Below are 72,089 nucleotides of genomic sequence, written 5' to 3' on the forward strand. Positions count from 1 at the left end.
AGAGGGCTAAGTGCCCCGCAATCGGACAAATCGGGCGGTAAGGCCCCGGGTCAAAGGAGGTGATAGGTTCGGTTCTAGGCCGAAAATTTCCGAAGGAGTCCGAGGCGGGCGTGACAACAACACGACATGCGCGCTCTCTACCGGACCGAAACGAAAGCAACGAACAATCGACTTCTCCGGGCCGCGAGAGGAAAGCATAGTGCCTTATGGCACCGCGACGCTGCTTTCTAGCGGCGTAAGGGGGAACTACTTGAGGTGGTGAGCAGACTTGCCACCAGGTGTCATGAGGGTAAGCTCTGCACGCTGGCGACCAGGCCCGCGGTTACTTTTTCCTCCGCTAGATGTTGGGGATGTGTCTGTCGGACCCGGGAGAAGGTTTTTGCATCAGGTCATCGTCCCGTCCGGTCACTGCTCCTAGTTTAATTTCTCAGAACTAAAGTGAGGAGGAGAGAGAGGAAGGGGGGGCAGAAATAGTCACTAAGGTGGGAACGCAGCTCCACTGGAGACTGCTTCGTGACGAGACATGCTTTTCTCAGCAGGCCTCTACAAGGTAGCAGCTTGCAGCCCAGGAGCTGCTCAAAGCAGTTTTGGTCATGCAGGGAATTAAAATTACAAACTCGGGACGTGACTGCAGGCGAGAGAAATTTCAACCGGGCTGACCATGTCCACATTAGACAGCAAAATATCAGATTGGCCCCCTGGGAAGAGGCTTCGGTCCACTGGCACAAAGTTTAAATCCGTGGCGTACACCGGCCTAACAAAAGTAAATCACCCCCATTAACAACCAGATAAATAAAAAAAAAAATAGAAACCCCAAAAAATTTTAAAATTATAGAATAAATTAAAAAAAGTGACGAAATGCCTAATTTCCGGCACAGGACTAAGCCTTTTACATGACTTTAAATGTCTATCCAATCCGTTCATCACCACAGCCAGAGACGGACTGAAGTTCATAGCACTTATATAGTCTCATTAGCCGGTACAACACATGAGTCAAATCAATAACCATGTTCACTATACGTCTCGGAGCATTTTTTATAATGACGATGTAAGCTATCGAGACGTTAAATTAGTTTATTGCACTTATTGCACAGAAATTGTATTCTTTGAACATTATTAGAACAACCGCTTCTTTCATGTCTGCGAGCATTTGAGGTGATAGTAAATGATGCACCACAGTATTTGCACTGATGCGAAGTACGCTCTTCATTAATTGAAGTATTCAATGCTGACGAAACTTCAGCTGATGGTGGAACAGCACATATCGAAGTCTCCTCCAGTGTTGTCAGAGGCGTTGCCAACGGGATCTGCTCCAACATCGTCGGCGCCGACGTCATGGTTCCCTTAGTCGATGGTACATCCTCCATCGAGTTCGACGTTAAAGTCGGTAAAGATGCCATCGAAGTCTCAAGAACAGGCAATTACACGACTTATGCACCAGAAGAAACAAACTAGGTGATCCGTACACCATCGACGGCAGTAACAAACTGAGCGTCTTGCTGTCTAGGACTCGTTTATATACATTAACCGGTTTGAATAATATGCTAGTCAAATCAAGAACAATTTACTAAAAAATACTAGAGTCAAAACAGCATTACAAAAAATAGAAGCACCATCTACAAAAAAGGAAGCACGTTTGGAAGCACCTTCAAAAAAGGAAGAACAATAGGAAGCACCGACAACGAAAAAAGGCAGCACATTTGGCAGCACCGACTACGAAAAGGCAGCACCGACAACGAAAAGGCAGCACATTTGGAAGCACCGACTACCAAAAGGCAGCACATTTGCAAGCACCGACAACGAAAAGTCAGTACATTTGGCAGCACCGACAACGAAAAGGCAGCACATTTGGCAGCACCGACAACGAAAAGGCAGCATATTTGGAAGCACCGACTACGAAAAGGCAGCACATTTGGAAGCACCGTCATCGAAAAGGCAGCACATTTGGAAGCACCGACTACGAAAAGGCAGCACATTTGGAAGCACCGACAACGAAAAGGCAGCACATTTGGAAGCACCGACTACAAATAGGCAGCACATTTGGAAGCACCGACAACTAAAAGGCAGCACATTTGGAAGCACCGACTACGAAAAGGCAGCACATTTGGAAGCACCGACTACGAAAAGGCAGCACATTTGGCAGCACCGACAACGAAAAGGCAGCACATTTGGAAGCACCGACTACCAAAAGGCAGCACATTTGGAAGCACCGACAACGAAAACGCAGCACATTTGGCAGCACCGACAACGAAAAGGCAGCATATTTGGAAGCACCGACAACGAAAAGACAGCACCGCCATCGAAATGGCAGCACATTCGTAAGCTCCGACTACGAAAAGACAGCACATTTGGAAGCACCGTCAACGAAAAGGCAGCACATTTGAAAGCACTGACTACGAAAAGGCAGCACATTTGGAAGCACCATCATCGAAAAGGCAGCACATTTGGAAGCTCCATCAACAAAAAAAAAAAAAAAAGGCAAAAAGGAAGCACCAGTTACGAGATCTAAGTCTTAGTTAGAAATCAGAATACAAGAAATAAAAACATTAAATTCTTATTATTTATTTTATTTAATTTATTGCTTTACATTATACAAATGCAAGTAAAACAAGCCATTATTGTATGTAGCCAGCATACCTCAGTTCCTTGAGTGTGAAGGATATTTCTTTGATGCACGAATAGTTTCCTGCACAAAGCGAACCATGTAGAAGTCTTAGCCGGTCAACCAATATGTTTGGATCTTTCCATGATGTGTAATCATTCTCTTGTACCACTATCTTCCTTGGACCTTTATAATAAATATTATGATCTCTGGTGTCTTCCGTTTTACCACCAACCTCAGGGTAACTTTCATGTTTGAGACGGTGATCATCACAAGCTTGATCAGATTTATTTAATATATCACGTCGTTTCCACCGTTCGGTCTCAGGACACCGCCACATTCTTCGATCTTGGCAGCTTTAGGTGCTTCATCATAGTCTATGTCTTTGTCAACAGCCTCAGAGTCACTGTAACAATCACCGTAGAAGGAATCGTCTTCACCCAATTTACCGTAATAATTCGATGTTGATGATGTTGAAGTGTCTTCATCGTCTTCATGCTTCCTTTTTAGGAGTCCATCATTTTTACAAAGTAGGAAAGATCTACTTGAATTCGTCTGGAATATATTCTCACTTTTCACGTTAAGGACTCTTCCATTGTCTTCATTCTTTCGTAAATCATCAACCAATTTTTTCCTGTAATTTTATGATATCAAAGAAAACATGTGGTGGTTTTCTCCGAGTACTTCTGATTAATCTGGTCAATATTATGATGGTTTTCTCCGTGTGCTCCTGATTATTCTTGCCAATATTATGATGGTTTTCTCCGTGTGCGCCTGATTATTCTTGTCAATATTTTGATGGTTTTTCCCATGTTCTTGCAATCATTCCTGTGGTTTCTTCAAGTGTTTCTGACTATTCTGAGAAACCGCTCACAGCATGGATTTTTTATGTCTAATGAGACATGTCATTTTATTTGGAGTTACATTTAATTCGATAATTTCTGCTACTAAATCAAAACTTGCAATATTTTTATCAGGTGGAATTAAAAAATATCATTACTCAGTCAAATTAATATTACGCCATGAGACATCTGTGGAGCACCAACATGCAAGACGAACTTCCTTTTCCTTGGAGTCTAGCGAAGCCATCCTTCTTTTGCGATCGTTAGTGACCATCCCGCATCCCGCATAAGAGAACTAAATATTATTTACCTGCAAGCAACATGTGGCGACATATGTTGTTGAAAAGCAGAACTACATGCATAAAGTACTTTTGCATGAGATATATTAATTCTCGCTGATGAAATATGAAAAAATTTCTATTTAAGTATTGGATCTAATTTAAAACACTCAATTGGTATCTGGCATTAGTCTCAGTAACTAATATGAATTCCGATTTGGGATCTGACGCTGTATCGAAAGAACATAGGTGTAAGTTTTGTAGTAAAGAGTTTATCTTGAGAAAGAATAAAAGACAACACGAGAAGAATGACTGTGTTAAAAATCCACTGCGCAATATGATAAGTTGTGTTCGATGTAGCAAGTCGTTACGCGGAGAGAGAGCCTAAAAAGACATGGCAGAACTTGTAGCGCCAAGCCTGCGTACAAGCTAGAGGACAACGATGAATCTACTAGCCTAAGGAAGAGTGATCTGCATTACGTCAATAATTTTCTTGGCTCTTCCGATCTCGACAAAGAACTTAAATTGAAGAAGGTTGATGATTTACGAAAGAATGAAGACAATGGAAGAATCCTTAACGTGAAAAGTGAGAATATATTCCAGCCGAATTCAAGTAGATCTTTCCTACTTTGTAACAATAATGGACTCCTAAAAAGGAAGCATGAAGACGATGAAGACACTTCAACATCATCAACATCGAATTATTACGGTAAATTGGGTAAAGACAATTCCTTCTACGGTGATTGTTACAGTGACTCTGAGGCTGTTGACAAAGACATAGACTATGATGAAGCACCTAAAGCTGCCAAGATCGAAGAATGTGGCGGTGTCCTGAGATTGAAACGGTGGAAACGACGTGATATATTAAATAAATCTGATCAAGCTTGTGATGATCACCGTGTCAAAAATGAAAGTTACCCTGAGGTTGGTGGTAAAACGGAAGACACCAGAGATCATAATATTTATTATAAAGGTGCAAGGAAGATGGTTGAAGAAGAGAATGATTACACATCATGGAAAGATCCAAACATATTGGTTGACCGGCTAAGACTTCTACATGGTTCGCTTTGTGCAGGAAACTATTCGTGCATCAAAGAAATATCCTTCACACTCAAGGAACTGAGGTATGCTGGCTACATACAATAAGGCTTGTTTTACTTGCATTTGTATAATGTAAAGCAATAAAATAAATAATTTAAATTATAAGAATTTAATGTTTTTATTTCTTGTATTCTAATTTCTAACTAAGACTTAGATCTCGTAACTGGTGCTTCCTTTTTGCCTTTTTTTTTGTTGATGGAGCTTCCAAATGTGCTGCCTTTTCGATGATGGTGCTTCCAAATAAGCTGCCTTTTCGTAGTCGGTGCTTTCAAATGTGCTGCCTTTTCGTTGACGGTGCTTCCAAATGTGCTGTCTTTTCGTAGTCGGTGCTTCCGAATGTGCTGCCTTTTCGATGGCGGTGCTGTCTTTTCGTTGTCGGTGCTTCCAAATATGCTGCCTTTTCGTTGTCGGTGCTGCCAAATGTGCTGCGTTTTCGTTGTCGGTGCTTCCAAATGTGCTGCCTTTTGGTAGTCGGTGCTTCCAAATGTGCTGCTTTTTCGTTGTCGGTGCTGCCAAATGTGCTGCCTTTTCGTAGTAGGTGCTTCCAAATGGGCTGCCTTTTCGTAGTCGGTGCTTCCAAATGTGCTGCCTTTTCGTTGTCGGTGCTTCCAAATGTGCTGCCTTTTCGTTGTCGGTGCTTCCAAATGTGCTGCCTTTTCGTAGTCGGTGCTTCCAAATGTGCTGCCTTTTCGTTGTCGGTGCTTCCAAATGTCCTGCCTTTTCGTAGTCGGTGCTTCCAAATGTGCTGCCTTTTCGTAGTTGGTGCTTTCAAATGTGCTGCCATTTCGTTGTCGGTGCTTCCAAATGTGCTGCCTTTTCGTTGTCGGTGCTTCCAAATGTGCTGCCTTTTCGTAGTCGGTGCTTCCAAATGTGCTGCCTTTTCGTTGTCGGTGCTGTCAAATGTGCTGCCTTTTTGTAGTCGGTGCTTCCAAATGTGCTGCCTTTTCGTTGCGGTACTTCCAAATGTGCTGCCTTTTCGTAGTCGGTGCTTCCAAATGTGCTGCCTTTTCGTTGTCGGTGCTTCCAAATGTGCTGCCTTTTCGTAGTCGGTGCTTCCTATTGTTTTTCCTTTTTTGAAGGTGCTTCCAAACGTGCTTCCTTTTTTGTAGATGGTGCTTCAATTTTTTTAATGCTGTTTTGACTCTAGTATTTTTTAGTAAATTGTTCTTGATTTGACTAGCGTATTATTCAAACCGGTTAATGTATATAAACGAGTCCTAGACAGCAGGACGCTCAGTTTGTTACTGCCGTCGACGGTGTACGGATCACCTAGTTTGTTTCTTCTGGTGCATAAGTCGTGTAATTGCCTGTTATTGAGACTTCGATGGCATCTTTACCGACTTTAACGTCGTACTCGATGGAGGATGTACCATCGACTACGGGAACCATGACGTCGGCGCCGACGATGTTGGAGCAGATCCCGTTGGCAACACTGGAGGAGACTTCGATATGTGCTGTTCCACCATCAGCTGAAGTTTCATCAGCATTGAATACTTCAATTAATGAAGAGCGTACTTCGCATCAGTGCAAATACTGTGGTGCATCATTTACTATCACCTCAAATGCTCGCAGACATGAAAGAAGCGGTTGTTCCAATAATGTTCAAAGAATACAATTTCTGTGCAATAAGTGCAATAAACTAATTTAACGTCTCGATAGCTTACATCGTAATTATAAAAAATGCTCCGAGACGTATAGTGAACATGGTTACTGATTTGACTCATTTGTTGTACCGGCTAATGAGACTATATAAGTGCTATGAACTTCAGTCCGTCTCTGGCTGTGGTGATGAACGGATCGGATAGACATTTAAAGTCATGTAAAAGGCTTAGTCCGTACAATAAGAAGACTGATTGAATCGAGGAATCCAAAAGGCTTTGGTTATTTGTCAGTTTTTTTTGTACTTGTAGTAGTGTATTGAATTTATGTAATAATTTTTTTTAAGAGAACTTGTGGTGTTTTTATTTTCTCAAACCTAACACTTTTTTAGTATTTTTTTAAGTTAAAGTTGTTTTGTATCGGCCAGGGATCAAACCAAGGACCTTAGTCGATCCAATCAATCATTATATGGATTACACATTTATTTAATGAATTTTGGAACTTTTCCCGAATTTATAGCTAAATAATTACGGATTTACAACATGGCGGCCAAATGACAAGATGGCGGGTGTCACAGCAATAATAAATGATTACTGCACTCTAGCAGGTAAGAATTAAACTAACATGACGTCAGCGCACTCTAGCCGACGATACAATGATGATGGCTTCCAGCATCGAAGACAAGATGGCGGACATGACGTCATACTAGGTGACGATATATATGCTTTGAAGAAAAAAGTGGTGGGAGTCAGTCTGCCTGCATCCACCATTGGGGAAGGAGCCTGTCGCCATTTTTAATTTTTTTGCACTCGTCGGGTTCGAATCGAGGCCTCCGAGCTCCTATATGGACATTTCTAGCCGCTGGGATTTTTAAGGACTTAAAACGGGAAATTTTCTCTCGAAACGGGAATTTTTCTCTCGAAAAGAGAAATTTTTGAATTGAGCAATTTTTTGAGATTTTTTGGTGGAATTTTTTTCACAGAAATGGAAATTTTGAGGAATTTTGGGCAATTTTTGCCCAATTTTGGCGGATTTTGACAAATGTTGAAGGTCAAATGTCAAGGTCAAGATCAAAGGTCAAGGTCACAACCATCCAAGATGGCCACCGTGACGTCACAATCCAAGATGGCGGTCGGTACCTCAGGCACCTCAGCCAGAAGCCAGTCCCAGCTCCGGCTATTATATACTACTCTTGTGGTTGACGATAAAATTGAAGATACAGTAGATAATATTTGTTATAAACGTGCAAGGAAGATGGTAGCAGAAGAGATTGATTACAAATCTTGGAATGATCCAAACATATTGGTTGACCAACTAAGACATATGGTGGCATCTCTTTGTAGAGGAAACTACTCGCATATCGACGAAGTATCGTTCATACTCAAAGAACTGTGGAAAGCTGGCTACGGACAATGATAATTTGTTTAACTGACAAGTGTGTACTATTGAAAAATAAATGAATTATAATTAGTTGAAAAAAATCGATTTATTTCTTTTATTCTGATTTCCAACTAAGCATGTGTTTCCGCTACTGTATTTGTGATCATTCCGTTTCCTGTGTGTACGTTCCGTTTCCTGCGTCTACGCTCCTTTTCCTGTGTGTATGTTCCGTTTATTGTGTGTATGTTCCGTTTTCCTGCGTGTACGTTCCGTTTTCCTGCGTGTACATTCCGTTTTCCTGTGTGTACTGAGTTCATGGTCTATATTTCTGATATTGACATGACCCGGTCTTGTAGTCTGAAGACTATTGGCCTGTATGTGTGGCTTTGTACATGAACGGCTTATTATAGGTTATTCAGATTATTGAAAAATTAGACTTTCATGTTAGGCTAATCGGCACTGTATTTAATTCGTTGGTCAGGTATATTGTCTAGAGTTGTTTTCCGTAGAGTGAATGATTAATAAACTTCGCGAAAGGTAATGGAAAACAGATCCTAAAATTTATTTAATAATTAGTTACAACTGTCACTGGTAAAGAATCAAACCGTGGACAGGAATCCAACGATTAAATTTGTATATTAATAATTGATTTTTTCGGTTAATTTTGGAATTTTTCCTGCATTTCTAGCTAAATAATTACATGATTTCAAGATGCCGCCCAAATTACAAATGGCGCGCACCTCAGTAATAAATAATTACTGCACTGTAGCAGGTTAGAATAAAACTAGCATGATGGTAAGACGAGTACACACAATATGGTGTCCTCCAGCAGACAAAAACATGGTGACGACAATGACCACTAGCAGGTGGTAGCTCCTGGTAGCATGTACTGAACATAAAAAGACGGATCTATGATATATGTCAAGGTAAAAGTAAAGATCAAGGTCAAATTTCAAGATCAAGGTCAAATTCAAAGAACAAGGTCAAATTTCAAGGTGAAATTTTAAGTCAAGGTCTAATTTCTAGGTCAAGGTCAAAGTTCAAGGTCAATGTCAAAGTTCAATGCCAACAGTCGAGGTTAAAGGAATGGTGAACAGAAAATTATACTAACATGTCGCCGGCACACTCTAGCGGACGAAAACAAGATGGTGGTCTCCAGCAGACGATGACAAGATGGCGGACATGACGTCATACCAGCTGACGATATATACCTTGGTATTGGTGGTAGGTCTGTCTGTAGGTGGCTTCTGTGCAGGAAGTATCTGATGTTTTTTTTTTGCTCTTAGAGGTTTCGAACCAAGGACGGAAATCGATCTAATCAATCAGAATTCTAATAAGTTGATTTTTTGATGCATTTTGGAATGTTTCCCAATTTTCTAACATTAAAATAACGGATTTCCAAGATGGCATCTAAATATCAAGATGGTGGCCGTAACGATAATTTCAACATTAATATGATCCAATATGACGGTTGTAACATAAAGTGTAACGATGACATAGTACTCAACCAAGATGGCGGGCGTAACGAAACATGCAACATTATATAATCCAAGATGGTGACCGTAACGATAAGTGTAACAGTGGTTTTTCAGATTTTTATTATTTAATTTCATTATATAATTTTTTTAATGATTTTTAAAATTTATCCCTTTTTCTAACATAAAAATTGCTGATTTTAAAGATGGCGGGCGTAACGGAAATTGCAACGGTGACGTCATAATCCAAGATGGCGTTCATGGTATCCTTATTCCTAGAACTTGCTTAACGGAAGCTGAATTTTTTATAAATTTTAAATGTTTTTTCAGTAAAATAGGATAATAAAGATTTTCAAGATGGCTGCCGTAACGAAAATTGCAACGGTGACTTCATAATTCTAAAAGAGTCTTATCGGAGGCTGTAGACATGGATGCTTAAGCCTATATCAGGAATTTCGTGGTTTTTAAGGCAAAACGACTTTTGTGGTTTTTCGAAATCCTAATTTTCCCTCGAAACGGGAATTTTTCCTTCGAAAACGGGAAATTTTGAGTCATTTTGGAGTCATTTTTGAGGAATTTTGAGGATTTTGAGTCAAAAATGGCTGCCGTGACGTCACAAATCCAAGATGGCGGACCGATACCACAACCACCGCCTGGCGCCTGGCGCAGGACCGGCCAATACATACTACTTGCAGAAATTTTCGTCATCCAGTAAGCTATAAAATCACATACTTAAAATAAAATTTCAAGTCTGTAGGTCATTTAGTTCCGAAGCTAAGCGAAAGCAAAGTTTCGCATTTATGACACTCACTCACTCACTCACTCATGATCATCAGAATAGAACTTGTACTTCCCATAAACTCAGAGAGCTGAAATTTGTTACAGAGTTAGGGTTTAATGGCCACATAAAGGGAAAAATATAAAAACTAAAATAATCGAAGATCTGGAGTACCTGGTGACCCTTATTTGAAAACACAAGAGCCCAACCAAACTATTAAAGATCGACATACCGCCTTTACAAAAAATATTCAACTTTGTTTGCCTCTTCATTTGAAGTCAAAATCGAAGGTCTGAAGTATCTGATGAAGAAACTTCAGCTTGTCTCAGCTGTATTAGAGATATGGTAATGCACCCTTCTACTATTGGTACATAAAAAAATCGACTGTCATTGCAAAAATCCAGCGTAGTGGGACACATCTTCTAATTTAATCTAGCCTATTGCTTCCCACTGCTGGGCGAATGCCTCCCCTTCTGCTTTTAATACGCATATAAATAAAATTAAAGGAAAACTCTGGATAAGACTAGACTGGCTTATATAATTATACTTACAATTTTACAAGAAGAAATAGTCGAACGATTTACTGTATTCTACTCGAACATTACACAAATTAAATAAACAAATTACACTAAAATATTATTTAATTTCGCTCAAAATTTGTTCAAAATATAATTTATTAGACTAAGAGTGGCGGTGATACCCGCACACGTCGCTAGATGGCGCTGACTGTATTTTAAAACGCGCTTACGTTTGTTTTTCCGATAACCTTACTTTGCGAAGTGGCAACCGGCCGCGTTACAGTCGTTTACGACATTCTTCTACTGCGCTTGAAAACGTTTGCAAGGATTAGGAGGGATTATTTGCATTTCGTTGATTTCGCTTATTATTTCGTGAGGTTTGCTAAGGTTAATTAGCAGGTTGTTATTATAACAATTCGAAGATTTGAATAGGTTAGGAAATTTATAATAAGGACGGATTACTGATTATTACTTAATTATTAGATTTAAAAGTACTTTTAATTGAATACTTTATTTAATTGTTAGTTACTTAGTACTCTTAGTTTTCTAGGTTTAATTTACAGCTAGGCAGTACTTCGAATCGCGTTCGTGTATATAAGTAAGTACTTTTTTGTATTCTAGGTTTAGTTTATTTAGGTAGATATTACTTCGTTTCGTTTAAAAATATCATTAATATAGCTGTATTTCAGTACTAGGTAGGTAATACCTTTGGTACAAAGTTCATTTATAATTAATTATATTGACACTTGTCTAATAATTAAGAGTTAACGTTTTGTTTATAGTTTGTAAAGATTGAGTAGGCTGAGTATAATATTATCTTTGAGTTTTTTTATTAAGACAAAAGTAGTCTTAAATATATAAGTTATTATTGTTTTAGTCTAAATATTATCGGTATTTCTGATTTGTTGTCCATATAATAAAGGTCGTTGAATTTATTTGTGTTTGATTTCGCAAGATAATATCGTAAAAAATGTCGATATGTAATATTAAAAGACGACGATGAACTTAGTGGCTACCAGGTAGTTGGTATGCCCAAAGACGGGTCTTGTCTCTTCCATTCAATATATTTCTTGGTGTATGGTAGAACTGACTCAACTTGCAGTATCATATCTGCTATAGTTGCATACGTTGCTGAACATTGGGACGAAATGCAAGTGTACACGTGTGATGCTGATGGTGACGTATACACGAGCGCGCAATCCTACACGAGCGATATGATGAAACCCACTACCTATGGCTGCTGGAAAAATCTTTCCCTTCACTTTTGAAGTGTATGAGAACGGTATACTAAGAGGTTCCTTTGGCAATGCTGGCCAAAAAAAGTGTTTACGTTTTACCGATAGTTACTTAAGCGGCCAGTAGGCGTAAATACCGCGCCGATCTTTCAGAAATTAAACCGTCTAAACATTCTAAAAGAATAAATAATGAACGCGAATGGGCAATACGAAAAACTGTTGCTACTGTACAAGAATCAGAACCGGAAAAAAAGAAAAAAAAGATTTGTAATAATAAAAAAAATTCTCTTAAAAAGAAAAAAAATGTGTCAAATAAGAAAATCTAATAAAATAAATCAATATGCCCACGTTTCTACAAAAAGAAGTGAAATCCCACCAAAAACATTCTGTAAAAAAATTAGCCAAGTCTCGATGGATGTGCTTGTTTATCTCTAAAAAGTAATGAAATCTAGACAAAGTCGTGCCAAGTCTAAGGTTCCTTACTGCGATTTCTTTATTATTATAGTTAATGTTGTGTGACTTGGCCGTTGAAGGGTACACAAGGGTACAAAACCAGGTGCTCCATGACACAATTGCACCAATCTGTCGCCAGAACCGCTACCCATTGACGATGGAAAATTGCCACTTGGAAAACGTTGATTCAATAACCAGTCAATTGTAGGTTTAATAAAGCTGCGTATTTCAATAATACTTATGTGTAGGCAAGCCTGAAACAAACAGTATAAAAAATTATTTCCAGTACAGACAGACTTCTAATCATAATCTGTACGTCTATTTTATGTTAGATCGCTCCAAAAAGAAGAGAGCAGAAGTCAGCATTGTCAATGCTGAATGCATGTATTGCACAATCTACAACAGCCTAAAATAAGACACTAGCGTCCAATTACCAATACCAGTATGGGCTATTATCTCGCTTAAAAAACAGATATAACATTACGTTTAAACAAAATTGACTTGTACCCACTAACGTATAAAGAATGTTCAACGGCCAAGTCACACAACATTAACTATAATAATAAAGAAATCGCAGTAAGGAACCTTAGACTTGGCACAACTTTGTCTAGATTTCATTACTTTTTAGAGTTAAACAAGCAGCTCCATCGAGACTTGGCTAATTTTTTTACAGAATGTTTTTGGTGGGATTTAATTGATAAATTTACTTTTATTTGCACTCATTAATTCAATTATGTTTATTACTTTAACGAACAGATTATTTTAACTATAACTTTTATACATGTTTGCTATTTTACTTCAAGATCGTCGAGAATGTTTTACGCTTTTTCGCAATTACACGTTTAACGACGAAGTTTGTTAGACGTGAAATTAAACGTAGAATTTAATAAAAATGCACTTTCAGTTAATAAAATAAGTACTTATTAATAAATTTAAGAAAGAATTTCGGCTTTAATCTCCAACCCAGACGTGGTGCACTGCGGCCGAGATTAAAATACGTCGAGAATATTTTACGTTTTTATGTCTTCCATTGCTCAAATTTATATGCAATTGTGGCCCTGAGTACGACATTTTATTTATAATTCATTAATAATAACGCCCCTCGCGATAAACAAAGAAAAATATGTATTAACGAGTGCCTGGTTGCCGCGGAAGCTAATAGATAGCGCGATTCGTTCGGTTCGCGTCCGTCACCGTAGATTACAGCACCGTAGGGGAATAATATTATTTCGTTTTTATAATACGATTTTATAACAAATACGCATCCCAAATCCAACAAACTTATTTATAATGTGTTACAATATTTTTTTAAAACATTGTGCAAATATCCCGGGTGTAATTTGAATTATTATGTGTAACTGTAAAACACCATTGTTCGTTAAAAACGTATTTGAAAATTCAACATTACTTTTAAATAACCGTACTGATTGTGCTGAAAATCGGTGGACGATCGTTAAATTACATAATATAAATAATTCAAACGACGAAAACATGATTAAAAAAAATTGATTGTCTGTAAAGTCGGTTTACGGACGAAAGTTTAACGTGACGTCATAACAAAACATTGATGAAATGATTGATCCAGAAGAAAAGGAACTATCATATTCGGCCTGAGACTGAGCCATAATAGGTTTTTGCAACTAAACCATTTAGGCATTAAAAATATTATATTCTTTGAGGAAGAATTTTTTTTTAATTTTTCAATCTTTTGCATGATAAAATCTACCTCTGCATACTTTTATGAATAAAATTGAAAATTTTTTATTGAATTATCACTATTTTGTATGGATACAAAGGAGTGAAATGAAATGTGCAATTGAATTAATAAATTTACTTTTATTTTATCCATTAATTCAAATATATTTATTACTTTTGAAATTTTGCGTGTGCCATATTTATTTTTACATGTATAAAAAAAGAGTTAGGTGCGCTAACCACACGCCCACGAGGCCATACCATGATAATGTAGTTTCAAATGTTATATATATATATATATTTCTTTATTTATTTATAAAAAACTTTGTTCACGGTAGGGGTATAATATTAACACGATTTTATAACAAATACGCATCCCAAATACACCAAACTTATTTATAATGTGTTACAATATTTTTTAAAACATTGTGCAAAAGATCCCGGGTGTGATTTGAATTATTATGTGTAACTGTAAAACACCATTGTTGGTTCAAAACGTATTTTAATTTTCAAATAACCGTACCGATTGTGCTGAAAATCGGTGGACGATCGTTAAATTACATAATATTAATAATTCAAACGACGAAAATATGATTGAAAAGTCAAATCGATGGTTGTTCCAATGGAGTGGAAGAGAGATGCCACGCATGCGTACAATGAGCATGAAGAGAGATGCCACGCATGCGTACAATGAGCAAACAGAACACATCCGTAGTGGGACATCCGTAGTGGGACACTTTTTCGTGCGTGCAGCCGGCGTTCATCGATTTATTAGACGTTGTCACGTCAAAAGTCAAATCGATGGTTGTTCCAATCGAGTGGAAGAGAGATATATGCGGCGCAAGCGTACAATGTGCGTAACGGGACACATCGTAGTGGGACAATGTGCGTTACGTGACATTTTTTCTTGCGTGTAGTTGGCGTTCATCGATTTATTAGACGTCACGTCAAAAAAAATTGAGGATAGCAATATCAGCTTTATTTTGTTAAGAAAATTATTTATACTAATATATCTATGGAACTACAAGAATTGTTTCCTACCTCCCACCGCATCACATAGCCCGCCCGCGCTATTACGTCGTTTTCGCTTAGCGTTCTTTCTGACTTTTTTTTGTTTGACTCTTTAAGAGTCGTAGCGTGATGTTAAATAACCTATAACCTTCCTCAAGAATTGGAATATCAAATGCAAAAAGAAATTTTCAAATCCGACTGGTAATTTTTAGGGATTGGCGCGTTCAAACAAACAAACTCTTCGCCTTTATTATGTTAGCATAGATTTGCAAAATGAGCACACATTTATTTGTTCGTTACAGAGGTTAGATGTTCACACAACACAGACGAGTATGAAAGAATCGCTCACTTTTTTTGTGTGAAATATGCATGTAGTTTGTTGCTACGTACACTCTGTACTGAAGACCAAATAACATTGTTTTGTTTATTTATTTAATGTCTCTAATTCGCTATTTAAAATGTTAAAAAGGTCAAAAAACAAATTTCGGGGTTGCTACTCCACTTACTTGAAAAATAAATCCCTTGTTTTTGCCATATATTTTGAATATATTAACTATGTATTGCATAATTACTTAGAATAAAATTTAGTCATATGGCGCTGCACTAGCGCTTTACTTAGGCACTCTATGCGCCGTAAAACCACTTTGTAGCGTGCATGGATCTATTAGTGTAATGCGCGTGTGTTTGTTCTGCTTTTGAAGTTAAGTGGTTAGCAGCTGGATAGCAGAATAAATCGTAGATGTATATAAGCTAATGTGCTATAATTTTTGACGTGCCAACGTCTAATAAATCGATGAACGCCAGATGCACACACGAAAAAGTGTCCTGTAACGCATATTGTCCCACTACGGATGTGTCCTGTTACGCTCATTGTACGCATGCGCGGAATGGCGGAATCTCTCTTCCACTCGATTGGAACAACAATCGATTTGACTTTCAATCATGTTTTCGTCGTTTGAATTATTAATTTTAAGTAATTTAACGATCGTCCATCGTTTTTCAGCACAATCGATACGGTTATTTAAAAGTAATATTGAATTTTCAATTACGTTTTTAACGAACAATGGTGTTTTACAATTACACATAATAATTCAAGTTACACCCGGGATCTTTTGCACAGTGTTTTAAAAAAAATTTTAACACATTATAAATAAGTTTGGTGTATTTGGGATGCGTATTTGTTATAAAATCGTATTATAAAAACGAAATCATATTATTCCCCTACCATGCTGTCATCTACGGTGACGGACACGAACCGAACGAATCGCGATATCTATCCGCTGTTTATAAAGTGAAATGAAAAGTTAATGTAGTTTTCATTGCTTATTACGACAACAATTTCGGCAATGAAGAAAGGTTAATTATTCTTGCATTTTAAAAATCTGTTTACTAGTATAATTTCAAGTATTTATTCTTTTATTATTAAAAATGTAGCATTTGTCGGCGAGTGCAGTAGTAATAGGTTATGTTAGATATTTGATTACAGTTAATTTATATGAAAACTTGTTCATAATTATATTTAAACGAAAAGTTAATGTGGTTTTCATTGCTTATTACAACAACAATTTCGGCAATAAAGGTTAATTATTCTTGCATTTTAAAAATCTGATAACTAGTATAATTTCAAGTATTTATTCTTTTATTATTAAAACAAGTAGCATTTGTCGGCTAGTGCAGTAATAATAGGTTATGTTACAGTTAACCCAAAAATTATGGTGATTCATATAATTGATGATATATATTTGATTACAGCTTATTTATATGAAAACTTGTATATAATTATAACAATTATATTTAAATTTTATAGCTAAACACCAGTTTTTAAAATTAATTACATGTCATCTACACGTGAACTGTTTCGTCGACTGTTTATAAAGTGAAGTGAAAAGTTAATGTGGTTTTTATTGCTTATTACAACAACAATTTCAGCAATAAAGGTTAATTATTCTTTCATTTAAAAAATCTGATTACTAGTATAATTTCAAATATTTATTCTTTTATTATTAAAATTAAAATGATTTTATTTTATTTATAAAAGTATGCAATAATTTCATCAATGTTTTGTTATTACGTTGTCACGTTAAACTATCGTCCGTAAACCGACTTTACAGACAACTGATTTTTTTTAAATTTCTTAAAAAGATATCGCTAATAATAAACGTAAAAATGCTACCATATAGTGAATTTGGCCTTTAAAAAAGATACCAAGACATCTGCATAACCGAGAATTGTAGGCCGGGCACACACAGAATGAAGCACGAAACCACACGACGCTACATTCTGCCTGATAGCAGACTTCCATGCACGTACATGAGAGCAAGGCGCTGGGTATCAGATCCGAGGCGACCACGCAGTGACAGCTCCAACTGCGTCGTGAGCAGACTGTGATGGCTGCAGTGTGTGCAGAGTACACGCGCGACAGAAGTGAAACTTCTTGCCTGTTATATCATTTGGTATAGGTAGAGACCTGCAGAATTCGCGGATTCATTTCGTGATCTGCTAAAATTCAAATAATTATACCTTAGCGCTGCTTCTGCAATTGGTTCACTGTTAATCTGGAGTAATGAGGGCCAGTTAGAGACCCTCGCTCAAAGAAGTGTCGAATCACAGACACTCGGTCGAGACGACTCACAAGTCAGAAGCCAATGAACAGGTGGCATTTGCCCGAGTGTGTAGATTGTAGTAGAGTCTATCCTGGAGGTCATTGAATCCGCAAATTTTGCAGGTCTCTAGGTATAGGAAACACAAATCTCTTTGACTGAGGTCGCAGATAAAAAAATTCATGTATGCGCGCGCTAAATTATGCAGTTGCGCAACCATGCAAGTGTGCAAGTAAGCGAGTGTGCAAGCATGCACTTGTGTAAAAATTGCGAGATGGCTAGTTAGCAAGGTAAGTGTGAATGTATGTAGAACGTTATTTCCACCTCTCCACTGCCGTCTCCTTCTATAACGGTACCACTACCACGTACCTAACTGTTCCCCTCATGTGATCAGAACTTTCGGTAGGCTCGAAAATGTAGTTCCCTTAGCAGAGACTTTTGACTTCAAAATTGTCGACATGCCGTGCTGTGCAAATCCTTATTTACTTTATGGTTTTGTGTTTATAGCTTACTAGTTAAATACAGAATTTCTTCTTTTATTTAATTTGATTAAATATTCACATGTTAGGTTTGTTAATTTTTTTCCCTCATTATGTAGCTAGATACAGTTAGATTAGTATGTTTCGTACAGAAATTACTTTATTTTATATAGGTAATTCATATTTGTAGAAGTTGTCTCGACAGCAATTTAATTTCAATAACATTAAAAAAAATTGGTTGTCTGTAAAGTCGGTTTGCGGACGATAGTTTAACGTGACAACGTCATAACAAAACATTGATGAAATTATTGATCCAGAAGAAAAGGAAATATCATATTCGGCCTGAGACTGAGCCGTAATAGGTTTTTGCAACCAAACCATTAAGGCATTAAAAATATTATATTCTTTGAGATAGAATTTTTTTTAATTTTTCTATCTTTTGCATGATAAAATCTACCTCTGCATACTTTTATGAGTAAAATTGAATCATTTTTATTGAATTATCACTATTTTGTATAAATACAAAGGAGTGAAATGAAATGTGCAATTGAATTAATAAATTTACTTTTATTTTATTCATTAATTCAAATATGTTTATTACTTTTGAAATGTTGCGTGCGCCATATTTATTTTTACATGTATAAAAAAATTGGCAATTGCCAGGTTTCGTACCGACAACCTTTAGATGAAGAGTTAGGTGCGTTAACCACACGCCCACGAGGCCATAACATGATAATGTAGTTTCAAATGTGATATATATATATACATTTATAAAAACTTTGTCCACGGCAGGGGTATAATCTTAACACGATTTTATAACAAATACGCATCCTAAATACACCAAAATTATTTATAATGTGTTACAATATTTTTTAAAACATTGTGCCAAAGATCCCGGATGTAATTTGAATTATTATGTGTAACTGTAAAACACCATTGTTGGTTCAAAACGTATTTGAATTATTAACATTACTTTTAAATAACCGTACCGATTGTGCTGAAAATCTGTGGACGATCGTTAAATTACATAATATTAATAATTCAAACGACGAAAATATGATTGAAAAGTCAAATCGATGGTTGTTCCAATCGAGTGGAAGAGAGATGCCACGCATGCGTACAATGAGCAAACAGAACACATCCGTAGTGGGACATCCGTATTGGGACACTTTTTCGTGCGTGCAGCAGGCGTTCATCGATTTATTAGACGTTGTCACGTCAAAAACACGTAACGGAAAAAGGGCAGCTCTTGTCGTGTCGCGCGGTGTCGCGCGGTGTCGCCTCGCTCTTGTCCGAGCCAGAGCGCGCCCGGCCTCACTGCGCCGGGAAGGGCGGTGGGGGTTGCTCTCGCGCTGACCTGCAGTGTTGACGCACCAGCGGCCTGGCCATGGACTCCACGGTGCTGTACGTCCTTCTGCTCTGTCTGGCGGCCGGGAATCCCACAGGAAGCCCACGCAGCACTGGCTTCCACCCGCCCACCGCCCTGGCTCACAAGGCTGTGTCTGAACCCCCCTTCCTTCACTCTGATCCTCGGACCCGTCGTGTCTCTTACTCTGCACCACATTCAAGCTGATTCGAAACTAGCGTCAGTCATGGACCAATCTTGGGTGGAGGGGGAGGGGAAAGTCCAGGAGAGATGTTTAAACAAATTATTTATAGACTCCAGCAAGAATTTGATAAAAGGCGAAAAGAAAATATTTTGACGTGATAACGTCTTATAAATTGATGAACGTCACGTTCCGCCTGAGCCGAGCGTGCAAGAACAGGCCAACCACCGTCGAGAATATATTCTATAATATCAAACAGGTTAAGGTGGGCTTTTTAACTAATTGTTCGTGATTATATTTAAACAAATTAATTTAATTAAATTTGCAAAAAAAACTGTAAATAATATTTGAAAATTAAAAAGTATGCAATTTTTCATCAATGTTTTTTTATGACGTTATCACGTAAAATGATGGTGTGTGTATATAAATATATATATGATTTGGTTTTTCATAACATGTGACATGCTGTGCCCGAGCAGAAATTGTGTTTAGCCCCCCTCTCCCCATCCCCTGCCACACACTAAAGACAATAAACTTACCAAGAATAAATTTTTTGTATCCCTTTACAATATAGTTTGAGTTTAGGCCAAATAACATCAAACCCCATATGATAACTGATAATGAATAAAATCAAAAAAGGAGGTTGTCTGTAAGGTCGGTTTAGTATATACTATAGACTTTACAGACAACCCCCTTTTTTTGATTTTATTCATTATCAGTTATCATACGTGGTTTGATGTTATTTAGCCTAAACTCAAACATATATTATAAAGGGATACAAATAATTTATGCTTGGTAAGTTTATTGTCTTTAGTGTGTAGGAGGGGATGGGGAGATTTCTGCTCGGGCACAGCATGTCACATGTTATGAAAAACCAAATCATATTTTAACGGCTACTTTACGGTCTTGAGTATTGGCAGAAACATGTCTTATTACAATAATTGTTGAGTAGAGATTTTTTTATTCACAAGAGAACAAATAAAACAGGGTGCATATAATAGAAACAGCTTTAAAAAAAAAGGCCACCACTGGAATTGACACCGATTACCTCCACGATGAACACATACCAATAGTTTCTTGGCAACAAATTAGCTATGGCATGTAAATAAAAACATTTTTAATATTAAAATAGTATAAACAGTGGCAACTGAAATGATTAAGCATAATCTCAATGCAGGGGTTGGCAGACCGCAGCTCTACAACTCTCGGCGTTGCCACAGCACAAAAAAAAAAAAAATAAACCGAACAAAATGAAACGGCCCAATTACAGCGCATGTCCTCAACCTGACCTACCATCGCCCTGCCCCCAGATGCTCTTTATTGTAGTAATTAATTAATTAAGTGAAATAATTTAGGATCTCTTGTTTTTTAGCTACTAATAACTATAAATTTTTGAAGTGAATTTTTCTTTAGCCGCGTTGAGCGATTTTTGGTAGATGAACAAAACTTTATTTTTTTAAATTTTGTTTTTTAGTATTTTTTAATAATAAATCAACAGCTTGCTAGTTTTCTATAGTTTATAACTTATTTGTTGGTTAGTAATTATTATTTTTTCTTATCATATATTTTATTTGCAATTTTATAAGTTTTTTTTTGTTTTGTTTTGGTATGTACATCAACTTAATACATGTAAATTATTATATTTTATTTTTAAAACACATATTTTTATATTGTTTTGATTTTAAAAATTTCATTTTTTTTAGTTATACGTTATATTTTCTCAGGTAATTAGAGAAATTCAAAATCCTGGATATTTCCAAAATTTAGAGCACAAGCGCGGCTCCAGAAGGGGGGCGGTGTGGGCGATAGCCCCTCCCGAGACCAATTTGATTGATTAGTGTATATTTATGTTTACTTAAATATTTAATTTCATATGTTAAACTTTTATCTCATCAAAAGTTGCATGGAGCTACAAAGGTTCTGTATTTGAAACTTGTAATTTGTAAATAATATTCCAAGGCCAATATCTGACCACTTTCATTTTTTGAAACTACGATCTTTCTTTTTGCGAGAGCTAGAGACCTGTAAAATTCGCGGATTCATTTCGCGATAGGATAGAGTCCAAATACTTTTGACATTATTTTGCTTCAGTGATTGGCCCACAGTTTATCTGAAGGACTCTGGGCCAATGAAAAATCTTTTAACAGAAGAATTAGCGAATCACGATCATTCCAGTCAACAGGTGTTACGAGTCGGTAACCAATCGGCAGATGTAATTTGCACGAGTGCGTAGAGGATCATGGAGTCTATCCTTTAGTGATTTTTACTCGCGAATTTTACAGGTCTCTAGCGATAGCCCCTCCCGAAAAGTGATCCTGAAGTAGGGTTGCCAGACGTCCGGCAAAAGGAGGACATGTCCTCCTTTTTATGTATTTTTTTGCGTCCGGCCGGATTATCCTTAATGCTCCAAAATGTCCGGCTTTTTTTATAAAGTGAGATAATTCCTGCAGTTACACTCTGAGTAAAGCGCGCGGTGAGCGCTAATGCGCTGTCCGCTGAGTCACTCCACTAGTAAGTAGTTCTATGACAGCTTGACAGGTAGCAGCACATGCAGAAGCACGTGTTTTTAATATGCTGTATATGCGTAGTTTGTTTAATTCTTTATACTGAAACTGTATTAAATGCCAAAACATTGTAAAATATCGTACTCCATTGTAATTAATTCATGGCTTTTTAAAAAAAATATATAGTCCTCCTTTTTAGTGAAATGTCCTCCTTTTGCGAGGCGAATGTCCTCCTTTTTTGTTATCAGTGTCTGGTAACCCTATCCTGAAGCCGCCTTTGGAATGAACTAGACTCCTGAATGCCCGCGCAGTCCGGTCAAATGGGCTCGTGCAGTGACGCGTGTGTGTCGGTAGCGCGGCGGTCCTGGGGGCTACATGTGGGTCAGGGCCCTTCACTGCCCCCCACCCCCCCACACGCCGGCCTTCCTCCCCTCATTGGCCAGCGCGATCCCCCGGCGCTCGGGGTATATAGTCGCCGGCCACGGCGCCTGCGACCCAGTCGCGGCGCGGAGACTTCGACGTACCAGCAAGCATGAAGAACCGTGAGTGCCCGTTCCATTTTACCGCAAACTCGCGCCTTATATTCGTGCGTCATATCGCCATCACATGCGCTCCAAACACACTTTAGTCATACATCAATGTTTATAGGGTTTCTTCTTAAACAGACATATATTTTATTTAAATTGAACTTTCATTCGGGAAACAAACTTCTGTAGGTGTTAAACATTTAAAAACATTTCACAGATAAATTTGTTGAAAAAAAAAAAAAAAATTTGAAAAACCCACACTGGCAAAACCACTTTAAAAAAAAATGTTGTGGGAATAGAACGTTTTTTTTCTAATCGGAAAGTTTGTTGCGTCTACCATTTGGGCCGTACTGACGTCACAGATTTGTCGAACGTGATTGGTTAGAAAAATACCGTATTCGCGTCGCGTCCATCGCACGCCGTATAGCCTCATCGCGGGGGATAGGGCCGTTCACTTGGACACCCTTGCCTTGATTCCGAAATGTGGGGTCTTTTTTTTTGGCAGTGGTCACCGATACATTATGACTAGAGACCGGAAAAATTCGCGGGTTCAATGACCTCCAGGATAGACTCCAATATCCTCTACACACTCTGGCAAATGCCAACTCTACATTGGCTGCTGACTTGTGAGTCGTCTCGATTGGGTGGCCTGTGATTCGACACTTCTATGAGTGAGGGTCTCTAATTGGCCCTCAGTCCTCCATATTAATAATGAACCAATGTCAGAAGCAGCACTAAGGTATAATTATTTGAATCTTAGCATAACACGAAATATCCGCGATTTTTTTAGGTCTCTAATCATGACCATTGTCCAGGATCCCTCCTAACCAAAAAGAGCTTCAGAAAAAAAAACAAGCTATTAGAAAATTGCTCATGATATCCAAGAGGTGTCTGTTAACGAAATGCATTTAACAATATAGTGAGTGTCAATGAGTAGTTCTGTTTTCGTAAATCGTTTTTAAACTGTATTTTTAAAAGATGAAATATGGCAAAACGCCTGTATTCAGAATAATGTTTGGGCATGAAACACACGGTACAGATTCTTGAAAGCACTCAACGGACTTGTATAACACCTTTATCTTCATTTCTCGGCCATATAATGTCACGGTCACCGCTCATATGCACTGGGAGAAGACTGCGCGCCAGTCCAGAGGAGACACCGCGCTAGAAGCACCAGCGAGCGTCGCGCTTATCATCCCGGCTTTACTATCGCTATGTACATTAGGCGGACATCTTAAAATCCCTCACACGAAAGCCTTACACCTTGTGGGTTTGTGTAAGCATGTAATTTAACGATGAAGTTCAATAAAATAAGGAGCTGATGACACGTTATTGAAGTGAAAACTTCTATGGGAAGGTTCGAATAGGGAGTAAATTCATGTAAGTCGTCATCGACATGGTCACGTGACGTGTTAACGATAACACTATATCTGTTCCTATTAGTATAACTTTTAAATATTAAGTATACTATTACTATGCAGTAAAAAGTGAGTATAAAATATATTAATATTCTCATATAGGCCTAGATATATAGTTTGAATAACGAAGAAAACGGAGACTTTGTAAAATTATAACCTAAATTTAAGTACTAAATAATTTATTTTTTAATACTTACAATTACTATGCAATGCGTATTTTATGGTTATTTAGGAGTTATTTTACTAACGAGATAAAACAAATTTGTTGTGTGATAATATTTTTTCGTAAAAATTGCGAAAACTTTTTCACTTCTGTCCGCAGTCCTCATGACTACTTTGAAATTTTTTAAAATGAGAACCAGTTTCTACAGTAGAACCACCTTCTGCCGCATTCATGTGATCTGCGCTCGTTGCGTTCCACACCCGCGTGTGTTCTGTGGCGACTGTAATACAACTGGCCAATGAGGCGAGCGCGCGCTTCAAATTGGTGCGTTTATGCGCATGTTCATAACTTATTACGTATTGCGATTACACCCCACGTTGTTGTAACATTTTTTTGACGTGACGTCTAATAAATCGATGAACGCCGGCTGCACGCACGAGAAAGTGTCCCGTTACGCACATTGTTCCGTTGCGCTGTGTCCCGTTACGCACATTGTTCCGTTACGCTGTGTCCCGTTACGCTCATTGTACGCTTGCGCCGCATCTATCTCTCTTCCACTCGACTGTTTATAAAGTGAAGTAAAAAGTTAATGTCGTTTTCATTGCTTATTACAACAACAATTTCGGCAATAAAGGTTAATTATTCTTGCATTTTAAAAATCTGATTACTAGTATAATTTCAAGTATTTATTATTTTATTATTAAAATAAAAATGATTCAATTTTATTCATAAAGTATGCAATCATTTCATCAATGTCTTGTTAATACGTTGTCATGTTAAACATTCGTCCGTAAACCGACTTTACAGACAACCATTTTTTTTTTTAAAGAAACTCTTAACCGTCGGTCAGGTAAAGTTGAGGTGATGGCATCGTAACAACGTACTGAACGTTTGAGTAACGAAACACGCGTTAGCTCCCAGAACGAAACGGAAGTTGTGTCGATAAGGGAGAGAGTGGCATAACTGTATTTTAATTAGCGCCATGTTTGTTCCACTATGGCGACAATGTGGTGAGGTCCGGTAGCTGCGGATACGCCAATTGCAAACTGCACACATGTTTATATAATTTTATTTCTCATAACTTACTCATAGTCCTTAATGGTACTGTAATAGCATTAGCACTAAAGCTCCTTTATCTGCGAATTTGTGCACTATCATATTTAAGCCATCACTAAGGACCGGAAAAATTCGCGGGTTCCATGACCTCTAGGATGAACTTTATAGTTCTACGTACACTTAGTCAAATGCCACCCTCTCATTGACTGCTGTCTTGTGAATGTGTCCCAACGTAGCGGCCTGTGATTCGATACAGCTACGGTTGAGTGTTTCTCACTGGCCCAGAGTCATACAGGTGAGTTTTGAGCCAATAGCAGAGGCAGCACTAAGGTATAGCTTTTTGAATTTCAGGCTGTCGTGAAATGAATCCGCGAATTTTTCCGGTCTATAGCCATCACGTTACTTATCGATTGCACAGAAGCCAACAGAGCCGTTAGTGAGAGTGTTATAGAACTACAACCAGTCTGTGAAGTTTCACTGCTAACGCGCGTATCATCAGCTCCTACCTTTGTTACTCATTGGCATGTATGTATGTGTGTGTGATTGTGCGTGTATGTGCCACTGTTATCTATGAATTCACTGAACCGATTAAAATGTAATTTTATGTCAAAGACTTAACATCCTTTTTTGATTTTTGTTAATTTGGTCAAAAGGTTTCAAATATTCTCTCTGTGCCATTTTGTGTAATAACTTATATGTATATAATGTGCGTTTCACAAAAATTACCAATTAAAATGTTTATAATTTTATCGTTCACAAAAATAACTGAAATAGGGCTAAAATTTCTAAAATTTTATTAACGGGGCTTTATATTATTTAAATTATTACAGGTGGCCGATTGTAATGAAAATCGGAATATGGTATTCTTTAAATAAGTTTTCATTAAACTTGTGATTATGAGGTAAACAACACCTAAAATTTACTTAAGTTAAAAATTTTATAAATTGCAAAATTTTATAAACATAGCTCACATTTAAAAAATCTGTCCAAAATTTAGTAAGTATGATCTATCAAAAACATTAGGTATTGATGACTTTTAACTACCTATCTATTTTAATTTTGCAATCAAGGAAATAAACATTATTTAATGATTAAATATTAACATATAAAGACACAATTAATACAATGAAATCGAATAATGTTAAGAGTAAGTTGACAATTACTTGAACTTACTATAGAATATATATTACATAAAATAAAAAAATAGCACGACTAAGTTTAAATTAAGTTTATCAATTGTTTAAACTATATCCCATATTCGTTTTTTAACATATTATTTAAAAATTACATATTAATAATAACATTTAAGTGGTATCTCATTATCTTACTAGTAATCATTGAAACTTTTGTGTAAAACTACGATATACAAAAATAAAATTTTTTATGAATGATTAAACACGTTAATATTTTTCGGATTTTTTTTCCAATCCAAGCATATCCGGTAAAACAATAGAGTAAGTTGTTCTCATGGCTCGAACCAGAGACCTCGCTCCGTAAGCATCTCTGAGGATCCGCCACGTTCACAGGGTGCACATCAAGGTAGAGCGACAGCGTGTCTCCCAAACACAGGGTGTGTTCTGCAAGAACTTATTTTTTTCCTTGTGCCAGCAACGGTGTGAAAAATTGATATATTTCCAAATATGATGTCAATGGGTTTAATTTCTTGGTGTTTTCAGATAACTTTGCTGGTGATTTAATGAGAATACTATATTTTAACAAATGTATATTTAGAGTAATTTTAGTGTTTGAGGTAATTCGTAATGAAAGCGGGTTTCACGCACATAAAGAAAAATTGTGCTAACCCATTGGCTAACGATGCTAAGGCAATATTTCATAACAAATTTGCCGAAATTGATTTATTTTATCAAGTTTTCCTATACATTAAGATTAGATGTATGTATTATGGTGACATGTCCTTTCATATTTTTGGTGATTTTGTTCATTCTTGGTGCTGATTGGTGACGCGAACGTACCACATCATTTTTAAGAACCATAAATGTTAACATCAAAAGTTACGCTACTGCACACACACACAGATGACACTTAATCTACGATAACGTTATTGTTAATAATTACCGTTCGGAAGACGTACTTTAGGGTGGAGTCAACACATGAAACTGTAAAAAAATGGAGTAATTTTACACAAACTGTGTGAAGCAGCAGCAGCAGTTGGCTTTTTAAAAAATTTAAGTGAATCTACTAGCAAAAGTGTATATGTACAGTTCATATGGTTTGTTATATTTTCCTTAGCTGTTGGCGGGAATTTATTCTGTCACATTAAAATTTACATATGCAATGCATACTTAGATTTACCATTAGTGTAAGATAATTTTACAGAAAGACTTTGTTAATGAGAGAAATCATGTATGTTTAAAATATTGTCTAAAATATTTTTATTTTTAATGACTTTAGTCTTTAGACCACGCCATGTCCTTTGATGATTGTTTTAAATTTATAACTGTTTAATGAATACACAAACATATCCATAAACCAGAGTTAACTGGCGGAATTTCAAACCCACGATGTTTCGATCTAAGTGTAGCGGCTTGAGCTCTCTAACATGGCCACTCCGATACATAATCTAAAGGGATTAGCACTAATATAGCGACGTTTTATAATAGTAAGCTTTGGTAAATGTATTGAATTTTTTTTTTCAATATACATGTGAGTGGACTTGGAAATACCTGGTCGTTATGAATTTACTTCGACGAATAATATGAACTCTAACAATGTTTAATAAACTACATTGTAGGTGGGTTTGTAGGGCTTTAAGCAAATGTTTCAAGGATCCTTTCACACAATCATCACCAACACTCAATCAATCACTTCTTTTGCGATCATGGGCGCTACCGGTTTCTAGGATATGTTGTTGCCAGTCTCTTAACGCATAGTTACTAGGAGGTTGCCCATTAAACTACGGTAATCACGTTGAGTTTGGGTGACTGAACAAACTACTCCACACAACTACTCCATTGAGTAGTAGCCATTTCACAAACAACTGACTCAGACAAATAAAGACTGAAAATTACGTTGTTTGCTTCAGACTTCAAGTATATAACGCAGTTAAATTGTTCACGATACATTTTCAAAAATCTTCGCGGAATTTAGTCACGCTGTACATCTGTATAATTTAAAGGAGGACTGAAGTACAAATTTATAGAGACAGGAAAAAATCGTGGATTCATTTCACGATATGCTAGAATCCAAACAACTGTACCTTTATATTGCTTCTGTGATTGGCTCACAGTTTATCTGAAGGACTTTGAGCCAATGGAAAACCTCCAACCAAAAGAGTATTGAATCGCAAGCGTCCCAGTTGATTAAGTGTCACGAGTCAATAGCCAATGAGCAGGTGGCATTTGCCCGAGTGTGTAGGGGATTGTGGAGTCTATCCTAGAGGTCATCGAACTCACGAATTGTTCCAGTATCTACAAATTTATTAATTTATATATATATATTTTTAGAAAAGTTTCGGAAAATTACACAAGCTGTACTTGATGACAAAAATGGTAAAATTTCTAAAATATATAAATATATATTTGTGCTAATTTATGAATTTATCGTACAGTGTAGCCTACTCGAGTGCCTGTAGTTCTTGGAGTGACGTGTGAGGAATCAGGAAAGTGCAGACAGGAACTCGGAGGCAAAAGGAGCCAAAGAAAAGGAAAAGCCAACTGCCATGTCAACGTCCGCTACGTCTCAGTACCAGGCATAATCTACACTCGCACTTGCCGAGTTTCGAACCAGCAAGCAGGCGTGTTGAACTCTGAGGCACTCTTTATTTAATAGCCTACGACATCCGTGCTGGAAATAATCATTTAAGACTGCTTTACCAATACTCGGTGCTTTAGAATTTAAACTAAACAACACAGGAGCATCTAAATTTTAAAATGTTTTAGCGAAGTCACCAAAACAAAACCTAATTTAATTAAATAATATTTTTTCTATTTATAGCAATATAAATAATATAACAGTGATCAATACTTAAAACAATATTTATTTTTTCCGTTGCCGGATAAACAAAGAAACGTCGACATAGGTAGACCTACTCCCATGTCACAATTTTATCACATGTGACGCATCACTTCACACACCTTGGACCAGGCACTTTCAGACTGCAAACAGAGATTAAATATGTTTTCGAAAAAGATTTTATACATTTAGGATAAAACCGGAATTGTATTTTTTTTTCGTACATAGTCTGGCAACATAAATGCTTAAAACGTAATTTCAGGATTTTTGAATATTAGTAGTTTACAAAGTTACGATCACTTACTAATGCAAAATCCAAATATAGCAATAAAAAAATCACGTAGTCTACCAATAAACTGGAACTACCCAAATTTACTCCTTAACAGATGTAATAGAGATAATCCGCCAATTTTCGCAGACAAAGTTAATCCAAATTTTCTGAAAAATAATTTCAATAAGTTATTTTAAACTCTTAATTAAAGGTAAAAATATTGAAAAGGAGAAAAAAAATGTGTCTGGGGAAACGCTATAATTATATATATAAATAATTTTTAAAAATTAAAGTGGTTGGTTTTTCCTAGCTAGGTTAATTCAAATGTTTGATATTTCATCTAATAATTTTGTTGGTCTCCATCTATAGGAAAGTGTTTTCTGCGATGGAACAAACTTAACAAAACGTTTTAAAGTAAATAATATACGTCTTTTGAACTGTCACACGTGGTACCTACTTCTTGTACAGTTTTGTTAACTACTGTGGCAGTATTCAGTTCAGTTTTCCAAACTTCTTCGGAACAACAGGCGTAAGAGCCGAAAAACATCATGCAACAGATGCTGCTCTTCTGACTCCAAAAACAATTTTTTTTTCTCGAAATGATAGAAAATATATCTAGGTCCTTAGCTTGACACGCACAAGAAGGGCTGTACAAACTCAATACATCATTCATTTCCTAATTTATTGTCGCTACGCTCGCAATTATAATTTTTCAAATATATATTTCCTATTAGAACTTGTCATCTTGAATAAAAAAAATATCACTTAACGTTTAATTTGAGTTACAAATACAAATAGTTTGCACAATAAGGGGTTAAATCACGTCTCCTCAAGCTCTGATACTGTAGTCATCAGTGTCTTGCCAGCAGAAGCCTGTAGGAAACATCGGGAGGATGTGTCTCGTTGTTTCACGCAAACGACTCAAAGCTGAGGTATTCAGAGACGACGAGGGGTGATCACGCGACTCTGAGTGAGTGGGTGTAGGAAGCAGGAGCACCCGGAGAAACCCGGCGACTCACAGCAACGTCCTGGTTCAAAGCGGGACGCACAAGAAGTTTCGTTCAAAGACTTCAATAATCTAACAAATTGTTATCATAGAACAAGGACTCTTACAGTGGAAGATGAAACCAAATTTTACACTTCATGTGACGCTGTCAGTTAGGCCCCATAACTAGAGACCCAGAAATTTCGCGGATTCATTTAGTCGCAAGCTAGAATACAAACCTTCACACTCTCGCACTGTGTTCATGATTGGCACGCAGTTGTTTGGACACGCCCCTCTACGACCGTGAGCCAATGATGCCCCGCTAGGAGAGAAGTAAGCGAATCAGGTAGTGCCAAATAACAAGGATAAAAATGCTCTCGCTAAGAAATCAACCAATGGGAAAGTAAACATGGGTCGAGCACACCTATAACTTTGAATTCTATCCTGAGGCCAGAAGAATCCGCGAAATTTCCGGGTCTCTACCCATAACTTCTAGCAAAAAAATAAATAAAACTAGGACGAAAAGTTATTATCAACAGAGATTTAAACTGCGCGAGAAATACTTAATGCTGTTTTTTTTTAAATAATAAAAAAGCATGTTCTATATAAATTAGTGGGAAATGTACACCACAAAATATGTGGCTACTAAAATAGAGTGAAATAAATTTCACTGCTTGCCTGGTGATAGCTTATGCATTAGTAGAGACCTGTAAAATTCGCGGATTCATTTCGCGATAGGATAGCGTCCAAATACTTTTGACATTATTTTGCTTCAGTGATTGGGCCACAGTTTATCTGAAGGACTCTGGGCAAATGAAATATCTTTTACAGAAGAATTAGCGAATCACGATCATTCCAGTCAACAGGTGTTACGAGTCGGTAACCAATCAGCAAATGTAATTTGCACGAGTGCATAGAGGATCGTGGAATCTACCCTTTAGGGATTAAAAATCGCGAATTTTACAGGTCTCTGTGCTTTAGGTCACACAAACAATGCATCTATGAGAGTAATATATTATGAAAGCTACTGTCTAGTTGGTGGGTCAACAACTGCTTAAAAAAAACTAGGTCTTATTCTCAGCAATTAAGAGTTTTTTTCCTCCCACGTGACTGTGATGCGTGTTCCGAACAGAGTCAGACGGGTCGGCGACTGGAGTCGAGTCAGAGTCAGGTCGGAGTCAGGTCGGAGTCAGGTCGGAGTCAGGTCGGAGTCAGGTTGGAGTCAGGTCGGAGTCAGGTCGGAGTCAGGTCAGAGTCAGGTTGGAGTCAGGTCGGAGTCAGGTCGGAGTCAGGTCGGAGTCAGGTCGGAGTCAGGTTGGAGTCAGGTCGGAGTCAGGTCGGAGTCAGGTCGGAGTCAGGTTGGAGTCAGGTCGGAGTCAGGTCGGAGTCAGGTCGGAGTCAGGTTGGAGTCAGGTCGGAGTCAGGTCGGAGTCAGGTTGGAGTCAGGTCGGAGTCAGGTCGGAGTCAGGTTGGAGTCAGGTCGGAGTCAGGTCGGAGTCAGGTCGGAGTCAGGTCGGAGTCAGGTTGGAGTCAGGTTGGAGTCAGGTTGGAGTCAGGTCGGAGTCAGGTCGGAGTCAGGTTGGAGTCAGGTCGGAGTCAGGTCGGAGTCAGGTTGGAGTCAGGTCGGAGTCAGGTCGGAGTCAGGTTGGAGTCAGGTTGGAGTCAGGTCGGAGTCAGGTTGGAGTCAGGTTGGAGTCAGGTTGGAGTCAGGTTGGAGTCAGGTTGGAGTCAGGTCGGAGTCAGGTCGGAGTCAGGTCGGAGTCAGGTTGGAGTCAGGTCGGAGTCAGGTCGGAGTCAGGTTGGAGTCAGGTCGGAGTCAGGTCGGAGTCAGGTTGGAGTCAGGTTGGAGTCAGGTTGGAGTCAGGTCGGAGTCAGGTCGGAGTCAGGTCGGAGTCAGGTTGGAGTCAGGTCGGAGTCAGGTCGGAGTCAGGTCGGAGTCAGGTCGGAGTCAGGTCGGAGTCAGGTCGGAGTCAGGTTGGAGTCAGGTCGGAGTCAGGTCAGAGTCAGGTTGGAGTCAGGTCGGAGTCAGGTCGGAGTCAGGTTGGAGTCAGGTCGGAGTCAGGTCGGAGTCAGGTTGGAGTCAGGTCGGAGTCAGGTCGGAGTCAGGTTGGAGTCAGGTCGGAGTCAGGTCGGAGTCAGGTTGGAGTCAGGTCGGAGTCAGGTCGGAGTCAGGTCGGAGTCAGGTCAGAGTCAGGTTGGAGTCAGGTCGGAGTCAGGTCGGAGTCAGGTTGGAGTCAGGTCGGAGTCAGGTCGGAGTCAGGTTGGAGTCAGGTCGGAGTCAGGTCGGAGTCAGGTTGGAGTCAGGTTGGAGTCAGGTCGGAGTCAGGTTGGAGTCAGGTCGGAGTCAGGTCGGAGTCAGGTCGGAGTCAGGTTGGAGTCAGGTCGGAGTCAGGTCGGAGTCAGGTTGGAGTCAGGTCGGAGTCAGGTCGGAGTCAGGTCGGAGTCAGGTTGGAGTCAGGTCGGAGTCAGGTCGGAGTCAGGTTGGAGTCAGGTTGGAGTCAGGTCGGAGTCGGGTCGGAGTCAGGTTGGAGTCAGGTCGGAGTCAGGTTGGAGTCAGGTTGGAGTCAGGTTGGAGTCAGGTCGGAGTCAGGTCGGAGTCAGGTCGGAGTCAGGTTGGAGTCAGGTCGGAGTCAGGTCGGAGTCAGGTTGGAGTCAGGTCGGAGTCAGGTTGGAGTCAGGTCGGAGTCAGGTTGGAGTCAGGTCGGAGTCAGGTTGGAGTCAGGTTGGAGTCAGGTTGGAGTCAGGTTGGAGTCAGGTCGGAGTCAGGTCGGAGTCAGGTTGGAGTCAGGTCGGAGTCAGGTCGGAGTCAGGTTGGAGTCAGGTTGGAGTCAGGTCGGAGTCAGGTTGGAGTCAGGTCGGAGTCAGGTCGGAGTCAGGTCGGAGTCAGGTCGGAGTCAGGTCGGAGTCAGGTTGGAGTCAGGTCGGAGTCAGGTTGGAGTCAGGTCGGAGTCAGGTTGGTTTCAGGTTGGAGTCAGGTCGGAGTCAGGTTGGAGTCAGGTCGGAGTCAGGTTGGAGTCAGGTTGGAGTCAGGTCGGAGTCAGGTTGGAGTCAGGTCGGAGTCAGGTTGGAGTCAGGTCGGAGTCAGGTTGGAGTCAGGTTGGAGTCAGGTTGGAGTCAGGTTGGAGTCAGGTCGGAGTCAGGTTGGAGTCAGGTCGGAGTCAGGTTGGAGTCAGGTCGGAGTCAGGTTGGAGTCAGGTCGGAGTCAGGTCAGAGTCAGGTTGGAGTCAGGTCGGAGTCAGGTTGGAGTCAGGGCCACATCTCCCGCGCAGCCTTGCGACTCTCTCTCTCTCTCTCTGGGAGGATGCCTGAGAGTCCGGCCTCTGTTCTGTTGTTCGCCGCTGCGAGTGTTGCAGGCTCGCGCACACACTATGGCGCAGCACACGGCGGTACAGTTGCGCCATGTTGGGAAACAACCTCCGAAAAAGAAAAGAAAAACCGTTTCCTCGACGTACAAAACACTTAATAAGAGTCCTGCGTGTTCGAGGCCGGAGAGCAAGAGTGTGCCAAGTGCGACACTGAAACGCACCACGCATGAACAGAACCACACTGTTAACATTTTTATCCTTTGAATTTACGATGAAAGGTGGTTACAAATTATATAGGGACCTTCGTAAATGAACGGGTATATTCGTTAAATTACGGGTGCCATGTTTGCTTACTTTAGACATAAATCCACAAGAATAATGTTGGTATAGCCTAATAGCACAACATTCAAAAATTGTTACGATTCCTACAAAACACTCTTATTTCTTTACTTGTATTCTTACACCATAATCAGAAACTTCGAAGTCGAAATACGATGCAATTTCTACGAAGATCTAGTTATCAGATATTACGAAGAATTCTAGGTTGAAAACTCTGTAAATTTTCTGTGATTTCTAACAGTGCACCTCTGCGAGATTTTGGGTCACGGTGGTTGAGTGATCAGACCACTCGCCTTCCATCAAGGATGTTCGGGCTGGATTTTTACCAGCGGAGTCGAACCGCGGATTCTTCAGCAAGTGGTAAACATGTCAGACCTTGCCGTGAATCAGTGTTTTCCCTAGAGGCACTCACACTAACCTTACCAATAGATTCTGTTGCAGTTAAATATTACAGGTTGTACCCAGATTCGTATCTTATGACTGCTGACGCGAAGAGACTTCAGCCAAAATTCATTGATAGATTCTGTGAGATTTAAGGACTTAACTTTATAATTTCATTGTTTAGTAATGGAAATAAAAAAAAAACTTGGTTGTCTGAAAAGTCCGTTTACGGACGATATTTTAACGTGACGTCATAAAAAACATTGATGAAATGATTACATACTTTTATGAATAAAAATGAATCATTTTAATTTTAATAATAAAAGAATAAATACTTGAAATTATACTAGTATTCAATTTTTAAAATACAAGAATAATTAACCTTTATTGCAGAAATTGTTGTTATAACAAGCAATGAAAACCACATTAACTTTTCACTTCACTTTATAAACAGTCGACGAAACGGATCACGTGTAGATGACTTGTAATTAATTTTAAAATCTTGCGTTTAGCTATAAAGTTTAAATATAATTATGAACAAGTTTTCATATAAATAAAGTATCATCAAATATCTATCATTAATTATATGAATCACCATAATTTTTTAGTCAATTGTAACATAACCTATTATTACTGCACTCGCCGACAGCGTAACGGAACACAGCGTAACGGAACAATGAGCGTAACGGGACACAGCGTAACGGAGCAATGTGCGCAACGGGAGAATTTTTTGTGCGTGCAGCCGGCGTTAATCGATTTATTAGACGTTGTCACGTCAAAAAATGAGTTACATATCCCCACGGACAGTTAATATTTAGTACGGAAGTTTTTACGTCTACGAAACTGTGGTCAACATTCTCGATTCAAAGAGCTTGAAGCTTATAAGCGAGTTATGAGCTAGGCAATATTACTTATCTATTGGCAGTGACGAGACCTTCTAGTAACCATCTCTAAAGGTGAGCATCCATAATATGAAAACGACCGTAGCGTAACCCCATAGCGTAGCCAAAATGTGCACGTGTGGACATTACTCGTTGTAGCGTTGCTTGTCAAAATTTGACACGAAGATACGCAAAGGGCTGGATTCGTCATGTGTCGGTCCTTCGCCGTCACGTCACAGGAAGTCACGGATACACGAAAGAACCAGTTTGGTTAGAGATTTACACAGATACACACAGGATTTTACTTAGATACTTAATAATGACTTGACTTGATGTAAGCTTTTGGACATACGCCATTGCTAAGCATTGCTTAGCAATGGTATATGTCCATAAGTTTACATCAAATCATGCACTCCCATTGCACAAATCTTTCACAGATAATATTAATAATGACTTACAGGGCAGCTTGTTGATTTTACAGTCAATATTTTTTTTAATAAATTTCAGTTAAAATTAGAATGCTATTATTAAAGTTACAAAAATAATTTTAAAACACACAGACATGTGGGTGAGTTCAACTTAAAAATAATAAAGTAACATAATTAACTTCTGGAGATGCAGTTTGAAACTAAGATCCCTGCGGACTAGCCTACAAAGTGCCATTCATTAGTAGAGACGGCTGTCGTGTCATTGTTCTTATTTTTTTTCGGCCCAAACGAACACAGAAAACAATTAGAATTGTGCATGCATGAATGCATTCTCGTTAAGTTCTTGCAAAGTTTACAAAATGTCTGAAACTTCGTATCAGCCAGCAAACCTCAACCACCGTACAGCATCTTCCTTGTAATTACTTTTGACATCCACCAACGAGGTGACTTTCACTTATTTCTCCTTTTAAGCGAGGGGTGTACAAAAATGAAGGCGGCCGATGCAAGCTGACCTGCGCCTATGGCTACTGATGCACTTCCCTTCTGGTGTATCTATGGGGCGTAACATTTGTTTCTGATTACGGAAATGCTGCAACGGATGAATGACATGGCGGGTATCCATATGCATGTCCTCAAAAATAATTACTAATTCATCAATTTCATAATTTACTAATTTACTCTCCCCACTGTAGCTCGTCTTGACAGTGGCTCTCCCTACTGCTGGTCTCTTACCGCTCACCTCTGTGCCAGCACACTGCCTCGCACCACTCACACAACACAGTCTCAGCGCACGGAGCCCATCACTCGTCGCCCACTATCGCTCGCCAAGTGTTCACTCGCCCTCTCCACTCCACTGCTGTGTCTCGCGACCAGCCCCCGCCCCTCTCACTCGCCGCAAGCTGGCCTCTGACTTTAAACACCCGCAAAGTCTCGACTTGGAAAGGTCTTCTAGCCCTCCGAAGTGTTACATCATCAGAACCCCCGACTTAACACCCGAAACTCCCAGAACAATGGCGTCCCAGTTACGCCACTTCACGCAGACGGGGCTCTGGGAACCTGCCTAACCCTCGAGAGACAGGGAGAAGGGCGCGCTAATCTCCAGGAGGTGGGGTCTACCCTGGACCCCCCGCTGGCCTGGTCGTCTGGCCTGCCTCGTCGCCTCACCTCTAGCATCCTCGTAACAATAAATATTTGTCCTTAAAAACTTGACCTTTGAACCACAAATGACAAGCACATTCCCACCGCCCCTGTTCAACTCAAAGACAGAGTAAGGAAAATCATTTTTCTTGCTTGCCATCTTATGCAAATTTTATTTTGGAATTGTAGACAAGTGAAATTAAATAAACATTCTTTAACGTATATGGAAGTAGGAATTCACAAATAATTATACATATATATACATATATAAATATCATGTCTGTTAGTAATTTTCAATTTCACGTGACTGCCATATGCATACAAGTCTAGAGGATATTATATGGTGTTATTTAAGACAAGGGGAATGAATAAGCAATATATAGAAAGTTTACCTATGCAACGTAGACTGGCAACTTACATGAACTACTCGTTATTCAACTGCAGTGTTCGACCGCGCGATTCTGACCTTGAGCCGCCAAAGCCATCTGGGTCGACGGAAATTGGCTCAGGTAACAGAGATTCTGCAGCGGTTGTACGAGTAAATCGTTTTTTTGTATATACACGTTAAACCGTTCCGAAATTGTCTCCCATTCTCTCTTGATGTTACAATTATTATTTTTTCCTTCATGGCCTCGTTCTTACTCGTAAAAACCGAGTTTAAAAATAAATTTACAGTAATAAATATTACCATGGAAAACATGTATTGTTAAGCATTTTCACAGTTACAAAATATTGATGGAAATCAAATAGATTTTACTATAAATATGTCAAAAACAAGAATTTTCTTACCATTTAAATTTTTCATAAACGAGGTTCCAGACTATTTATAAATTATTTAATTTTTTTAGTTAGAGATTTACTCAGATATACACAGGATTTTACTTAGAGACTTATTAATGACTTACAGTGCATCTTGTTGATTTTACAGTCAGTAGGTATCGCCTTGTTTATTGAATTTCAGTTAAAACTAGAATTTTATTTATAAAGTTACAAAACAATTTTTAAGCACACAGACATGTGGGTAAGTTTTACTTAAAAAATAATAAAGTAATATAATTTAATTCTGGAGATGTCGTTTGAAATTATTATCCTCGCGGACTAGCTAACATGGTGCCATTAATAAGTAGAGACTCAGAACGTTCTCAGATTTATTCAAGGACGCGATGAACACTGAACACTTGTATATTATTATCAAACCCACAGCAAAAGGATAAACGGTGGAATTACATACACGCCATCTAAAAATAAAATGTCTTTAATACATTATAGCAGTCAACGAACAAATGACTAAGACCAGATAAAACAAAACATGTCGGTTCCGGGCCTGTATTAACGAGCACTGAATGGTTTCATTTTCCCACATTAATAAAAAAATATTAATTTTCCAAGGAAGCAACCCGGTACAGTGTAAAGAGAATACCTGTGTTCCAGATATAAGTGTTCATAAGAGAAACATTTAGGATTTGATATAAGCTATACACAAAAAAAAGTTTTTTAACGTGATAACGTCTTATAAATCGATTAACGCCGGCTGCACGCACGAAAAAGCATTACTCATTGTCACGTTCCGCCTGAGCCGAGCGTGCAAGAACCGGCCAACCACCGTGCGAGAATACCTACTATAATATCAAACAGGTTAAGGCGGGCTTTTTAAAAGCAGCAATTAAAAAAAAATGATATGACGTTATCACGTAAAATTATCGTCCATAAACCGAATTTACTACTTTTGTAGATGGAACAGAAATATTCATGTAAAATTACAGTGTATATTTGTACATTAACATAAAAACAACTGTATATCACTACAAAATATTGTTCTCGGTAACACTGGGTTCAGATTCTTACCTAAGTATGAATGTTTTTTTTAAGGTTTTTCTCGTCTGCTATTAAAGAGCAGGCCTGGAGAGAATAGTTGATTATTTCATGTGAGCGGTGTTAGTTGACGATATAGTGAGTGTCGACTTTAGAACTGACTCGAAGTCGGGTCAGGCAGTGTGTAGTGGGAGAGGGAAAGCCTTCTTTTCACAGACGAGAGAGCCAAACGCCCGATCGTGCATTTTTGGTTTTTTTTTATTGGTTCATTGTAACTCATGATAACGAATGGTCAATTAGGTTAGGTTAGCTACATTATAAATACTTTAAAACATTGTGGACGGTTGATTTGGTTAGGATATCTACATTAAAGATACTGTGAAATCATGCAAACTGTTTCCTAGCCCTGGATAGCTACATATTAAAAAGTTATTTGCTAAGCAAACATAAAATGATTTTACAGTATTTTAAATGTAGCTATACTTACCTAATATAACCAACCATCCACAATGTTTTAAAGTATTTGTAATGTAGCTAACCTATCATAATCGACCGCAAAATTTAATGCCACACCAGTATATACAATGAGATAGAACGGGAGAAAAAAAGCGAGCATGAACTTCGCGTGTGGCTCTCTCGTTTGTGAAAAGAAGGCTTCCCAGTGGGCAAGAGGCAGGGAGTCGCTATGCGCCGGGCCGTGTCGTAACAAACAGCCAGCCGCGGCAACAGTGCCAGGGTCACCGCCTGTCTCGGCCCCGGGACACGGGCTGACCTACTGCGCCCACAAGCGCCTCGAGCCGGCTCGCTTATCGCCACACACCCAGACATGGCTCAGCGCCACGCCCTTAGCGGTGTTTACTGACTCCCCTCTGTGTCGCTTCAATCCTCGTGGCTTACGGACAATGCCAGCGGCCACAAGCCCACAGCGGTGTTTACTGACTCCCCTCTGTGTCGCTTCAATCCTCGTGGCTTACGGACAATGCCAGCAGCCACAAGCCCACAGCGGTGTTTACTGACTCCCCTCTGTGTCGCTTCAATCCTCGTGGCTTACGGACAATGCCAGCAGCCACAAGCCCACAGCGGTGTTTACTGACTCCCCTCTGTGTCGCTTCAATCCTCGTGGCTTACGGACAATGCCAGCGGCCACAAGCCCACAGCGGTGTTTACTGACTCCCCTCTGTGTCGCTTCAATCCTCGTGGCTTACGGACAATGCCAGCAGCCACAAGCCCACAGCGGTGTTTACTGACTCCCCTCTGTGTCGCTTCAATCCTCGTGGCTTACGGACAATGCCAGCAGCCACAAGCCCACAGCGGTGTTTACTGACTCCCCTCTGTGTCGCTTCAATCCTCGTGGCTTACGGACAATGCCAGCAGCCACAAGCCCACAGCGGTGTTTACTGACTCCCCTCTGTGTCGCTTCAATCCTCGTGGCTTACGGACAATGCCAGCGGCCACAAGCCCACAGCGGTGTTTACTGACTCCCCTCTGTGTCTTCAATCCTCGTGGCTTACGGACAATGCCAGCAGCCACAAGCCCACAGCGGTGTTTACTGACTCCCCTCTGTGTCGCTTCAATCCTCGTGGCTTACGGACAATGCCAGCAGCCACAAGCCCACAGCGGTGTTTACTGACTCCCCTCTGTGTCGCTTCAATCCTCGTGGCTTACGGACAATGCCAGCAGCCACAAGCCCACAGCGGTGTTTACTGACTCCCCTCTGTGTCGCTTCAATCCTCGTGGCTTACGGACAATGCCAGCAGCCACAAGCCCACAGCGGTGTTTACTGACTCCCCTCTGTGTCGCTTCAATCCTCGTGGCTTACGGACAATGCCAGCAGCCACAAGCCCACAGCGGTGTTTACTGACTCCCCTCTGTGTCGCTTCAATCCTCGTGGCTTACGGACAATGCCAGCAGCCACAAGCCCACAGCGGTGTTTACTGACTCCCCTCTGTGTCGCTTCAATCCTCGTGGCTTACGGACAATGCCAGCGGCCACAAGCCCACAGCGGTGTTTACTGACTCCCCTCTGTGTCGCTTCAATCCTCGTGGCTTACGGACAATGCCAGCGGCCACAAGCCCACAGCGGTGTTTACTGACTCCCCTCTGTGTCGCTTCAATCCTCGTGGCTTACGGACAATGCCAGCGGCCACAAGCCCACAGCGGTGTTTACTGACTCCCCTCTGTGTCTTCAATCCTCGTGGCTTACGGACAATGCCAGCAGCCACAAGCCCACAGCGGTGTTTACTGACTCCCCTCTGTGTCTTCAATCCTCGTGGCTTACGGACAATGCCAGCAGCCACAAGCCCACAGCGGTGTTTACTGACTCCCCTCTGTGTCGCTTCAATCCTCGTGGCTTACGGACAATGCCAGCGGCCACAAGCCCACAGCGGTGTTTACTGACTCCCCTCTGTGTCGTTTCAATCCTCGTGGCTTACGGACAATGCCAGCAGCCACAAGCCCACAGCGGTGTTTACTGACTCCCCTCTGTGTCTTCAATCCTCGTGGCTTACGGACAATGCCAGCAGCCACAAGCCCACAGCGGTGTTTACTGACTCCCCTCTGTGTCGCTTCAATCCTCGTGGCTTACGGACAATGCCAGACTAGATTTTACTTTGTGTTTGATTTTATATTCTGCTTATAATATAATTTGTAAAGCTGGATGATAACCTCTGGCCACCATGGGATGGGAGCAAAAGGGGCCAAAATTAAAAAAAAAAAACTACGAACTGAATAAAATTCGGCCTGTAAAAGGAATTAAAAATCATCGGCGAATCAAAAAACACCCAGTGCGATCGGTCTGGTTCGGAGTCTCGTTTATGTCACGCGCTGACGATGGACTTTCCATCGACCTTGCCAGGTTCCGTTTATTGTTCGCCAGTTTTCTTTCGTCGAGGCAACTTACAATGCTTGCAAGCATTAAAAAATGATGATTTTTTTTCTGTACATAATTTTCAAAGAGTAGAAATAATGCAAGTCCAATATACGTTATTCCTGGCTCGAAGCAACACCTTGAAGTCTGCGACTGCAGTGGCGGCATGCTCACATTGCAAAGCTAGAAGCTAGAGTCGATTATTTTTCTTATAATTTTCCTAACCGAACTAAAACTATATGTATCGGGAGGGGTCTTGGTTAGGCAGGCTGTAAGGGCGTCTCTGGCTGCGGTCCATACTTAGAGACCCGGAAATTCCGCTGATTCTTCTGGCCTCAGGGGAGAATTCAAAGTCATAGGTGTGCTCAACGACTGTTTGTTTGTTTGGATGATTTCTTAACGAGAACATATTTATCTTTGTTAATTGGCACTACCTGATTAGCTTACTTCTCTCATAGCTGGACACCGTTGGCTCACGGTCACATAGGGGCGTGTCCAAAAAATCTGCTGTCCAATCATGAACACAGTTGAGGGTGTGGAAGGTGGCATTCTAACTTTTGACCAAATGAATGTCCGAAATGGCCATATCCCTACACATACACCCAATAATGCTGGGTTTCAGCCATGCAGGAGGTGTAGCATGCATCATGTGCTAGGAGGATATTGGCCAGCCATGGCATTAATGTCACGACTTACTCTCCTATATTAACTTTAGACCATAACTGGTTAAGTTGGATCAGGTGAAACCTCTGCATAGACACAGGTAAAACCCTGGGCTCTGACGTGCGGGGTGAAAAGTCGTGCATCAGCTGTCAGGTTGGTTACAGGACAAAGAAGGATGAAAGAGTATGTCTGAGCAGAAAAGAGACAACCAAGCAATTCACGGAAACTTGGAAATATATCTGTTTGCACTGGGCGGTGCTGGATTTTTTTTTTTTTGGGGGGGGGGGGGGGGCACTAGACTTTCGTCGTTTCCCACCCGTCTGACAGCCTGCAAGCCAGGTTCGAGGGTCCGACTCGAGCCTCTGACATGTCGCAAGCTGATGAGCGTCATATCGTGTCTGAGCGATTACTAATAGAGTATGCCCATAAAATAATGTCCCAGTTATAAATTTTAATAGTATCAACTGTAAGCATTGTAGAGTGGTGGTTCAAGGTCACAATTAAAGAGTAACACAACAGTTTTAGAAAAGTGGTTGCTTTATCGCTTGCAAGACTACCTATGTTGAAATAATGACTCTTTCTCAATTAGTAGAGAGTTTTACTGTAAACTTTATTTAGCAAAATGATGGAATCTCTTTGTACGAAAGTGGTTGAACGTCGAAGTTCCTGATCGTCGGATTGGTCGTAATTGGTCGAGACGACAGATATCTTTTTCGCTGGCCTCCACGTTCACCTGACATAACGCCGTGCTAATTATTTTCCTTTGGGGGCTTTATAAAAGATCGTGTCTACATTCCACCACTACCTAATGATTTTCATGAGTTAACCAAAGTATGGGAAGAATTGGACTTTGGGTTGAATGTGTATTGGTGAACTAAATGAGCACATATTGAACATTTGTAAGTTAAAAAAAAATAGGTTAGTTTACCTTAAAATTGATGTATGGTTTGTTGTGAATAGTCCAAATTAAACTTTTATAATATAACAATGGAACTGGGAGATTCAGTAGTGGAAAGCCTATGCAATGTAGGTAATGTTGGTAGCACTGTCAAGGGAAAAGTGAAGCTTGTAACTTGTACGTGCCTGGCCGTGTGCTTGGCTGAGGTGCCCTGCCAGTGACGACGAGCGTGAAGGCAGCAAAGAGGTGTTCTCTGAACTCAATGCTCACTTTAATTAAACGTAAATCGACCTAACACGCACACTTGTTAACCTCAGCTCAGCTCAGCTCAGCCAGTCAGGCAGTAGGTTGCGAATATACGAGGGAACAGGTTCTCCAAAATGCAAAATTATTTCCTACCAACTTTGACAGGAAAAAGGTTTAGATAATTTTAATATATTGATACGCACTGAAAATTGAACTCAGAATGTGAATTCACCAAACTTATAAGAAATTCAAAGGAAAAAATGTAAAACTCTACTTGGGTGTCTATGATGTTAAGGCGTCCGCTTGTAGTCTCGAAGACAAATGTTAGAATTGACACGTTAATCAATTTTTTATGTTTAGTTTAATTTTTTAAATATTTTTTTATATTATGGATATTAAGTAATACATTTTTATTAAAACTAAACAATATTAATTATAATATTTACTCTTTCAAAGTATTCATTAATTTTTTTATCACAGCTTGCTAAATTAATGTGTTTCGAAACAAAATAATATGTAGCTTACTTGTTGAATATTATAGTTTTTTTTGTTAAAAGTAGTCAATTTATCCAAAGTTGTTTGTAATTTGTTCCTTAATTTATTTCTTTTTGATGCCATTGCTGAAAAAAATCGTCCAGTGCTACTCTTGAAAAAAAAAAGAGGCAGTGAACAGCTTTATAATTATTGCCCTACAGCGATTTGAATTTAAATTAAGTCCGAGATTTGTAGGAAATGTTTTTTAAACACTTAAAATCTCTTAAACGCGCTAGAACCACACTGTTAGAAATCACAGTAAATTTACGGATTTTTCAAGGACGAAATAACCTGAAATAAATCTCAGAAAACTTTATCTTCGTAGAAGCGACATCTTATTGCGACTTCGAGTTGAGTGTTTGGTTTTAAACAGTACGGGAAGAAAAAAAATTATGTTTTTGCTGTATATTCGACAAGATTCTGAATGTTTTGTTATTACTGTTCGAAACAAGTTAAATCAGTACCGTACAATTTCGAAGACGAACCGTAAATTTACGAAGATCACTGGATAATTTGCAACCAGCGTTCTCCGTGTATGTGAGAATGGACTTGTCGACGGTGCAGTAGGGAGACCCTGGCGGGAAGGAGAGCTGTGGGCTTGTCGCAGGAACTGCGCTGACCTGGCTGGTGGTCGCCGCGACCACCGCCGCAGCAGTCGCCGCCGAGGACTGGGTGTGGTCCTCCAATGGCCGCGACCTGGGCGGGGCGACCGGGCGCCTCGACGACCGCGGGTCCTACCGCCTGGAAGACACCAGGCGACCGTCCAGGCTCACCGACTACGACAGGTCAGGCACCACGAGCAGGCGGTGCGGCGGGAGTGGACCTGACCACTGAGGTGTCGGAGCTGTTTCCGGCGCTAGTATCCGAGACATGATCCAACAGGTTCGCGGAAAGGGTGCAAGGATGCGAATACATAGCCTCTCCGCACCAAGTGGCAATCCTCTGCCTCCACGTGGGCACCGCTGCTGGAAGCGAATCGTGGTGATTATGTTGGGATGGAAAGCCTCAACCTCTGGTCATAGCATCGCCTTAACTGAAGAGGACAATGCCGCGCCTAACCCTGTCTCAGTTGCATCCTCAATTGCATCCAGAAATGGTGGATTTGCTGAATCTGCAGGCAACAGCAGATGCGATTGAAACCTTTCTGGGGGGTTCGACTACCGAGCCCCGGCGTCTCGGCCCCAAGGGCCCCGTGGTGAATGGATTAAGCCTATGGCGCCCCTGTGTACGGGTGCACACGGGCTTAAAGAAAGAGCTGTAAACTGCTCGACTAGGTGTGATACGTTCTCCTAGTTCAGTGGTCAGGGGAGGTACCGAGGTAACCCCGAGGCCCTCCAGCGCACGCACCGTGGTTGTCATTTCTAGCCAGGGCTTCCTGCGGTCGCCGCCGGATGAGTTCAGGCACTTCCGGGCCTTAATCGGCTGTAAATCTGCCGAGCCGAGGTACGGCAGGTCGGAGGGTAGTCCGAGATGACGAGGACATCCAGTGGAGTAACTCTGAAGAGTGGCAGTCGGTTAGCAGCTGGCAAACAGTCTGCAGAATCAACACCAAGTTGGTAGTAGTAGTACGGGAAGAATCCATGAAAGATTGAATGGTGTCCCGCTGAGGTTTCCTCTAAAGCTCTGGATTCTGATTAGTTAGGACTCGTACTTAGTAGTGGTGCTCCGATCGCTTGGAGCAGGCTCCAAGGGTTACCTAGCCTGATGTGGAGTCGACGTGGTGAGCGATGACACAGCTCCGGTACTAGCCTGGATAGCTAATAGATGTTGGATAGGCCTCCACCGGACCACGGGTTCACTGGGTGTTTGAGGGGTCCCAGTGTGATGTGAGAGATTGGGGAAGGTGCCAGCAGTGCTGATAAAGTTTAATGCTCAGGACACAGCCAACTGTCTGGTAAGCTGAGTGTGGTAAAGAGGCTAAAGCGGTGACTATGCTGGGTTGGTGGCCCCAGCCGCTGGTCGGTGCCAAAGCTTCAATAGCCACCCATTCAACAAATAGGGAGCGATCCCTTATAGTTCTTTTATTTTTAAAAGCTCTGGAATGATTGAAAAAACGAACTGGAAGACACCCCCACTCTACCCTTCAAGGACGCATATTGGGAGGGGAACATGAGTAACACCGGCTGTAAGGTCGGAGTACATCTGGTTCTCTCTAACACCAGCCGCTGGTCATTGCCGAGCCACTAATACCTTCCAGATCAAACAACAGGGAGCTATACCTAACAGTTCTGTTCCTTTCAAAGCTCTGGAATGTATATGAAAGGCGAACTGGGACACTACGCCCACCCTACCCTATTAGGGCACATATGTGGGAGGGGAATGTGAGAATGCTGGCCGTAGGTCGGAATAGTCTGGTTCTCTCTAACACCTTCCTGATCAAAAGGGGGAGTGATCCCTGGTTCCCATTCTACCCTACAAGGGCGCACACATGGGAGGGGAAATTTGCGGGCCGTAGACTGGAATAAAGTTGGTTCTCTGGAGCTCCGATCTCTTGGAGCAGACTCCAAGGGTTCCCTAGTCCGATGCGGAGTAGACGTGGTGAGCGACGACACAGCTCCGGTACTAGCCTGGACAGCTTGCAGAGGTTGGATAGGCCGCCACCAGACCACGGGTTCACTGGGTGTCTAGAGGGGTCCCAGGGGTAGGCGCCAGTAGTGGTGATAAAGTCTTAGGGCTCACAGCCGACTGTCTGGTTAGCTGAGTGAGGCAGGGAGCTAAGGCGGTGACTTCGGTCAAGCTGAGGCTCTAACCCCTTCCTGATCAAAGGGGGGGAGTAATTCCTTGACAGCTCTGTCTTAATATTACTTGCTCTGGAATGTAAAAATGTATCTGTAAGCCGACTCCCAATCTACCCTAAAAGGTCGCACATTTGGGAGGACAGGTGGAGGATGCCGACCAAAGGTTGGAACATAGCTGGTTCTCTGGTAACCACACTTTATGACCAGGCCTGTGCTGCCCCATTTCTTCAGAGGTCATGACAGTGATGGTAATGGTTATGGTGACTGCGATATTTGCAGCGACAGGGATAATAATAATAATGATGGTGATGGTAAAAATGACAGTAACAATCACGATTATGTCATCATTACAATCACCACCACATTCTCTACCATTATCATCATTGCCATTAAGACAATTTCCAGCATAGCTTATACATCCCCATCACCACCATATTAATCTTCAGCACGACTATCACCCAAAATAATAATAAAGACACAGATTAGTCATCGTCATCTCGATGCGATTTCTTTAATATGAATTTATGTGCATGTAAACCCCTTGCAGATAAGAACAACGGTGACATGGGCTCCCGATAAGCCATGGGGAAATGCTTACGCCATTTCATTACCGTTTGGAGGTGGTGAGGGACAGGTTGTACTGAAAGGCTGGGCATCGGTCCATCAGCTAACCACCAGTTGGAGCAAGTGGCTACGGTGACGCGAGACACGATGTGCTTGCAGGAGGCCGCCGGCGCCCATCTACGAGAGCAACAGCGGCGACAGCTCGGCGCCGCCCCCGAGGAGGCCAGGCTACCGGCCCCCGGGGGGCGGTGCCGTCCTGACGGGCCCCACCCCCAGCTGGGAGCACCACGAGGGCGGCGGCAGGTACCGCGACTACGACCACTGCAAGTGCGCCTACGCCTTCAACTGCGCCTCCCCGGGCATCCTCTTCGTGAGTGCCACTGCATTCGTCCCCGAACCTTTGGTTACAGATTTAGGTTAAACTATCGTTTCCAGCCATTATGTTACAATGGACTGTACGACAAAGGTTTTTAGGACAAATGGTATGAATAATACCAACAGGGAAGACTACTCTTGGACAATAGAATATTTTCAGAAAAGATGCTACAACTGATATAAGATAAATATTTAAGAAAAAAAATGATGTCCAAACTAATTAACCAAGATTTAAAAAAGTAGGATTAATAACTATAGAACATATGAGTATTAATTATGACTAACATTTAAGGACCAACATATTTAATGTAAACAATATTAGGATAAACGAATAATGTATAAATGAATAAATAAATCCTGGGAACTTTATATTGATAAATATTACAGCCAACATTAAAATGTTGTTATATCAATATTAGATAATGTGGGAATTTCAATTTATATTATGTACTAATTGTACATCAGCAAAATGTTACTAGCAATATGTTGCAAACAAAGCAAAAGAGTTAGTAAAAAAAAAAGGCTCTTTTAAGTGTTTTCAAAGGTATTTGACATTTTTACCACTAACCATTTTTGATGCTTAGATTCTCTCGAGTCTGCTAAGTGGCAACTTTTTTTGCTTGGTAGTTTATCTTCTTTAGTGTTTAAAAAACCAGAGAATTATAGAATATTAAATATCTTTATTGAAAAATTTCCGATTTCTTAAATAATTTATAATGTTTAAATTTCTTAAGACATTAAATTTAACTAAAAATATTAATTTTTACTTGTATGTTTTTCTGCTGAGTCTTGTATGGTGGTGAAACATGGTAGATATCCCAGAATGGGACTGTTAGGTGTCCGAAAACACCATAGTTTATACACCATATTTACATCTCTGGAGATACTGCTACCTCAACGGCATACAGGTCGGTTCGCTAGCCTTAAGAGACACTCTAGAATGATTTCAATCCTTCGGAATAATACTCACATTTATTTTGTTGTAAAGCAGTCTTTATTATAATATTGTAACACTGAGAAATTTAACTACATTAATACACACTGGGTAACTGTAACACTTTTGAAAGAAGGCACGATCTAAACAAACATAAATGACGTAGTTGCCTTAAATGTGAACGACCCAACTAACCAGTAAGAATTGTCCAAATATATTTCACACTATGTATGAAAAATATGGCAGAGCAAAACTTAAAGGAGGGGAGTGGAGTCCCCGCTTGAAAAAAAGGTCTAGAGCAAACAATGAGGCAGATAAGGAAAAAGGTCATATAATAATGTAATTAATAATGCTTAACAGTTAGTAAATGAGATTAGTAACCTCTAAGGAATGACATCTGCCTCTAGCTTATTAAGTAAAGTCGCTACTTTGGATCCATTATTTGTCACCCAGAGATTACAAGTGACATCAACAGAACAAATGGTTCAAACAATTCACTGCGAATTCTGCATCACACCGATGATGCAGATTAGCTGCCGCCTCTTTCTCGTTGGACACGCAATATCCCATTAATTGCCTTTAAAATGTAAGTTTTTAGCCTTGCACCATATTTGCCAAGGTCGTCCAGATGGTAATGTTGACTTGTTGTTAAAATCAGTTCCACCATGTGTGCTTACTTGGTGTGATCATACCCAACCCTAGTCTCACCAGCACCTTCAACCCTTGGTTCCTCATTTATGTAGTATCAGCCTAGGTGTGATATGCAGGTATGGTTGAAAGCACCACATGACAAACGGTGAATAGATGCCACATATTTTGCCTCAGGAACCGGCTTTTATTTGCCATAAACATGTCCTCGAGTACTTGCAATATAGGCAGAATTCTGCCTATTGTACTGCGCTGATATTGCCAGCTCACACATTGTTGGTAAATGTGGACTATTACCAAGAATGTGAGGATGTCGCTTACTTGTCCTAGAAGATTTTGAAGCTGTTTGCGAGTGTGAGGTGGCTTTGCAAGGTGCAGATTGTACGGATGGTTGTACTTCGTGTCTATTCCATGTCCGAGCAAACCTACCTAGTTTTATCCAATTTATCAAATTTATCCTATTTATGATTAGCACAAGTAAGGTGATTGGTCGCGAGCCTTCCTAGCATTAAAAAAAAAGGTTGTAAATTTGCTTGTTATATGCTTACGGTTACACTGTGATGTCGTCTAAAATGGTTGTTATAAACTGTCTACATACCTCAATCAGACAAGTACCATTATAACTTAAAATGTAGCGCACATTTTAGTTGAAAAGGCATTGCACAAAACTGAAATTCCACTCATCGAGGATGATGAAAGTCGTATAATTCTGGTTATTTGGCCTAACTGGTACTTTCCAGTATCTGAGTGCATGTCGAGTGTGGCAAATAAGCGGGCCTTGCCCAAACCTACCAAATATACCTCGACACTAATAAGTGGTGGTGGGGAACTGAATGATACTTTGTTAAGTGGTTATAAATCTATGCAGAAATGCAAAGTACCATATTTTTAATTGCCAACACAATTAATTTTATACATCCTATTTGATAGCTCAATCTCACTTTCCCTTAGAATCTCTTGCACTCTTTCACATATCATGCACTGCTCCGAAAAGCCCCACCAAAATGTGATTTATAGACAGACTCATTCTGCATTGTGTAAATGTAGTTTTATGCTACTTCGGGCGATGCCAGTGGTTAAAAAAAAACCTTTTTGTCTCTCAATAACTGCCTAGCTACATTCGGAAACTCTGCGTATACATCATGAGAAAATCTTTCTTACATCATGAGTTCTTTGATAGGTAGTGGAGAGTTCCCTAATGCATATACAATTAAACAATCGTGCCTACATCCATCATTCAGATCGTCGCTTAATCACTGCATCATGTGTCACTAGCTACAGCTGTCCAAAAACCAGTTTTTCATGTAGGATCCCACGAAGACAGCAGGGGACTGGGTAACAGGATCTCTCTTCCTTGCCTCTAGCATGGTGTCCTTGCTCGTAGTCCCGCAGTCATGGTGCTCGTGGCGAGTTACAGTGCACATCAGTGTTATACTCACTGATGATACCAGGTGATGTGTCATGATTACATGGCTTGTTCCCGTGTCCATTAAGCCAGCAGTCGACTGGCCATTAATAATAACATGAATCGACATCAGTTGGTCTTCAGAATTAGAGAGTTGGCCGCTTACTAGCGATGTTGCAAACTGTAATAGTGATCTTTCATGAAGAATAGGGAGTGACACATCGTAAACCATGCCCTTAACTACCCATTTTCTGCATGTCTCTGCTGTTGTTCGGGACTGCCTACATGCTATTGATAGTTGCCTCAGAATACTGTTGGTAATGTGATGGTCTACCTTGATCATGTCGTTGCCTCCATTCCTCAAATTTTTATATGGACTCATGAAGTGCCATGGCAGGTCACCTCTCAATAGCCCACTCTGCTGCCTGTTACGGCCATTTCTTCTATGATATCTGCTTGAGCAGTGTCTGAAGTAACCCCTGTTTTCTGGCTTCCTGCGAGAAATGTCTGCCTGTATGCTTAAGAACTAAAAACTCAGCATGAATCTTCGCACCAATTTCACTTGGCCCCTACCAGTGAAGAGACGGCACTCTTCATCTCCCTCGCACAGCAACGGGTCTAGGCGGTAGCTACCTTCCTTGTCATCCAGGGCATTGCTCATTTCGCCGAATCACAGCTCCTTCAAAGGCAGGTACTCCTTTCGTGTGATGTCTCTGCCATCCTCTAGCCAGCTGTCCAGGCCTGAGCACATACGGAGCATGGAGGAGGGGGTTCGTGAAGTTTATGATCATTGGCCGAGCAGAAGCTGCAGAATTTTCTCGCTATCGGCCACCTGCATCTCATGCTCTTTTATTGTGGAAGGGCTGTACTTCTACATACACCATTGAAGTTACTTCGTGCAATGCTGCTTCAGGTACCTTTTAGAGTGCCATTTGTAGCCATAGTGGCAGTTTACCGGGGATGAACGACATAACTCACTACCTCTGTGTCCTTTTGAGCCTTACTATACAAGTTGGTCCTGCAGCTCACGACTTCCAGATCGTCGACGAAGTGATGTGTGAGATTTATGGCGAACTTGTGCGACAGCAGGTCGAAATGTCTCCACAGATCCGATCAGTCTATGGCTTTGCCACATATTCATTCGTTGGTGCGCTGTGTTCAATATTCGCAGCGTGCCCCATACTGTCACTGTCGTTCATAAAATTAAAAAAAAAAAACTCGCGTGGTTCTTTATGGGCCATTAAGCTCTGGTAGTGTTAGTTGGCCTGTCCCTGTGGCATATCAGATGGTAAATACGAGTTGTTTGATGAGGTACTATGTCTCAATACATGAGGTTTACATTGGCGGTTTTTGGTCCGATGACAACTCGACGTGGCTGCCCTTGCAGTTCACGTATGCGGTAGTTTGATCCTCTTTGGCAGGTTGCCCGACATTCCACCGATGACATCTCGACACGCATCTGTTACAATTCAGGTAGTACCTTGTCCAATTAAATTCATTTGACATTGAATTCTAGTTCCAAAACAACATTCCCTCAGCCTTCTCCCTTTTTACCATGCTGCACCTAGGTGGTGTACAAACACGCACACGTGTTCCGCCACTGTAACTCAGCTGTCACAAAGTCCATGCCCCTCAGCAAGTGGCATTTTGTACATGTGGTTTTAGTATTGCTATCTTCGACAATCATGCGCAGGTGCTCCATACAGCCCACTCAAACTTTGTCGACTTGACCCAGGGTGTCCGAAGGAGGTGGATTGTGTTATCTGCCAGTAAATAAATTTCTTGGAAACAGAGATGAGGGTAATTTGGTGGTTGGTGATATTTAGGTGGAAGGGGAGGAGGTTAAGAGGTATGGTAGCTTCTGTTATTGATTGGAAGGGAAGTGAAGAAGGAGAGCTGAGGATAAGATATGCATGGTATTGTTCACCGGTGATGCATTTCTCATGCATCTTAGAGGGAATGCATAAAAGATATAATCCTGTCGAGAGTTCCCACATTGTTCAAAGATTAATGCGCTCATCCATCACGGTTAACACTAAGGTTCCAAAATGGGTTCAACAGTAAGCTCGTTCTTCGAATCATGTTTTGCCACACAAGGGAGCATCAAATATCACCACTAGGTCTCACGTGATGGTGAAACAGGGCAAATATCTGCGATGGGAACAGGCTTATGTTTAATTTGCACACTGTCAGCTATTGAGTGCAGCCTATGCCATTGGAACGAAACGTAGCCCGTTAGATTCAGGTACCGAATCGGAGACAGTGACGAAAGTTTAGTAAGAAGACTTTGAAAACACCCTAACTTACTCACTGTGATAATTTCCAGAAGGCTTGCCACTACCCTAAATGTATAAGAGTAAGTTCGCCACATAAGACATTTAGTAAGGATGTTCAATTTTGTGGGTAAATATTTTAGTATTATTACAGTGATATTGCAATTACATTAAAAATGCCCATAGTTAAACTGTAACACTTTTGAAAGATGGCATGCTAGTACATGCATAAATCATGTAGCCATAACATGTGTGGCTAGTTGAATTACCAGGGAGAAATTTCCTCAGATGGTGGGTGATGTATATAGTTGTCAACGATAGATGCATACGTGACAGGACAAAACTGAAGAGAGTCGAGATAGGCCACCACTCCAAAAAAAATGGCTAGAACACACGGGGAGGCCGAACATGTAAAAACAACTGAAACTAAAGAGACGGTACTGTAGAACTATATGTGGAACCTCCACAGGACTACTTGAATCTCTAGCTGTAGCCTTATTTAGTCTGGTCGATACTGCTGCGCTACCATTTGTCATCCCGGGACAAAAATCAATTTTCAAAGAGAATTTGATTTTCTATAATACACAACATGTGTATTTCATCGTAATCATAAAATAACACAATAAAATATTCAAAAGCAACACTGACCAGTTAATTTTCATGTTATTACTAATAATTCACTAATTAGTTTTTTTTTTAAAACAGAAACTCCGACTCCAACAGTGGCCACTCACACAGCATCCTTCACTCCTGAATAGGGCTGGAACTCAGGCCTCGAATACTTCTTAAAGCAGTACGACGATGTATTTAAGCTGCCATTTGATGTCGCATCACATATGTAACTTCTGCAGTTACAGGAATGTTGTGGAATTCATACTTTAATTTGTATTTGCCCGCGCCTTGCTTTCCTTAAAGAAAAAATTGATTCCAGAGGGTCACGGAATATTTACCTGAATGCATGACATCATAACTGTCCCTTTGCCTCACTTGATTGGTTGGTATTGTACCAGATAAAAATTATTTTTTATTACATCATCAAATTGGCCTTTAGGTTTTGTTCGTCAAGTAAAGTATATTTTTTTCTGTTAATTCTTGATTTTAGTTTTATGATGATATCAATGGCTTATTTTTATTTGCTGAAAGCATAAACTAGTATCTTATGAATGGTCATGGATGTAGCGCGTGATGTTCCAGGGCTCCTGTGATGTGGACAAGCAGTACTGCTGCAATGACGAGAAGCATTTGCGCCCCGGGCAGGGATCAAGGTTCGACGGTAGGGAGGAGGGGAGGCCCCCGCGATTCGACGGCAGGGAAGACGGGAGGCCCCCGCGGTTCGACGGTAGGGAAGACGGGAGGCCCCCGCGGTTCGACGGTAGGGAAGACGGGAGGCCCCCGCGGTTCGACGGTAGGGAAGATGGGAGGCCCCCGCGGTTCGACGGAAGGGATGAGGGGAGACCCCCGAGGTTCGACCGCCCCGTCCTTGTAGGTCCCGGTGGTCCGGCGGGAGTTCCCGGGAACTACGGCGGCGGCTACGGCGGCTACCGGCCGCAGCGCGGGGACGGCTTCTACGATTCCTACTCCAGGTCCTCCAGCGTCGACGCCAAGGCGACCAAGAACTGAGTCACGCTCTGCCGAGCTGATGCCCACTACTCAAGCACATCGTCACGTGTCGCGTCAGCCGCCAGTTTCACAACACCAGAGCCTCCCGTTACAGGAAGTCGGTAGTACAAGAAACATTGTTCCTGAGAAAAAGTATTTGCTTAAGAGTATGTGATATTATATATTAACTGTAATAACATAAACATCAAAATTATAATTTTCATATTATTTAATTCACATGTGCACTCACCCTTGGTTTAATGTGATAAATCACTGGTACTACAAGTACTGCACTACATAGAGTAACAACGGTTTTCAATTGGTAACATTGAAATGTTATTTTTATCTGTAAAAGTTAAATATTTATTTTGAAACAATGGAAAATAAAGGTAGGATTCGAAATATTACTAGTTTCGTTGCTTCAACTGGCGAAACTGTTCAAGAGTACCTACTGAATAGTCTAAACACCTAGTTTCGTCATAAATGAACACTTTGGTATTTTATCAGGAAAATGATTTCGATAATTTAATACAATGCTAAACATTAAGTTTTTGTTTCAGTAATTCTGTAATTCTGTAATTCAGTAATTCTGACAAATTAATTACTGCCAATATTCCTACTTAATAGTTTCACAAAACCACGAAAAGAAAATTATACTAGGCCATTACGACTAACAACAATATAATAATCGTTTACCAGTATATTTGTCTAGACATTGACTAAAGCAGAAGACAAAAAAAGCTTTAACAATTTTTACCAACACATTTTAATTAATTAATGCATGATACCTTGATAAATATTTATTTTTATAAACATCTTATATATGTTAATACATTTATTTTTAATATTTATTGGTTGTGCATTACATTTATTTTTTAAAAAATATATGTATTCACTGATAGCTGTACCTGTATGTGCTACATGCCCTTTTATCATGTTTTGTAAATAATTTATTGTATCTGTGTACTGTTTGTGAATAAAAAACACATTTCATGCATGGACATATCAATATTATTTCAGAAATATGTATGGTCTTAAATATTCTGGATTAATTAATTAACAAAGCTACTCTGTGTTAATGTATATTCATTTAATTGCTTGAGTAACATTGAGTTTAAACTTTAATAACCCACATCGTTTAAATCTACAAAGGCAAAGGTCAATGTAAGGCTTAGCTTAACACAGTTATGACCAAAAGCTTAATGTGACAGACATCCAAAACATGACATCCACATTGACATCCATGCTATCGGGTATTTTGGAAGACCCAACTCAAGACCTGTATGTCGATATAGAGTTTTGTGAATTTAGGAGCAATATAAAAAATAATAAAATTTTTCGTCCAAAATATGCCCTCTCATCTGTGCTACAGATACGTTTTGCTTCATAAAGTATGCGACTCGCAAAGGCTATAGAGATCAACCTGCAGTACAAATTACTACTCAAAATCTAGGAGTATCAGAGCAGGTTGGAAAGAAACAACAAACAAGAAACTATAGTTGACGTTGACAGATAGTACTACGTCATTGCGTGCCTCTGAAAAGTGGCACTTCTTAAGATTAAAGTTTTCGTAATATAATTGATGATCTTTTATACGAAGATATTGTGGAAGAATCCCCTAGCCGTTATATAAGCCAAGATTTTATTGGACGAGAAGAAGCTATGGTGGTAAAGTCTGGAATGGATAGGTTATAGTAATCTAAAAGACCAAGGAAGGTTTGGTTTCCTTTAAAGACTCACAATGGGAGGTTATTGGTCAGGATCAGTCTGCTAGAGAATATTTATTTGAGCAGTTAACCCAGACTTTCTGAAGCGTTAAAACACATTCCAAATGCTGTTCGATATTATTACTGTACACAACGATATCATTAACATACCTAGTTGAATAAATATTGATATTCAGATATCCTTAAAATGGTTTCTGAAACTTCGCTACATATCAAAGTGCCAAATAACACGCCTTTCAAAACTCTGTCCAATTGTAATTACCCCCCAAGAAGATGTAAAATGAGCGTATTTCCTAGAAGCAGGGTGTGTTAAATATTGATGGAAGCTTAAATTTAAAAAGATAAATGAAGAGAATAGGAGGCTTTTCCACTGAAATTAAATAGTGGCCAGTAAGACACTATTAAAAAACCTTGTTATTAAAAGACAAAACAAAAGACAAACAAGGTTATATTCATCGGAGTTTAGCTTGGCAACAACTATGAGGAGATAGTATAGTTTGGGACTGACTTTGAGTTTATTCCTTCCTTCAACAAACGAACAATTTTCCTGTGCCTTATTTATAACATTGGGACCGATGATTTATTGGTGTAAATTCAAGTAGTAGTTTCTTTCTTTAAATATAATCTTATATGATATAATATCACATTTCTGTAACCTATCTTTGATGAAATTGTAGTAATCAGTTAACAGATAAGTTAAGGCATTACACTGTTTCTTAATGATATAATGAAGACTGCGTGGGAATACTCTAACCCACAACTTATCAGTTATTAAGGTAAATTAAATCCGGGTGAAAAATAAAAGTGTTAAACAATTTTTCTCACATCATTAACACACTAAGAGGCACCAAGAAAATCAGGCTCAAATTACAATAATAAGCATAATCAGCACAATAAAAATGAGCTGTCTTACAACAATACGAAAACTGTTGACCACTAACAAATCTGTATCAGAAAGAGTGAATTTAAACTAAATACCTACTCAAAAAAAAACTGATCAATTACAATAAAAAAGGCCCATGTGACAATTAAACAAGATTACATTAAACCACAGATAGCAATTTTTAAAAATATAATAGAAAATTAAACTGTAATTTTTTAACACCTACTATTACCGACGTGTGCCACAAATTCTTGTGGTCAGTTTTCGTTTCTAACTATTACTACCTAAAAATCAAATATGCTGCGGAAGATTGACATAAAGGGCTTGATCGCGACAGGCATGACCAACATGAAAGCAATGAGCACACCAAGCACTGATTCCAGAAGGGGCATTGGACATCTTAACTGCACTCTTTGGCTTGTGGCGCAGCCGATTACAATTAATCGTATACTAGCAAACCTCGCTGTGTAGTCACGCACAGCAATGAACTTTACCTACCCATACGTGCATATTTCTGTGGTGTTATGGAAGAGAGGGTTAAGTCAAAAACATTAAATTTTAAGTGAGGTGGAAGAAATTCTAATATTCTTTTCACGATCAAATATTAGCCGTTATATTATTAATTATTGATATCTTATACAGGAAACACAAAACTACAAACCATATAAAGTGTCAAAAGGCATATCCTTCAAATAATCCTTGACTTTCTTCCACCTCTCTTAAAATTTTATGTTTTTGACTTAAACCTCTCTTCCATAACACCATAGATTTATTAAGCCCTGCATTATTTTAAAGAATTATACATTGGGTATCGTGTCCGAGTTACTTATCATAAGTTTGTTTGCAACAATGACAACATGATAATGCACGAGTTTGCTCGTTAACGAGGTTATGTTCACACATCACTAGCATCACTGGCGAGAACTAAAAGACTCGCTCACATGTTTTATTCTAATTTCAAATTCTCTCCTTCCGAACTCAGTTGAAAAGTTGGGAGCTAGGTGTCGCTGGTGTGTGTTGCCGGGCATCTGGGATGCCGTAATTTTGTATGATATCGCATTTAATTTAGAGGTTCACTAGTTGGTAGTGCCATAGTTGCTGGGTGTTACTTTCAGTTTATAAACATCTGAGTGCTGTGACTGAAGTTTTCATCCACGATCAAATCAGTGATCTCAGATTTGGTATTATCTTTGAAAGATTTGTGCAATGGGAGTGCGTGACTTTATGTAAGTTTTTGGACATACGCCATTGCTAAGCTCATGTATGTCTGTAAAAGAAAACTACAAAAAACCCAAAAGACAAAGACAAAAACACAAATTAAGCAAAAAAATGCTGTTGTCAATAGGATATAAACACCACATAATATTCCATAACAGGAATATGGTCAAAAAACAAAGAAAAACAAAGAAAAATGGACTAACAGAACGAAAAAAACCCACAAATGATGACAGCACAAAAATATTGAACCCAAAAAAAAAATCAGCACAACAGTTGAAATGAGGCAAAAAAACACGACAATACGAAAAGACGAAACAAACACAATAGTTTTCCAAAACAGAAGATAACGAAAAAACCTCAACAAATGATGACAGCACAAAAATATTGAACCCAAAAAAATTCAGCACAACAGATTTGGTAGACGTACGCCTGTTTCGTTCGGCCGCCAACTCAACTGAAGAGTAAGGAATTAAAAAGGCTATATATAATAAAAAAGAGGGGGGGGGGGGGGTTGTCTGTAAAGTCGGTTTACGGACGTGATAACGTCATAAGAAAAACATTGTTGTGTGCTGCCGCTGTCTCTCTTCTACTCGGACGCATCGGCCGACGGAGTGGAAGAGAGACAGATGCGTCACAAGCCGATCATGCCTCTCTGTCGCTTGTTCCGCGCTCTCGCTTGCACGCTCGGCTCAGGCGGAACGTGACAATGAGTCATGCTTTTTAGTGCGTGCAGCCGGCGTTCATCGATTTATAAGACGTTATCACGTCAAAAACAGAAATGAAGAAGTGATTTTTGGCGGGGAGGCGGGCAGATGAAATCATAAAGTGAAATTAAGTTGTGGCTATCCATATTAATCGTAAGGAGAAAGGGAATATGAATGAAGAGAATGAGGAAGACGAGGGAAGAATATGGAATAAGTTGGGTTGGAAAGGGAATTGTTAGTGAGGAAGGGGGTGGGTGAAATCTTTAAGCGAGAAGTTAACGATGTTTGTATTCAAATTAAACGGAGGAAGTAAAAAAAAAAAAAATATTACGTTAAATGTGTCTAAGGAGCACTAGTATCTTATGAAGCGGCCAGAAATGGCGACCATTGTGCTCTAGTAGCACATTCATTACTTGAATCGTTCCACATATAGCATGTAGCACATGCAGTTTCAGAAATGATGGGCAGAGCAAACCCCATATGATGTGAAGATGTCAGCCAGATAGCTTGTGACGTCCATATTTAAATACAAAAAAAAAGTCTCTAGAGCGTGCCACACCCACACACCAAAGTGTTACAATTCGTGCAGATGATACGCTCATAACGACATATAATAATTATACATGTACGAAACCTCCACTCCCCCTTACACTCACAAAAACAGAAAATATTTTCGCAAAATCTGTCATGTTGTAATGAATTATTTTCTAAACATTTAAAACATATGCAATAAAATTTTTTTAATAAACAAACACTGTGTATGTACTGACGTGCGTGTAGACTGATAAGTTGAAAGCAAAACGTACATATTATGTTAATTTACAAATGCTTAAAATTTAATGAATATCCGTACAAAGAATCACACACATATTTTTTCTTCAAAATTCTTGTAATGATATTAATTTCAACATGTTTACATTAATTTAATAGTAGCATAGGATAGCCGGAACTGGGACAGGATTCAGGTTGCGGTGCTGTGTGTCCTTTCCGCCATCTTGGATTGTGACGTCACGGCGGCCATCTTGGATGCAGCGTAACGGGACACAACGTAACGGGACATAACATAACGGGACACAGCGTAACGTGACATAACATAACGGGACAAGTAGATCACGGCGGCCATCTTGGATCCGCCATATTGGATCCGCCATTTTGGATGACATCATTTTGTTTTCTCGAACATTCCAACATTTTGTTTTCCGCCATATTGGATGATGACGTCACCGTTGCAATTTCCGTTACGGCCGCCATCTTTAACTTTTTTATTTATTATCCGATTTTAATGAAATTTTTTTAAAAAAATTATAAAAAAATTTAAATAATATAAATTTAATAAAATATTTATAAAAAACAAACATTATCGACACGGAGCTCGGAGTCCTCGGTTCGAACCCGACGGGTGCAAAAAAATTAAAAATGGCGACCGATCCTTCCCCCCACGGTGGGTGCTGGCATACTGACCCCCACCACTTATGTCAAAGTATACATATCTTCACCTAGTATGACGTCATGTCCGCCATCTTGAAATTTGGACGCCATCTTGAATCTTTATTTATTATCCGATTTTAATGAAAAAAATTCCAAAATTCATCAAAAAATTAACGTATTTGAATTCTGTTTGATTATATCGATGTACGTCCTTGGTTAGATTCCCGGCGAGAGTAAACGGTTGATCCTTCCTCCATGAAAGCTACCTAGACTGATCTACCACCTCCAGTACCAAGGTATATATCATCAACTGGTATGACATCATGTCCGCCATCTTGTATTCATCCGCTGGAGACCGTCATCTTGTTTTCATCTGCTAGAGTGTGCCGATACCATGTAGTATAATTTTATGTTCACCATACCTTTGTCCTCAATTGTTGACAATGAACTTTGACCTTGACCTAGAACTTTGACCTTGACTTTGAAATTTGACCTTGACCTTGAAATTTGACCTTGACCTTGAAATTTGACCTTGACCTTAAAATTTGACCGTGACATTGAAATTTGACTTTGTCCTTGAAATTTGACTTTGTCCTTGTCGACCATCATGGATCCGATATTTTATGTTCAGTACATGCTACCAGGAGCTACCACCTGCCAGAGTACTCCATCTTGTGTGTGTACTTGTATTATGGAGTAAATTTCCATCTGGATAATTTTATCCTAACCCGCTACAGTGCAGTAATCATTTATTACCGAGGTGCCCCCGCCATCTTGAAATTCGACCGCCATCTTGAAATCATGTAATAATGTAGCTAGAAAAGCAGGAAAAATCCAAAATTCATTAAATAAATAACTCATTAACTTACATATTGATTCGATTCACTCCAGTCCTTTGTTCGATCCCTGAATGATGCAAAACATTTAACTTTATATAAAAAATAATAATTTCAATAAACCATGTTCAAAATTCTTAAAGAGACTTTAAATCCTCTACTACCATCATCCTATCAGACATCAAGACCACCATATTGGAAATTCATAATTGTAATGCTAGAGATTCGTGAAAAAGTTCAAAATTCATTAAATAAATTTGTAATCTATATACTGATTGATTAAATCGACTAAGGTCCTTGGTTTGATCCCTGGCCGATACAAATCAACTTTAATTTTAAAAAAGTACCAGAAAAGTGTAAGGTTCGAGAAATAAAACACCTCAAAGTCTTTTACAAACATAATATTTATTACACAATTTCTATCCTACTACAGAATCACTTGCGAAAGCCAGCAATCTTATAAACATTTAGCCCTGCATAGACGTGCATCAACTACTTCTTAGCTCCAAATGGCTCCAAATGCTCCAAACGGCCTTCAAATGGCTCCAACAGCTCCAACAACCTACAAATGCTTGACAGCTCCAAATGGCTCCAAATGCTTCAAAAGGCTCCAAATGCTCCAACAGCTCCAAAAAAAGGCTCCAAATGCTCCAATAACCACCAAATGCTTAACACAGCTCCAAATGGCTCCAAATGCTCCAAACGGCCTCCAAATGCTTGACAGCCTCCAAATGCTTGACAGCTCCAAATGGCTCCAAATGCTCCAAACGGCTCCAAATGCTCCAAACGGCTCCAAATGCTCCAAATGTCTCCAAAAGGCTCCAAATGCTTCAAAAGGCTCCAATTGCTCCAAACGGCCTCTAAATGCTTGACAGCTCCAAATGCTCCAAATGGCTCCAAATGCTCCAAATGGCTCCAACAGCTCCAAAAGGCTCCAAATGCTTCAAAAGTCTCCAATTGTTCCAAGAGCTCCATCTTCAATTGATTCCAACTGATTCCAATTACTTTTCTTATCGAACTTGGCATGGTTACTAACATGTCTTTATTAGTATACATTTTGACTGGCAGTGGTAACCTATTTTGCACCTTTAAGTTATAAGTTTTATTTAGAAATCAAATTTCGATAAATGGTAGATACCATTTGGAAAAAAAAATATATTAATTTATCTTCAAGTTTATACACATACATTTAATTTAAGCCATTATTGTATGTAGCCAGCTTCCCTCAGTTCTTTGAGTATGAAGGATATTTCTTTAATGTTCGAATAGTTTCCTGCACAAAGCGATCCATGTAGTAGTCGTAGCCTGTCAACCAATATGTTAGGATCTTCCCATGAGGTATAATCAAACTCTTCTGCTGCGTTCATCATCCTTGCATGTTTATAATAAATATTATTATCTCTGGTGTCTATCGTTTTAACACCAACCTCAAGGTGACTTTCGTCATCGTGCCAGTGATTATCACAAGCTTGATCAGGATAATTTATTTTATTACGACGTTTCCATCGTTTTGGTCTCAAACCACCATCACAGTCTTCGCTCTTGCATGCTTTTGGTGCTTCAGCACAGTACTCAATCATGTCAGCCTTAGATGTGTCAGCACAGTCTTCGTTCACGCCAGCTTCTGATGTGTCACCACAGTCTTCAATCATGTCAGCACCACAAACTTGATCAGGATAATTTATTTTATTACGTCGTTTCCATCGTTTTGGTCTCAGACCGCCATCACAGTCTTCGATCTTGCCTGCTTTAGGTGCTTCAGTACAGTACTCAATCATGTCAGCCTTAGATGTGTCAGCACAGTCTTCGTTCACGCCAGCTTCTGATGTGTCACCACAGTCTTCAATCATGTCAGCACCACAAACTTGATCAGGATAATTTATTTTATTACGTCGTTTCCATCGTTTTGGTCTCAGACCGCCATCACAGTCTTCGATCTTGCCTGCTTTAGGTGCTTCAGTACAGTACTCAATCATGTCAGCCTCAGATGTGTCACCACAATCTTCAATCATGCACGCTTCAGATGATTCATCAAAGTCTTCGACCTTGTAAGCTTCAGATGGTTCTCCATCTTTCTCATTTTCATGGAGACGACTAGATATTGGAGTAAATATATTTTCATTTCTAATGTGGTTACAACTTCCTTCGTTTGTTTTAAATTTTAAATTATTATCTTGATCTAGATCAGTAATTTTAGCATTAGCTTTTTCGCCTTCGTTCCTCTTCCGCGATGTTGTAGCCCAGTCTTCGTTATCTTTATTCATCTTAATTGTACAGGTCTTGTAATGTCTATCCAAGTAATATCTTCTACCAAAGGATTTCTGACACTGACTGCAATGAAATGGTTTTTGACAAGGACCCAAATTACACTCGCTTCTCTCATGTCGTTTAGCATTCTTTCTCAAGGTAAACACCTTGCTACAGTATCTACAGTGATGACGTTTCGATACAGCGTCAGATCCTAAATCGGAATTCATATTAGTTACCGAGACTAATGCCAGATGCAAACTAAGAGTTTTAAATTAGATATATTACTTAAATAGAATTTTTTAATTATTTCATCAGCGAGAATTAATTTATCTCATTCAAAGGTACTTTTTGCAAGTAGTTCTGCTTTTCAACAACAGATGTCGCCACATGTTACTTGCAGGTAAATAATATTTAGTTCTTTTATGCGGGATGCGGGATGCTCACTAACGATCGAAATAGAACGATGGCTTCGCTAGACTCCAAGGAGAAGGAAGTTCGTCCATCCTGTTAGTGCTTCTTAGATTTCTCAGAAATTATTTGACTGAGTAATGATAATTTTTTTTTTTAATTTCCGCCTGATAAAAATATTACATTTAATGATTGAGTAGCAGAAGTTCACTAATTATATGCAACCTTGAATAAAAAATGACATGCTTCATTAAGTAAAAAAATCCTTCATGCAGAGATAAATTCCTCATCAGTAACCAGAAGCACTCGGAGAAAACCATCAGATGTCTAGTCAGGAATAATCAGAAGCACCCAGTGAAAACCATCAAAATATTGTCAAGAATAATCAGGAGCACACGGAGAAATCCATCAAAATATTGTCAAGAATAATCAGAAGCACACGGAGAAATCCACCATAATACTGTCAAGAATAAACGGGAGCACACGGAGAAAACCGCCATAATATTGACAAGAATAATCGGAAGCACACGGAGAAAACCGCCACAAGTTTTCTTTGATATCATAAAATTTCAGGAAAAAATAATAATAAAAAATAAAAATAAATTAATAAAAAATTTACAAAAATAAAATAAAAAATACATAAACAGATTCTGCTAGCTTGTGAACTTCTCATTGTTGAGCAAAGATATAGTTCTAGTACAAGCCAGAATTTTATGTATTTTTTATTTTATTTTTGTAAATTTTTTATTAATTTATTTTTATTTTTTATTATTATTTTTTCCTGAAATTTTATGATATCAAAGAAAACTTGTGGCGGTTTTCTCCGTGTGCTTCCGATTATTCTTGTCAATATTATGGCGGTTTTCTCCGTGTGCTCCCGTTTATTCTTGACAGTATTATGGTGGATTTCTCCGTGTGCTTCTGATTATTCTTGACAATATTTTGATGGATTTCTCCGTGTGCTCCTGATTATTCTTGACAATATTTTGATGGTTTTCACTGGGTGCTTCTGATTATTCCTGACTAGACATCTGATGGTTTTCTCCGAGTGCTTCTGGTTACTGATGAGGAATTTATCTCTGCATGAAGGATTTTTTTACTTAATGAATCATGTCATTTTTTATTCAAGGTTGCATATAATTAGTGAACTTCTGCTACTCAATCATTACTTGTAATATTTTTATCAGGCGGAAGTTAAAAAAAAAAATTATCATTACTCAGTCAAATAATTTCTGAGAAATCTAAGAAGCACTAACAGGATGGACGAACTTCCTTCTCCTTGGAGTCTAGCGAAGCCATCGTTCTATTTCGATCGTTAGTGAGCATCCCGCATCCCGCATAAAAAAACTAAATATTATTTACCTGCAAGTAACATGTGGCGACATCTGTTGTTGAAAAGCAGAACTACTTGCAAAAAGTACCTTTGAATGAGATAAATTAATTCTCGCTGATGAAATAATTAAAAAATTCTATTTAAGTAATATATCTAATTTAAAACTCTTAGTTTGCATCTGGCATTAGTCTCGGTAACTAATATGAATTCCGATTTAGGATCTGACGCTGTATCGAAACGTCATCACTGTAGATACTGTAGCAAGGTGTTTACTTTGAGAAAGAATGCTAAACGACATGAGAGAAGCGAGTGTAATTTGGGTCCTTGTCAAAAACCATTTCATTGCAGTCAGTGTCAGAAATCCTTTGGTAGAAGATATTACTTGGATAGACATTACAAGACCTGTACAATTAAGATGAATAAAGATAACGAAGACTGGGCTACAACATCGCGGAAGAGGAACGAAAGCGAAAAAGCTAATGCTAAAATTACTGATCTAGATCAAGATAATAATTTAAAATTTAAAACAAACGAAGGAAGTTGTAACCACATTAGAAATGAAAATATATTTACTCCAATATCTAGTCGTCTCCATGAAAATGAGAAAGATGGAGAACCATCTGAAGCTTACAAGGTCGAAGACTTTGATGAATCATCTGAAGCGTGCATGATTGAAGATTGTGGTGACACATCTGAGGCTGACATGATTGAGTACTGTACTGAAGCACCTAAAGCAGGCAAGATCGAAGACTGTGATGGCGGTCTGAGACCAAAACGATGGAAACGACGTAATAAAATAAATTATCCTGATCAAGTTTGTGGTGCTGACATGATTGAAGACTGTGGTGACACATCAGAAGCTGGCGTGAACGAAGACTGTGCTGACACATCTAAGGCTGACATGATTGAGTACTGTGCTGAAGCACCAAAAGCATGCAAGAGCGAAGACTGTGATGGTGGTTTGAGACCAAAACGATGGAAACGTCGTAATAAAATAAATTATCCTGATCAAGCTTGTGATAATCACTGGCACGATGACGAAAGTCACCTTGAGGTTGGTGTTAAAACGATAGACACCAGAGATAATAATATTTATTATAAACATGCAAGGATGATGAACGCAGCAGAAGAGTTTGATTATACCTCATGGGAAGATCCTAACATATTGGTTGACAGGCTACGACTACTACATGGATCGCTTTGTGCAGGAAACTATTCGAACATTAAAGAAATATCCTTCATACTCAAAGAACTGAGGGAAGCTGGCTACATACAATAATGGCTTAAATTAAATGTATGTGTATAAACTTGAAGATAAATTAATATATTTTTTTTCCAAATGGTATCTACCATTTATCGAAATTTGATTTCTAAATAAAACTTATAACTTAAAGGTGCAAAATAGGTTACCACTGCCAGTCATAATGTATACTAATAAAGACATGTTAGTAACCATGCCAAGTTCGATAAGAAAAGTAAATTGAAGATGGAGCTCTTGGAACAATTGGAGACTTTTGAAGCATTTGGAGCCTTTTGGAGCTGTTGGAGCCATTTGGAGCATTTTGAGCCATTTGGAGCATTTGGAGCTGTCAAGCATTTGGAGGCAGTTTGGAGCAATTGGAGCCTTTTGAAGCATTTGGAGCCTTTTGGAGACATTTGGAGCATTTGGAGCCTTTTGGAGCATTTGGAGACATTTGGAGCATTTGGAGCCGTTTAGAGCATTTGGAGCAATTTGGAGACATTAGGAGCATTTGGAGCCGTTTGGAGCTTTTGTAGACATTTGGAGCATTTGGAGCCGTTTGGAGCATTTGGAGCAATTTGGAGACATTAGGAGCATTTCGAGCCGTTTGGAGCATTTGGAGCCATTTGGAGCTGTCAAGCATTTGGAGGCTGTCAAGCATTTGGAGGCCGTTTGGAGCATTTGGAGCCATTTGGAGCTGTGTTAAGCATTTGGTGGTTATTGGAGCATTTGGAGCCTTTTTTTGGAGCTGTTGGAGCATTTGGAGCCTTTTGAAGCATTTGGAGCCATTTGGAGCTGTCAAGCATTTGTAGGTTGTTGGAGCTGTTGGAGCCATTTGAAGGCCGTTTGGAGCATTTGGAGCCATTTGGAGCTAAGAAGTAGTCGATGCACGTCTATGCAGGGCTAAATGTTTATAAGATTGCTGGCTTTCGGAAGTGATTCTGTAGTAGGATAGAAATTGTGTAATAAATATTATGTTTGTAAAAGACTTTGAGGTGTTTTATTTCTCGAACCTTACACTTTTCTGGTACTTTTTTAAAATTAAAGTTGATTTGTATCGGCCAGGGATCGAACCAAGGACCTAAGTCGATTTAATCAATCAGTATATAGATTACAAATTTATTTAATGAATTTTGAACTTTTTCACGAATCTCTAGCATTACAATTATGAATTTCCAATATGGTGGTCTTGATGTCTGATATGATGATGGTAGCAGAGGATTTAAAGTCTCTTTAAGAATTTTGAACATGGTTTATTGAAATTATTATTTTTTATATAAAGTTAAATGTTTTGCATCATTCAAGGATCGAACCAAGGACTGGAGCGAATCTAATCAATATGTAAGTTAATGAGTGATTTATTTAATGAATTTTGGATTTTTCCTGCTTTTCTAGCTACATTATTACATGATTTTAAGATGGCGGTCGAATTTCAAGATGGCGGGGGCACCTCGGTAATAAATGATTACTGCACTGTAGCAGGTTAGAATAAAATTATCCAGATGGAAATGTACTCCATAATACAAGTACACACACAAGATGGAGTACTCTGGCAGGTGGTAGCTCCTGGTAGCATGTACTGAACATAAAATGTCGGATCCATGATGGTCGACAAGGACAAAGTCAAATTTCAAGGACAAAGTCAAATTTCAAGGACAAGGTCAAATTTCAAGGTCAAGATCAAAGTTCTAGGTCAAAGTTCAAGGTCAAGGTCAAAGTTCAATGTCAACAATTGAGGACAAAGGTATGGTGAACATAAAATTATACTACATGGTATCGGCACACTCTAGCAGATGAAAACAAGATGACGGTCTCCAGCGGATGAATACAAGATGGCGGACATGATGTCATACCAGTTGATGATATATACCTTGGTACTGGAGGTGGTAGATCAGTCTAGGTAGCTTTCATGGAGGAAGGATCAACCGTTTACTCTCGCCGGGAATCGAACCAAGGACGTACATCGATATAATCAAACAGAATTCAAATACGTTAATTTTTTGATGAATTTTGGAATTTTTTTCATTAAAATTGGATAATAAATAAAGATTTTCAAGATGGCGTCCAAATTTCAAGATGACGGACATGACGTCATACTAGGTGAAGATATGTATACTTTGACATAAGTGGTGGGGGTCAGTATGCCAGCACCCACCGTGTGGGGAAGGATCGGTCGCCATTTTTAATTTTTTTGCACCCGTCGGGTTCGAACCGAGGACTCCGAGCTCCGTGTCGATAATGTTTGTTTTTTATAAATATTTTATTTAATTTATATTATTTAAATTTTTTTATAATTTTTTTAAAAAAATTCATTAAAATCGGATAATAAATTAAAAAGTTAAAGATGGCGGCCGTAACGGAAATTGCAACGGTGACGTCATCATACAATATGGCGGAAAATAAAATGTCGGAATGTTCGAGAAAACAAAATGACGTCATCCAAAATGGCGGATACAATATGGCGGATCCAAGATGGCCGCCGTGATCTACTTGTCCCGTTATGTTATGTCACGTTACGCTGTGTCTCGTTATGTTATGTCCCGTTACGTTGTGTCCCGTTACGCTGCATCCAAGATGGCCGCCGTGACGTCACAATCCAATTTGGCGGAAAGGACACACAGCACCGCAACCTGAATCCTGTCCTAGTTCCGGCTATTCTATACTACTTTTAATGATAAAAGCTAACTAATATCATAAAAATATTTAAATTAACTTGACTATGAAAATATTTAAATACATACACATTCTTGAACGTTTTCGCCTTCGCCATTTTGCAGTTAGGCCAAATGCACTACAGTTTTGTGTGTAAATGTTTGCTACACACATCATTTGCAGTATAATAAGAATAAAATGAAAACATAATACACGAAATAATAAACTTAAAGTTTAAAAAACTAAATATCCGCTTTTGTCGTTGAACTAATTAAAATATAAAAAAGTAAAATCTAAATTCCAATATTTTTCCCAACAGCCAAATAACGCACCGCAACTCTGTATAACTAAAAGCGTGGGGTACTCTCTTCTTTAATTATCGTAAAGACTATATCCAAAACTTTGTGTAATGACTATATTCCAAAATTAATCATAGAAATTTTAAGACAAATGGTTTCAAGCACTCCATCAATAATTTTAATCTCATCATTGCTATTAGGTTCATATAGCCATCTTCACTATGACTTTATTCTAATATTTTTGAAATGACTGTACCGTATCTAAAAATTTTCTTATTCACTATATCCTAAAATTAGTGATAGAAAATTTATTACAAATCATAATGTTATTTTACTGATAGAAAATCTAAGATATAATATGATATCAAGCACGCCATTACTATTTTAAAATTCATATTGTTATTAAGTTCATATAGTCATTTTCGTAATGAATATATCCTAAAAAAAAATTTATTTTCTATATCCTAAAATTAGTGGTAAAAACTAATAAAAATCATATTATTACTACTGATATACGTATAATTTACGACACATTATATCGAGTACTTCACGCCTTTAGTTATACAGAGTTATGATGCATTATTTCGCTGTTGGACAAAAAACTTAAATATAAATGTTATTTTTTATTATAAGTTTGAATAATTTAATGTAATTTTTAATATAATTTTAAACTAAAAGTTTATTTTTTTCTGTTTAGTTTTTAAAAAATGAAAACATTGAATATGAGAAATTGAAACAAATTATAAATACTATATATGAGTGATTAAAGTCTTTATTTGTTACAATAAAATTGAAACCAGTCAGTAATATCGACGTAATCTAGTTATTTCAGCTACTTCGTCAAGGTAACTTGGAACTTTTCTTGTTATCTTAGAGCATGCACTTGATCGCTGTTTTCAAGCTGTTGGTCAAGTTTTAATTGTTGTTGCACATGTTTGCGTATTGCTTTCAGTCGATCGTCTCGAGCTATTTTTGCATTATTATCTCTTTTGCATTATCAGACACTTCTAGTATCTCAATTCCCGACCAATAAGCCATGTATTGAATTAGCAAGCCGAAAAAAAGAGGGTTGTCTGTAAAGTCGGTTTACAGACGATAATTTTACGTGATAACGTCATAAGAAAACATTGATGAAAAATTGCATACTTTTTTTTCAAATCGGGGGGCACGGCAGTGCCCCCGCCAAGTCGAGCGCGAAACAAACATTGCCGTGCCATTCTTTACTGGAACCATTTCGCCGCATTTTCAGGCCCCTATTTGAGAACCTCTGGATTAGACCAGAACGCAGAAATTTTCGTCATCCAGTAAGCTATAAAATCACATACTTTAAATAAAATTTCAAGTCTGTAGGTCATTTAGTTCCGAAGTTAAGCGAAAGCAAAGTTTCGCATTTATGACACTCACTCACTCACTCACTCATGATCATCAGAATAGAACTAGTACTTCCCATAAACCCAGAGAGCTGAAATTTGGTACATAGTTAGGGTTTAATGGCCACATTAAGGGAAAACTATAAAAACTAGGATAATCGAAGATCTGGAGTACCTGGTGACCCTTATTTGAAAACACAAGAGCCCAACCAAACTATTAAAGATCGACATACCGCCTTTACAAAAAATATTCAACTTTGTTTGCTTCTTCATTTGAAGTCAAAAATCGAAGGTCTGAAGTATCTGATGAAGAACCCTCAGCTTGTCTCAGCTGTATTAGAGATATGGTAATGCCCCCTTCTACTATTGGTACATAAAAAAATCAGCTGTCATTGCAAAAATCCAGCGTAGTGGGACACATCTTCTAATTTAATCTAGCCTATTGCTTCCCACTGCTGGGCGAATGCCTCCCCTTCTGCTTTTAATACGCATATAAATAAAATTAAAGGAAAACTCTGGATAAGAATAGACTGGCTTTTATACTTATACTTACAAGTTTACAAGAAGAAATAGTCTAACGATTAACTTTATTCTACTTGAACATTACACAAATTAAATAAACAAATTACACTAAAATATTAAATAATTTCGCTCAAAATTTGGTCAAAATATAAGTCATTGGACTAAGAGTGGCAGTGATACCCGCACACGTCGCTAGATGGCGCTGACTGTATTTTAAAACGCGCTTACGTTTGTTTTTCCGATAACGTTATAGCTATTGCGAAGTGGCAACCGGCCGCGTTACAGTCGTTTACGACATTCTTCTACTGCGCTTGAAAACATTTGCTAGGGATTAGGAGGGATTATTTGCAGTTTGTTGATTTCGCTTATTATTTCGTGAGGTTTAGGCGTAAATACCGCGCCGATCTTTCAGAAATTAAACCGTCTAAACCATCTAAAAGAATAAATAATGAACGCGAATGGGCAATACGAAAAACTGTTGCTACTGTACAAGGATCAGAACTGGAAAAAAGAAAAGAAAGATTTGTAATAATAAAAAAAATTCTCTTAAAAAGAAAAAAAATGTGTCAAATAAGAAAATCTAATAAAATAAATCAATATGCCCACGTTTCCACAAAGAGAAGTGAAATCCCACCAAAAACATTCTGTAAAAAAATTAGCCAAGTCTCGATGGAGCTGCTTGTTTATCTCTAAAAAGTAATGAAA

General features: G+C 39.3%; 1 protein-coding gene across 1 annotated transcript; it reads left to right on the forward strand.

Moving 5' to 3' along the window:
- Nucleotides 1-22,600: 22,600 nt before the first annotated feature.
- LOC134539520 (basic salivary proline-rich protein 3-like) lies at nucleotides 22,601-55,515 on the forward strand. The gene is made up of 4 exons (XM_063381610.1): nucleotides 22,601-22,639; nucleotides 44,586-44,763; nucleotides 47,440-47,650; nucleotides 54,110-55,515. Exons 1-4 carry the CDS (start codon nucleotides 22,630-22,632, stop codon nucleotides 54,533-54,535), a joined length of 825 nt encoding a protein of 274 aa, XP_063237680.1. The 5' UTR covers nucleotides 22,601-22,629; the 3' UTR covers nucleotides 54,536-55,515.
- Nucleotides 55,516-72,089: the final 16,574 nt, after the last annotated feature.

The sequence above is a fragment of the Bacillus rossius genome, chromosome 15, assembly GCF_032445375.1.
Source record: "Bacillus rossius redtenbacheri isolate Brsri chromosome 15, Brsri_v3, whole genome shotgun sequence".
In the NCBI taxonomy this organism is placed as follows: domain Eukaryota; kingdom Metazoa; phylum Arthropoda; class Insecta; order Phasmatodea; family Bacillidae; genus Bacillus; species Bacillus rossius.

Bases quoted from the DNA above. Each gene is read 5' to 3' on its own strand.
- LOC134539520 (XM_063381610.1), top strand. The intron at 44,764-47,439 runs GTCAGGCACCAC...ATGTGCTTGCAG, and splicing joins AGGCTCACCGACTACGACAG to GAGGCCGCCGGCGCCCATCT. The intron at 47,651-54,109 runs GTGAGTGCCACT...GTGATGTTCCAG, and splicing joins CCTCCCCGGGCATCCTCTTC to GGCTCCTGTGATGTGGACAA.